At 43.3% G+C, this 72,089-nt stretch overlaps 3 protein-coding genes across 6 annotated transcripts; all 3 read right to left on the bottom strand.

Moving 5' to 3' along the window:
- Positions 1–3,989: 3,989 nt before the first annotated feature.
- Positions 3,990–14,893, bottom strand: LOC132387285 (zinc finger protein 226-like). 2 transcript variants are annotated; one of them, XM_059959640.1, is made up of 2 exons: positions 14,278–14,893; positions 3,990–6,877 (listed from the first exon to the last, which is right to left on the bottom strand). In XM_059959640.1, the coding sequence occupies exon 2, from the start codon at positions 6,467–6,469 to the stop codon at positions 5,171–5,173; it is 1,299 nt and encodes a 432-aa protein (XP_059815623.1). In that variant the 5' UTR covers positions 6,470–6,877; positions 14,278–14,893; the 3' UTR covers positions 3,990–5,170. The 2 variants fall into 2 exon arrangements, with proteins under 2 accessions (XP_059815623.1, XP_059815624.1); XM_059959641.1 differs by lacking the exon at positions 14,278–14,893 and adding an exon at positions 12,653–13,113 and having other exon boundaries at positions 3,990–6,806.
- An 11,848-nt stretch (positions 14,894–26,741) lies between these two features.
- On the bottom strand, positions 26,742–34,774 carry LOC132387284 (zinc finger protein 135-like). Its single transcript, XM_059959639.1, has 2 exons — positions 34,645–34,774; positions 26,742–29,159 (listed from the first exon to the last, which is right to left on the bottom strand). The coding sequence occupies exon 2, from the start codon at positions 28,752–28,754 to the stop codon at positions 27,615–27,617; it is 1,140 nt and encodes a 379-aa protein (XP_059815622.1). The 5' UTR covers positions 28,755–29,159; positions 34,645–34,774; the 3' UTR covers positions 26,742–27,614.
- Positions 34,775–42,503: 7,729 nt separating this feature from the next.
- Positions 42,504–52,617, bottom strand: LOC132387283 (gastrula zinc finger protein XlCGF26.1-like). 3 transcript variants are annotated; one of them, XM_059959635.1, is made up of 2 exons: positions 52,575–52,617; positions 42,504–47,506 (listed from the first exon to the last, which is right to left on the bottom strand). In XM_059959635.1, the coding sequence occupies exon 2, from the start codon at positions 47,096–47,098 to the stop codon at positions 45,908–45,910; it is 1,191 nt and encodes a 396-aa protein (XP_059815618.1). In that variant the 5' UTR covers positions 47,099–47,506; positions 52,575–52,617; the 3' UTR covers positions 42,504–45,907. The 3 variants fall into 3 exon arrangements, with proteins under 3 accessions (XP_059815618.1, XP_059815619.1, XP_059815620.1); XM_059959636.1 differs by lacking the exon at positions 52,575–52,617 and adding an exon at positions 52,162–52,421; XM_059959637.1 differs by lacking the exon at positions 52,575–52,617 and adding an exon at positions 52,193–52,421.
- Positions 52,618–72,089: the final 19,472 nt, after the last annotated feature.

Genomic DNA, 72,089 nt, shown 5'->3' with positions numbered 1-72,089 from the left:
CAAGGGTGGGGTGATCATCGATCCGGAGCACTTCGGATGTGTGGCTGTCACTCCGCATAATCCAAAGGAGTGGATCTGGGAATGTCCTGTGGGGCCTCTCGAAGTTACCCCTTGCCTGGGTGTGTGATGTGGCAACCCCTTGAAGACGGCATCCCTGTGACAGATCACTCTGATGGTAATTCGTGTGTGGCTTTGGAACGGCTCGACGGAGGATTTTCCACCACTGATATTTATTAATTACCACCGTGGAACCCGTGGAATTCGGCGTGATTCCTTCTCTCTACGTTTTACCTCTCGTTATCATCGCTGTGTGTATGTTATTCAGAGCACGTCTGTCTTTCTCTAGTTCTGTACAGTCACATACAGCGTTAACCTTAGAAATAGTTAAGTGTAAGACTTCCATTAAGATATAGCACTTTCCTTCTCACTCTGTTACATGTAATGCTTGGCGAGTGGCGTGGATCCGAGGGGTAGACTGTATTGGAGGGGTCGTGACTGTCACGTGACAAACCTACCCACTACCTGGTCAAGGCACACCTCCTGCCAAATACACACCTCACCATTGGCCCCTTTAATTAGCCTTGTACTTGGCCTCGAGCAATCGGCCTTTGTAATCGACTTAACTCTGCTGGCACGGAGCCTTTGGCCCCTCTGTAGATTACCTGGGCTGGACCCTCCATCCCTGAGCACTATAAAGGGTGCCGCGTGTGCTTTCCCTTTGCCATCTCCGAGAGACCACCCTGCTTCACTCCAGGCTGAGAACCGTGGAACGGCGCTGGAGAAATTGTTAGTGAGCTGTGCATTGTAGGATGGGAGCGTTGATTACTCTCTTTAATAACACAGAGCTGTGCCTGCACAGGGTCAAGGGCTGGCGGATATCGTATAGAATTTTCGCTTGTGTGTTTGCGTGTGTGTGCGTGTGTGCGCGCGTCCACTTTGTTCCCAGGCGATTTTCCCACGTTCGTTAGTAATTGTCCGTGTGTGTTTTATCGCCGAACCGACTTTCCCCACGACTGCTGTAAATTGTGCGTGTTGCTTCTGTTGCCGTTTTCCCACGTTTGCCTTCTGTAAATAAAATCATTTTCTGTCCAAAGTCCTTGCTTCTGAGACATATCGAATCTGTATCCCCACTTACAACACTTGCTCAGCCAATTTACATATCATGCAATATGGGTGTTGTTTAATCGGTTTGGCTTGACCAATATCTACGTCATGTACTGCAACCGCGGTTTGCTTGGGAACATCGGGAAATCAATCCTTAAACTTCAGAATTAATTCTTTCAGCTGTTGTTGCTTTTGCTGCAGATGAGCCAACTTGTTATCAATGTTTTCCAGAAAAACCGAGTTCATTAGCCTAACTGGGACCATGTTTGGCTTGCGAAAAGTCTCAGATGAGTCAATTGTTTCATTCTCAGGGTTACCAGATTCATATGTTTTGACAACAACACTCACAGACGGTGCCTGCTTGTCAAAATTAGGCTTTATCATATTTATGTGTACCAACTGTGTTAGTTTATGTCAGTCGGGCGTTTTAATAACATAATTCACATCAATAATTTGAGAGACTATTTCATACGGTCTGTTGAATTTCGCCTGAAGTGGATTCGTCAACATTGGAGAGAAGGTAAGCACCTTATCCCCCACCCGGTATTTTCTTTTGCAAGCCCGCTTATCAAACCAACACTTCATTTTGTTTTGAGAAATCTTTAGCTTTTGTCTCAATAGACTACAGGCTTGATGTAGTTTATTTCTGAACTTCAAAACATAGTCTAACAAGTTAACATGTACATCCCCATCAATCCACTGTTCCTTTAACAAGGTCAAAGGTCCCCTCACTCTCTGACCAAATACAAGTTCAAATGGACTAAAGCCCAGTGATCTCTGTACCGACTCTCTTACTGCAAACAAAAACAAATATATACCTTCATCCCAGTCTTTTCCATTTTCAACATTTTAATGTCATAATCATTGTTTTGAGGGTAGAATGAATTTTTTCTAAAGCCCCTTGTGATTCTGGATGGTATGCAGATGCTGCAATTTGTTCAGCTCCCTGCTGATCAATTACCTGCTGGAATAATCCAGATGTAAAATCACGTCCTTGATCAGACTGGATTTCTTTAGGCAAACCAGAAAATGTAGAAAACTTGGTAAGAGCCTTCGCCACAGTTTTAGCTTTAACATTTCTGAGAGGTATTGCCTCTGGGAATCCGGATGCAGTACACATAATAGTTAGCAGATATTGATGGCCAGCTTTAGTCTTTGGCAATGGGTCAACACAATCCACTATAAATTTTGAAAAGGGTTCACCGAATGCAGGTATAGACCACAGTGGGGCACTGGTGTGACCTGATTAGGTTTAGCCACAACTTGACAAGTGTGACAGGTTCTGCAAAAGCTCATAACATCTTTCCACAGATTAGGCCAGTAGAATTATTTCGTAATCCTGTTTACTGTTTTATTCACTCCAAAATGGCCACCTAAGGGTATACTGTGGGCCAAAGTTAAAATTTCAGCCCTGTAAACTTAAGGAACTATAACTTGGTGAACAATTACCCATTCCTCACTCGCTGGTATAGCAGGTGGCCTCCACTTCCGCATTAACACACCATCCTTGAAATAATACCCTGCTGGGACTTTCATTATCTCATCATCTGAGAGAGCTGTTTCTTTTAAAGCTTCAATCTCAGGGTCTTGGTTCTGTTCTGCTATAAGCTCGTCTACATCGGCAGACAATTTAGCCATACTTCGAGTTCCTGTGCAGGAAGGATAAATGTTAAAATCCATCTGTGGGTCGTCAGTGGTTGGGTTAGTTGTTAACTGCACTGCAGGAACAACTTTACCATCTGCCAGCTCATTCCCTAAGAGCAAACTAACATCTTCCACCAGTAAACTGGAGCATAATCTGATCTTAACAGGTCCTGAAACCAACCCTGACAGTAAAGTTACCTTGTGCAATGGCATGGAAACCATGTCGCCCCCAATGACTTTAATAAGACTTACCTCACCAGTGTTAGAATCATCACCAAACTTTAGAACACTGTCTGATATAAGTGACTGAGAAGCCCCAGTAACTGTTACCGGGGCTTCAATGTTCAATGTTACCGGGGTTGACCCTTCCTTTACTAATACAAACCCATCTGACATAAAATGATCTGATCCCTTCTTAACTCTGTCAGACCTCTCAGACCTTAACTGAACCTCAACAGAATGTTCAGAACCCAGTGGGTTGATAGCTGCTTCAACATACTGACCAAGGGCATTTGGGACTGCCTCCTTTTCCTTTTTCATCTTCAGGACAGAACAGTCAGCCATCACATGACCAGCTTTCTTACAATAGTAACAAGCAAGACCAGAATATTTCTCCTTCAACTGTTTCCCAGACTCCTGCAAAGTGGCAGCATCCTTTTCATCTAAATATATCTTTATGTCATCAGGGACGCACCTTTTGAGTTCTTCAATTAAAGCCAACTCTTTCATGCTGCTAAAATCATCATTCACATTTTTATATGTGCACCAGCGGTCAAAACACACAATCTTCTCATAAGCAAATTCCATAAAAGTCTGGTTCATGGATTTCCTCAAATTTCTAAACTTTTGCCTGTATGATTCTGGGACAAACTCGTAGCTTTGAGCACAGCCTGTTTCACTATGTCACAATCAGCTGCTTCATCAACTGTCAAAGCAGAATAGGCTTGCTGAGCCTTCCCCTTAATTACACTTTGTAAGAGAATAGGCCAAACCTCTTTTGGCCACTTTAAACTCTGAGCAACCTTCTCAAAATGCTGAAAGTATTTATCAATCTCTGCTTCGTCAAATGGAGGGACCAATTTAACTTCCCAACTGGCCTCAAATTTATCACCAGAGAAAAACGCTGGACTCCTTTGCTGCAACCTCTATCTTTTCCAGCTCAAACAGCCTCTGTCTTTCTGTTTCCTCCCTCTATTTTTCTGCCTCTTCTCTGTTTTTTTCTGCTTTTCTAGCCTCAAACTGCCTCTGCCTTTCCGCAGCCTCCAGTTTAATTTTTCTCACTTGTACTGGAGCTCATGCTCACTAGGTTTACTTTCAGGAAACACCTCCAACTCCTCCACTTTAAAAACACCAACAAATTCATAATGTTCAGCTGTTATCCTCTGCATCTGTGCCCTCCTCATTGTCAATTTCACCTTAGCAAGTTTTACCCTTCTAGCAAGGCTCAACAACTCAATCCTTCTGGCGTCCTCTAATGCCTCAGAGGTTGGTGCTTCCAGACATCTATCAGCATCCATTGCTGCTGATTTTCCACACACCAATAAATGAAAAGGGATGAAATTGATAATTAATGAATACGCACCCAAATCTGTTCATATACTGGATGCAGGCCCCAATTTTGTTACGAATCATAACGTTTTAGAAACGAACCAGCAGCAATAGACTATACCTGGAGTCTGTTTTTGATGTTAAAACTATCTTTATTCGAATCTACTTGTAATATAGTAACTTAAGCAAGATAAACAAAAGTTAACAGTGTTATGTGTATATATGTGTTTAAATAAAACTCCCAAACTATTGAGCTCGGGGGAAACAAGGCTTGGAGTCTTGGGATGGTAAAATATGAAAGTTCAGTTCAACCACAGAATAGGTGATGAGAGAGATATTTGAAATCCAGGGTAAATGTTGAGAGAAGGCAATTATGTTGAATTCCACAGATTCCATGGTGGTAAAACCACACAACAGTCGCTGTCGATTTTGTCGTCATTCCAAACCCTCATAAGATTTATCACCGAAAGTGACTTGTCACAAGCGGTATCGTCTTCAAGTGAATTACCACACCACACCCAGGGAACGGTTAACACATCAGTGGTCTTCATAGGACACCCCAAATAAGATCCACTCCTATGGATCAAACACGGTGACAACTACAAATTTGATGTATGGTGAATTGATAATTAACCCGACCTTGTGGGCATAGGAAAGTTCCAAACCTCTATTTGGCCTCTAGTTCCCAGGTGTCGATCCTTCCATTTTTCCTCCTTCGTCTCTGTCTGACTCTGATTGTCTGTGTCCTTGGTTAAAACGAAACAAGCTGCAAGGGATGTAAACAAGCTGCAAGTCAGACTGATACACCTTCGTAATCTCTCTCGCTCTCTCTTAAAATGACAGTCCGCAGCAAACGAAACCCAGGGATTCATAACTATGGCCACTCCCCATTGTGAACTGACTGGTGAGACAGCAGTTGGGACGACTGAGTGAATCCCTTCCCACAGACTGAGCAAGTGAACGGCTTCTCCCCAGTGTGAACTCGCTGATGTCTCTGTAGGTTGGATGATCCAGCGAATCTCTTCCCACATTTTGAGCAGGCGAATGGCCGTTCCCCTGTGTGAACTCGCTGGTGTTTCAGTAGTTGGAATGACAGAGTGAATTGTTTCCCACAGACTGAGCAAGTGAATGGCTTCTCCCCAGTGTGAATTCTCTGGTGTGCCTGTAGGGTGGAAGATTGAGTGAATCTCTTCCCACATTCTGAGCATGTGAATGGCTTCTCCCCAGTGTGAACTCGCTGATGTACCAGTAGGCAGGATGAATCCGTGAATCCCTTCCCACATTCTGAGCAGGTGAACGACTTCTCCCCAGTGTGAACTCGCTGATGTTTCTGCCGGGTGGATGAATCAGTGAATCCCTTTCCACAGACTGAGCAGGTGAACGGCTTCTCCCCAGTGTGAACTCGCTGATGAACCTTCAGATGGGATGACTGAGTGAATCCCTTCCCACATTCTGAGCAGGTGAAGGGCCTCTCCCCAGTGTGAACTCGCTGATGAATCAGTAGGCTGGATGACTGAGTGAATCCCTTCCCACATTCTGAGCAGGTGAACGGCTTCTCCCTAGTGTGAACTCGCTGATGTACCAGTAGGCAGGATGAATCCGTGAATCCCTTCCCACATTCTGAGCAGGTGAACGACTTCTCCCCAGTGTGAACTCGCTGATGTTTCTGCCGGGTGGATGAATCAGTGAATCCCTTTCCACAGACTGAGCAGGTGAACGGCTTCTCCCCAGTGTGAACTCGCTGATGAACCTTCAGATGGGATGACCGAGTGAATCCCTTCCCACATTCTGAGCAGGTGAATGGCCTCTCCCCGGTGTGAACTGGCTGATGATTCTGTAGGTTGCATAAGTGAGTGAAGCTCTTCCCACAGTCTGAGCAGGTGAACGGCTTCTCCCCAGTGTGAACTCGCTGGTGTCTCTGCAGGTGGGATGACTGAGTGAATCCCTTCCCACATTCTGAGCAGGTGAATGGCTTCTCCCCAGTGTGAACTCGCTGATGATTCTGTAGGTTGGATAACTCAGAGAATCTCTTCCCACATTCTGAGCAGGTGAACGGCTTCTCCCCAGTGTGAACTCGCTGATGACTCAGCAGGTGGGATGATTTAATGAATCTCTTCCCACAGACTGAGCAAGTGAATGGCCGCTCCCTGATGTGAACTCGCTGGTGAGCCATTAAGTCAGATGACTGAGTGAATCTTTTTCCCAGAAATTCAGCAGATGACCAGCTTCTGCCAGGTGTGAACTGACTGGTGTGTCCACAGGTGGGAAAACTGATTGAATCCTTTCTCACCCACAGAACAGGTGAGTGGCCTTGCCCAGTGTGAACTTGCTAATGTACCTTCAGTTGAGATGACCGAGTGAATCCATTCCCACTGTCTGAGAAGGTGAATGGCCTTTCTCCTGTGTAAAATGACAGACATGCCAGTTGGTCAGTTAACCGAGTGAATCCGTCCCCACAGTCTGAGCAGGAAGGATGGTCGATTGAATCCCTTGCTCCACTTCTTAAATATCTAGACAGAGACAGCAAAACTGGCGTGTCATGTTTGAGCTTCCAGGAGACAAATTCCTTCTCGTTTTTAACCTGTAAAAAGATTTGCAAAATCCATCAATGGGTGTAGGACAACATTTCAGATGAGATTACTTGAGTTGCCAAGGTTTGATCTGGTATCACACTGTGACAGTGAGGTTCAAAACAAGCTGGACAGAGATATCATCTCCTGACTGGGCAGAGTGCTGGTATCTGGAATGACCATCAATTCTCTGATGCTCTTCCTGTCTCTATAAGAATGGAGCTTTTGGCCATCTCCAATTTGAACCCTCGCTCAGTTTGACTCTCTCCATTGGTATTATTCCCTCCTCCTGCTGAGCTGCATGGGTGCCTGGCCCCACAGTAACTGAAACAGTCTCACACAAATAGTCTTTCTTGACGTGCAACTGGGATTTTCTTTTATGTATTATTAACTTAACATGCCACAGTTTTAACACCATATAAAAAATTCCTGCTGAGATGAATGGTTGGTCCGCACGTCTGTTAAAAAGGATTTAGAGTGATTTTTTGTATTATTTCAGGTTCTTGTCAGTCATAGAAAATTACAACACAGAAACAGGCACTTTGGGCCATCTAGTTTATGCCAAACTATTTAAATTGCCCACTCCCATACCCTTACCATCCAGGTACCTACATGAACCTCTTAAATGTTGAAATCGATCTCGCATGCACCAGTCGTGCTGGCTGCTCATTCCACACCCAGATGACTGTCTGTGTGAAGAAGTTTCCCCTCATGTTCCACATAATATTTCACCTTTCACCCTTAACCCATGGCCTCTGGTTGTAGTCCCACCCAATCTCAGTGGAGAAAGCCAGCTTGCATTTACTCTATCTATGCCCCTCTATCACAATCAAATCTCCCCTCAATCTTCTGCATTCCAAGGAATAAAGTCTGGACCTGTTCAATCTTTCCTTATAACCCAAGTCCTCCAGACCTGGCAATTTTATTGTGAATTTTCTCTGAACTCTCTGAACCTCTTTTACAGCTTTCCTGTAGGCAGGTGACCAAAACTACACATAATACTCTAAATTAGGCCTCACCAATGTCTTCTACAAGTGAACATAAAATCCATCTATTGTTGTCAGTACTTTGGTTCATGAAGGCCATTGGGCTGAAATCTTTTTTTCCGTCTCTATCTGACTGTGATACCAATTTCAGTTAATTAAGGACCTGTACTCCCAGGTCCCTTTCTTCTACAACACTCCTCCGTGCCCAACCAGTAAATGTGGAAGACCTCCCTTGGTAGGTCATACCAAAGTGCAACAACTCACACTGGTCTGCATTAAATTCCATTTTCCATTTCTCAAACCATTTTCCCAGCTGGTCCAAATCACACTGCAAGCCATGATAGTCTTCCTCACTGTCCACTACACCATCAATCTTGGTGTCATCCACAAACCTGATGATCCAGTTAACCACACTATCATCCAGATTACTGATATAGATGACAAACAACATCAGATCCAGCACTGATTGCTGTGGCTACCACTAGTCACAGGCCTCCAGTCAGAGAGGCTTCTCCCAAAGACGGTGTCTCATCCAATTTACTGTCTCATCTTGAACGGTGAGTGACCGAACCTTCTTGACAAACCTCCCATATGAGACTTTGTCAAGTGCCTTGCTAATGTGGACAACATCTGCTGCTTTGCCTTCATCCATTTCCCTGATAACTTCCTCGAGAGACTCTATAAGATTGGTTAGACATGACCTACCATGCATGCTGTCTATCCTTAATCAGTCCACATCTATCCAAATACTTATATATCGGGTTCCTGCACATAACATTCCAAGACCTTTCCCACTACTGATGTCAAGCTCACCAATGTGCAATTTCTTAGTTTATTTTTAGAGCCTTCCTTGAACAGCAGAACAATATCGGCTGTCCTCCGATCCTCCAGTACCTCACCTGCCACTTAAGATTATTTAAATATCTGTGCTTGTGCCCGGACAGTTTTAGCACTTGTCCTCCGCAGGATCCTAGGGAACAACTTATCAGGCCCTGGGATTGATCCACACGAATTTACCTGAAGACAGCAAACCCCTCCACCTCTGTAATCTGTACAGGGTCCATGAAGTTGATGCTGCTTTGCCTCACTTCTACAGAATCTGTGTCCTTCTCCTGAGTAAATATGGATGCAAAAAAAATCTCCCACATCGATTTTGTCTCCTCATATGGATTATCATTCTGATCCTGCAGAGGATTAATTTTTTTCCCTTGCAATCTTTTTGCTCTTAACATATCTGCAGAATCCCTGAGGATTCTCCTTCACCTTGTCTGCTGGGGCAACCTCATGCCTTCTTTTATTTCTTTCATATGTGTTCACTTGAATTTCCTGTATTTTATAAGTACTCCAGTTGTTCCTATCTGCCTGTACCTGGTATGCATCTCCTTTTTATTTATCTGGGAGAGGAAAGCCAAAGGGGTGATAGATCTGCATGGTGGGAGGTGGGGGTAAGGAGGGTTAAACTAAAGTTGCAGGGGGAATGGGAGCCTGAATAACAGAACAGATAGTGGAGAGAGTTTGTGGAGACAGATGTTGTTCAGTCCTCAAAGTCAGGAATGAAAACGTTCAGCATGGTGCAGTGAATATGCCGAGCCCTGTATATTTCAATACAAGGAGCAGCGGAGGAAAGGCGGATGTGTTCAGGACATGATCAACACCCGGAATCAACACTAGAATCTGGCAACTGTGGATTGGGACAGGCTGCCTTATGGCAAAGGTTTGCCTGGTAAATGAGAGGCCTTCAAAGCAAAATTTTGAAAGTACAAAGCAGGTATCTCCTTGCCAGAATAAAAGGTAAAGATAGAAAATGTAGGGAACTTTGGTTTGCAAGAGATATTGAGACCCTGGTGAAGCACAAAATGGAGTTGCATAACAGGGATCGACAGGCAGTTTCTTATGGAGTATAAGAAATGCAAGAGAACACATAAAAGATAAATCAGGATGGCTAAAAGATGGCATGAGGTTGCCGTCAATGAAAAGATGAAGGATAATCCTCAGGGATTCTAGAGATAGATTAAGAGCAAAAGGATTTCAAGACACAAAGTTGGTCCTCTGGAAGACCGGAATGGCAATCCATGTGTGGAACCAAAGCAGATGGGGGAGATCTTAAATAATTTTTCATCTCTACTTACTCAGGAGATGGACAAAGATTCTATGGGAGTGTGGAAAAGCCGCATTAAAATCATGGACCCTGCACAGGTTAAGGAAGAGAAGTTAATTGGCTGTTCAACATAGAAATCTACAGCATATTCCAGGCCATTCAGCCTAAGATGTTGTGACAGCCATGTAACTTTCTCTAGAATCTGCCTAGAATTCCCCTCTAGTGTTCTGTGCTATAAGAAATAAATCAGGATGGCTAAAAGAAGATGCCGAGCGCATCATTGGAGCCTCCCTGCCCTCTATTGTGGACATGTACTCTTCCAGGTTGAAGAAGAGGGCGGGGAACATCATAAAGGACTCCTCCCATCCTGCGCACGGACTGTTTGAACTGCTTCCGTCTGGTAGGCACTTCAGATCCCTCCAGACTAAGACTAATAAGCACTGGAGAAGTTTTTTCCTTACTGCTGTCACTTTGCTGAACAGTTGACTGCCAGCTAACTGTGGGCTAACTATTACTTGGGTTGCACTACCTGTATGTATAATCTATATTTTCATTTATATTTATCATTATTATTGTTATGAGCAGAGAGCCAACATCTGCTGGAAGTAAATTCCTTGTGTGTGTACAGGTACTTGGCGATTAAAGTCTGATTCTGATTCTGAGGTTGCCCTCACAGAAAAGATGAAGGATAATCCTAAGGGATTCTAGCGATAGATTAAGAGCAAAAGTATTGCAAGGGAGAAAGTTGGTCGTCTGGAAGACCAGCGTGGCAATCCATGTGTGGAAACAAAGCAGAGAGGGAGATCCTCATTTTCTTTCATCTCTGTTTACTCAGCAAATGGGATACAAAGTCAATGGAAGTGTGGAAAAGCAGCATTAACATCGTGGACCCCATACACACTAAAGTAGAGGAGGTGTTTCCCAACCTGAGGCAGATTAGGGTGGATAAATCTCCAGGGTATGGCCAGGAGCTCCCTCAGACCCTGTGGGAGGCAAGAGCAGAAATTGTAGGGGCCCCAGTAGAGATAATTAAGTCACCTTTAGTGATGGGGGTGGTAATAGAGGATCGGCGAATAACCGAAGTTGCTTTGCTCCTTCACATAGAACAGAGATATCTACAGCACATTACAGGCTCTTTGGCCCACAGTCCTGTGCCGACCATGTAACCTACTCTAGAAACTGCCTAGAGTTTCCCTCGTGCACAGCCCTCTATTTTTCTATGCTCCATGTACCTATCCAAGAGGTTGTTAAAAACCCCATTGTATCTGCTTTGTCAACCACTGCTGGCATACATTCCACGCACCGACCACTATCTGTGTAAAAAAAAAACCTTACCCCTGACATTGCCTCGGTATCTATTTCCAAGCACCTTAAAACTATGCCCCCTCATGTTAACCATTTCAGCCCTGGGAAAAAAACCTCTGGTTATCCACACGATCAATGCCCCTCATCATCATATGCACCTAAAAAAGGCTCCAAACATACACAAAGAAATTATACATTGGATGGACGACTTGTTAGAAGTATAGAATACCATGAGAGTATAGATAGGGCAAATGCAAGCAAGAGCTGAGTGATCAATATATCCCAAGGAAGTGAAAACATTGAGGACACAACAGTGGCTGGAATGAGAAGCCAGAGCCAACATAAAAGTCAAACAGAGGGCAAACAAAAGAGCAAAAACTATTTGGAAGCTTTTAGAACCTAACAGAAGATGACAACAAAAAAGTCAGATGAGCTCAGTGTGTGGAATTGTGATTTGTAGTCATTAATGGATCTCAGTAGCACCCAACAGTCTGAGGCTTTTAGAGGAACGAAATATCCGGGGCTTCAATTTCTCTTGAAAATCAAGGTTCCCTAGACCAGTTACCTTTCAACTTTTACTTTGGCAGGCACATGCAAGCTCTATATCCTCAAAATTTCACTTCTGAAGGCCTCCCACTTAAAAATACTCCATTGCCAGGAAACAGCCTGTCCCAAACCACACTTGTCAGATCCTTTCTGATACCATCAAAATTGACTGTTCTCCAATTTAGAATCTCAACCCGTGGTCCAGACCTCTCTTTTTCCATCTTTACTTTGAATCTCATGGTATGATGTTTACTAAATTCTGTCAGCAGCCCTGGATCATTTCCTAACAGCTTATTGCACACTTCTCCGTCGGGAATTCTACGTACTATGGGCACATTTGACAAACTTTACTCCATCTAGTCCTTTTACAGTATGGGAGTCCCAGTCAATATATGGAAAGTTAAAATCACTTACTGAATTATCCTTTGTTCCTTGGCATGGTCTGTGATCTCTCTACAAATTTGTTCCTCTAAATTCCTCAGACTGTTGGGTGTAAACAAGTCCCAATAATGGCTACAATATCACAATCCCCTGTCCTGAGCTCATCTGGCTTTCTTACGAGGCTTCTTGCATTGTGACATACACAGCTCAGCACATTCATCGCACCATGCTCAACCATTTGATTGCTGACTCTGCCAGCAATTATTCTGACTGGTGTCAAGAAAACAAACTCTCCCGCACTGTCACCAAAACAAAGGAGCTGATTGTGGATGACAGGAGGAATGGAGACAGGCTGATATCATTGGATCTGCGGTTGATACTGACATCATTGGATCTGCGGTTGAGAAGGTGAACAGCTTTAAGTTCCTCGGCATAAACGTCACCAGGCATCTCAGATTGTCTGTACATACCGGCTGTGTTGTGAAAAGAGCACAGCAGCACCTCTTCCACCTCAGATGGCTGAAGAAGTTCCGGATGGGGCGAAATCCTAGGAATTTTCTACAGGGAAACAATTGAGAGCATCCTGACTGGCTGCATCACTGCCTGGTATGGGAACTGTACTTCCCTTAATCACAGGAACCTGCAGAGAGTGGTGTGGACAGCCCAGCGCATCCGTAGTTCTGAATTTTCTGCCATTCAATACATTTACACAGACACGTGTGTAAAAAGGGCCCAAAGGATATTGGGAGCCAAATTCACCACAACCACAAACTGTTCGTGCTGCTACCATCCAGGAAACGGTATCACAGCAAAAGGACCAACAGGCCCTGGGATGTCATCTTCCACCAGGTCATCAAACTGATTAATTTATGCAGATACAATTGCATTTCGATGTTATATTGACTGTCCTATGTACAAACTATCTGTTATAAATTACTATAAATTACACATTGCAGATTTAGAAGGAGATGTAATGTAGTTTTCTCCCTCTCATGTTTATGAAGTATTTATGTAATAAAGTCAATTCAATTCGATTCACCCTCTCCACTATCTGTTCTGTCATTCTGGCTCTCATTCCCCCTACAACTTATTTTAATCATATCGCCCCCCCCCCCCCACACGACGCTACATCTAGCAAGCCTAAGATATTAGTCGCCTTTTGTTCTGTCCCCCTAACTAACGAATCCCCTATCACCCCTTTGATTTTCCTCTGCCAGTTAATTCTCCCCATAACACTTTCTAAAGTGGTCTACCTGTTGTTGTGGGGGATGGCCACAAGATTATTCAATGATGACCATTTAACCGCATTCCCCTTCCTGACCCTCACACAGTTTCCTGTGCCCTGCACCTTAGGTGCAACTCACCTCACTTCATGTCACATCCATCACCACATCCAACTGCCGGATGATGTGGAATTCATCTACCTCAAGTTCCAACACCTTAAAGTGCAGGGTTACAAGCTGCAGCTGGATGCACATCTTGTCTGTGAAGGCATCAGGGACACCGGATGTCTCCCCTCCTTCCCTCTAATATCTCCTCTAATTTGGAATAACCAGTGTGCACATAAATCTTGTACTGTGCATTTTGTTGCCAGTGACAATATGTGCACAGTGAGTATTATACAGAGAGGTGTTCATCTTATGAGCTAGCAAATCACTGTCAATAGGAACTTTGATCTCCTCTGGGTTCAGTCCAGTTCATCTGCACTCTCACACAACCTATGTAGCAGGCTTGTAACCGGAAATGAAGGATTTTCTCAACAAAGCTTTTGCATACTGTCCATATGGGGTTTGCTTGCTAAATTATGTTTAAAAAGTCAGATTTCCAAATATAACTCCACTTCTTCCACCTTGCAAATTCTCCAGCAATTTTTCATCACCAACAATGCACACAGGTATCACCAGTTTCTGTATTCTACATAAATATTTTCCCTGAAGTCTCCCCCAAGTGACTTACAGTGATGGTAAAGCCAATGAATATGAAGGGAAGGGCAGTAGTCTGTCTCATTTGTGATGTGAAAGTTACTTGTTGCCCAGGACAAAGGTGTTTGATATCATTATGTACCCAAAGAGAATGGGACAAAACATATTCTCACCGGTAGAAAAGTCCAGAACAAGAACACACACAAAATGCTGGAGGAATTCAGCAGGCCGGGCAGCATCTATGGAAAAGTGTACTAAAGCTGAGTTCATCCAGCAATTTGTGTTGCCAGCAATCCAGATGCAATCCAGCATCTGCAGATGTTCTCTTGTTTGTGATTGAGGAAAGAACAAAGGTGATTTTCTCAACTGGTGATGTAAAAGATTTTGTTCCCTTTCTCCGAGTTCCTGATCCTTGCATTTATATAGCTGGAGATCAGCTCTGTCTGAGAGATCCATCGGTTCCCATTCCCTCATCAGCCGGAAGCTCCCCGGGGCCCGTGTACGGATCGTGGGGCTGAGAGAGAGGAGATTGAGCAGGACTGTCCCGGGATTGCGGGTGAGGGTGTCCGGATTTCACAGGAATCGTCCCTCAGTCGCTGTTTATTTAAAAACGTAGAGGATCGCTCTTACCTGCACCCGGTATTTGCAAGGCCTTCTGTGCACTGTGCGCATGCGTGATACTTGGGGACGTCATCAACCCTGACGCTTGCGCATTTGTTCGGTGCTTCAGAGTAAGCGAAATTTTAAATGCACTGCCTTATGGTTAATCATCCTGCCATTAAAGATTTCTGCAGGTACTGTTTCAATATACATACCTCATTTTTTTCGTGTGTGTATAGAAAATTCTGCAGCTGTTTTAACGCAGAAAGCAGCTCCCATAAACAATATACTCAATATCAACGTGTATCATATGCCAAAGTAAAATGCAGTTATAAAACACAGGAGATTCTGCAGTTGCTGGGAATACAGCGACGCACACACACACAATGCTGGAGGAACTCTGTAGTTCAAGCAGCAACTAAGCAGCGTAGCACACAGCCTAAGCGTGCAGAAGCGGCGCGGCCTAAACGTTGTCCATTTATTCCTCTCCACATTTGCTTCCGGATCTGTTGATTTCCACCAGAGTTTTGCAGAAATTAACCACATTTCTTTAGGTCAACCAGTTTCCAAATGTTTCTGATCTTTCTTTTGTAGCCACATCCTGCTGGTTTGATTCCTCCTCCTCTTAAACTCTAGACCCCATCTCTCTCTGGAGCCCCAAAGCCCCGACTCAGGCTGGCAACACTTTGGTTTCTGACTCGAAGTTTCACTCGCTAGTCTGCTGTCAGAATTTAGTGGAGCATTGTGTTGCGAGACCGCAGATTCGTTCACTGTGAATGTCGCTTTAAGTGCCTGAGTGAGGCGGGACTGTGACGTCAGTCACACACTGCGGCAGCCTGAGAGAGAGAGAGAGAGAGAGAGAGAGAGAGAGAGAGAGAGAGAGAGAGAGAGAGAGAGAGAGAGAGAGAGAGAGAGAGAGAGAGGAGAGACAGACACACACACACAGGCACAAGCTGTTGGACCTTCAGCTTGCCACTTCTAAGGTTGGAGCTCTTCCACGCCCAGAAGATCGGGTTGATCATCGGCACGCAGTGCACAACGGATGTGTGACTGTCACTTCGTATCATCCATATGTGTGGATTTGCTGGAGTATCCTGTGGTATCACTTTTGTGGGCCCCTACCTGGAATCCGAGTGTTCTGTGGTAACCACCTGGAAACGATATTCCTGTCACTGTCAGCTGGTGATATTTCTAAGTGGATTTCGGAACTAATCGACGGATAAGATAATTGGCGACTGTTATTTTGTTTACCCAGCGTGGAATGTGTGTGGAATTCTTCGTAATTGCTTTCTCTCTACATGATCGTGTGGATTTACAAATCTCTCCCCTCACTCACTTATTCTGTGGATTACTAAACTTTTCCACGTTACCATCTGGAGACATTAAGCATTGTTTCCCAAGCTTGATAGTTTGGGAGCTATATATACGCATTACACTGTTAACTTCTGTTCGTTTCGTTTAATCTTTTATATTTGGAGTAGATACTAATAAAGATAGTGGTTTTCACATCGAAACCAGACTCCATTAGTGATCTATTGCTGCTGGTACGTAACAATTGCAACAACCAAGCTGTCTGAGGCATAGTCCTTTAAAATTTGTGAAAATGACCCAAAACGTTGAAAAGAGCGGGGAAGAAGGAGTTTAACCAACTTCTTCCGGAGCCCTAAACAACGTCACAACCACAGTGAGCTCATCGTCTTGTTCAGCCCGGAGACAATCATGTAGGGTATTCATGCTGGTGTATAAGATGATGAGAGGCATTGGTCGTGTGGATAGTCAGAGGCTTTTTCCCAGTCTGAAACAGCTAACACGAGAGGGCATAGATTTAAGCTGCTTGGAAGTAGGTACAGAGGAGATGTCAGAGCTAATTTTTTCTAAGCAGAGTGTTGTGTGTGTGGAATGCACTGCCAGCGACGGTGGTAGAGGCGGATACAATAGGATCTTTTAAGAGACTCTTAGATAGGTACATGGAGCTTAGGAAAATAGGTGGCTATGCGGTAGGGTAATTCTAGGCTGTTTCTGGAGTAAATTACATGGTCGGCACAACATTCTGGGCCAAAGCATCGGTAATATGTTATAGATTTCTGTGATTTTATGAAATTCAAGGGAAATCTCCTATCCCACAGAGTGGTGACTAGTTGCAACCTGTAATCTCAGGGAGAGTGAAAGCGAAACGGCATATACTGATATGGAAATGAAACTTGGGCAGGGACCAGATGGGCCGAGTGGCCTTCCTAGTATACAGTGTGAGTGTGGGGGAGACAGTAAGTACCTGAGACGCGGGATTTGATACAGAACTGATTTACCTTTCACAGATCCACAATATTAAAAGCCAGTCTAGTTTAAGGCTAACATCAGCAGAACAGACTCCTCCAATACTCAGGGACCAGGGTTCAGTCCTGGGTACATGAGCAGCCGCAAGAACTGCAGAATCTGACAGTAACAGTCCCTCATGAACCTGCAGCTGCCTTCAGTCACCGTGATGGTTAAACATTTAACACGGAGCTGATTTGAACTTCCTCCCTGATGTGAAGTTGTTGGTGTTGCAGCAGCTGGGATGATTGAGTAAAACTCTTTGCTCACTCCGGACAGAAATGTGGCCTCTATTTATTGTGAACTCACCAGAGCATCACAAGGTGGGTTAACTGAATGAGTCTCTTCGCACACACGGAGCAGGTGAACGGCCGCTTCCCAGTGCGAAGCTATTGGTGTATCTGTGATGGCCAACTGAATCCCTTCCAAAATGAGAGCCGGTGAATGACGGCACAGTGCTCGGAACGTCATGGCGATGTATCCAATCAGATCACGGACATGGTCACGTGTTCGGGCTCTCCTTGTAGCGAGTGGGGCGCTGTCTTCTCCAGCATCTCCGTCTCCACATTCAAGGATCGGCGGCATTCAAGCGCTGGTGAACTGACAGATACAGCGGAACTAACGTGTTGTTGTGTTTGAAATTCCTATACACAAATCCTTTGCCTTTTCTACACTGTTAAAAGTTTACAAAGCACGTCAGTGGGTGAAGGACAACATTTCAACTCAAATAACTTTAGCGTCCATGGTGCCTTCGTATAAATAAAAACATTCTCACGGTTCAAAACAAGTTGGAGGAACAAGACTTCTAACTGGCGACAGTTCCGGCATCAGACACAACATCAAACTCTCTGCTTCCCTCTCTGTATCAAAATGGATCATTCCTCCCCTTCATCAGTCTGTGACTTGGCTCAGTCTGTCTGTCTCCTTCGCATTCTGAGCATGCGCCACACACCCACTGAGATCACATTTTATTTACACGGCTGCGACTGGAGACTTTCTGATTATTATGTCTGTAACGTTCTCCTTCGCGTGTCACTGATAACGCCGAATTTAACGTCGAGATAAACCAGTTAATAAGAACCAGATCGCAGTAAGATTAACCATTTACTGTTCACTCTTCACATTAACATATGGTGAAAACTGTTGATAAAACAATACAAGATTGATACAGTATTTGTTCCTTCCTTAATATCTCATTTCAAGTGTAAATACTTGCAAAGGTGACTATAACTACATTACACTAAGGTGCAGTATACAGGGAGAGTTTACCTGCTCCATTGACTACTTTAAATACACTTCCATGCAAACTATCCGCGACTCTTTAACTAACGAAAGCATAAACATTATCTACCGTCGTTACTTCTAACAGGATCGGCATTAACATCTTAGTTCAATATATCGATTATCTATTAACTTACAGCATTGCTCTCACTGTGATTTCTCATGCCTGCAAACAACTTCTGCTCAGGTGAGCCTCGTGGTGAGCCCCCACCCTCGCGCTAATTTCAAACCGGTATTTTCCCACAAGACGCGGCGAAACCGGATGTGACGTCATCGCATGCCGATGTATTTTACATGCAATGAATACACTTTAAACACTTCTAATTCTAACTAGAAAATACTATTGAATGAATTACTAAGCGAAAATATTATAAACTAAAAAACTGTCGTAAAGACAGCACAATGTCCCTCCCGGCATTTGACGGTGGTAAACTCAGAGACAGCTATGGTATTGAACATCGGGTATAGGTGATTCGGCTTTTTCGTTGGAGATCGATAAACTGCCGGTAGTGTGTGTCTGGATGAGTGGATCGTTTTCAGACTGGAAGGAGGTAGCGTTTGGAGTACCCCAGAAAGCAGTCCCTGACCACAGTTGTTCACAGTTTAATATCCTGGCGGAGGCAGCGAGATGTGAGATGCCCCAGTCTGCTGGTGAGGCAGAAAGAGTGTTGGGGGAGAGGAGGCTATTCACATGCAATTTCGTAGCTTTGCAATCAGTACATAGTGCACTGTGGGGCTGCAGTGGCGGGTCCCAATCTGCTAAGTAGATTTGCTGACGGCACTACATTGATCGACCGAATCCGAAATAATAACGAGGCAGCCGACAGAGAAGAAATCATCACCCCGACACAGAGGTGTCAAGAAAACAACCTCTCCCTCATTGTGACAAAAACACAGGAGCTGGTTGTGGATTACAGGAGGAATGGAGACAGGAACCAAATTCAACATTTCCAAGTCTGTTATTGACACAAAATGCACATTTTAATATTGATCATGACACAATGTATTTTATACATTGCTAATGACATAAATCATATTTACAGATTGTTACTGACAGAGAATTGTATAATTTGTGTTCCGTGTGTTAACTGAATGTACTTGTCTGTGATGCTGCCACAAGTCAGTGTTTCTCTGTCCCTGTACCTTCCCGTACTTGTGCAATTGGCAATAAATTCAACAGGACCTGAGAAATCTCAGTGAGATTTGATTCGTGATGATCATCTTGGCAACTCGCTAATGTATGCGACAGTACACTGTTAAACACAAAACACTGAACATTGTCGATGATCGTATAATCGTATAATTGAATCGTATAAGAGAATCGTATAATTTGTGTTCCGTGTGTTATCTGAATGTACTTGCCTGTGATGCTACCACAAGTCAGTGTTTCTCTGTCCCTGTACCTTCCCGTACTTGAGCACTTGGCAATAAATTCAACAGGACCTGAGAAATCTCAGTGAGATTTGATTAGTGATGATCATCTTGGCAGCTCGGTAGGTCGAATGTATGAGACTGTACACTGTTAAATGCAAAACCCTGAACAGTGTCGATGATCAGAGGGATCTTAGACTCCAAGTTCATCGCTCCCTGAAAGAGACTGCACAGATTGATCGGGTGGTTAAGAAGGCAAATGACATGGTTGTCCTTATTAGTTGAAGCATTGAGTTCAAAAGTCGGGAAGTTGTGTTGCGGCTGTTACGAGCCTGCGGTCGTACTGTGACTGTTTCTTTAAGAGCGCCGGCGTGAGGAGGCGGGACTATGACGTCAGTCAGGCTGACAGCGCTGACCGTGGACTGAACCATAAGAGAGAGAGAGAGAGAGAGAGAGAGAGAGAGAGAGAGAGAGAGAGAGAGAGAGAGAGAGAGAGAGAGGAGAGAGAGAGAGAGAGAGAGAGAGAGAGAGAGAGAGAGGGAGAGGGAGAGGGGGAGAGAGGGAGAGGGAGAGGGAGAGGGGGAGAGAGGGAGAGAGGGAGAGAGAGAGGGAAGAGGGAAGAGGGGAAGAGGGAGGGAGAGAGAGAGAGAGAGAGAGAGAGAGAGAGAGAGAGAGAGAGAAGAAAAGCTGATCGCTTCAGTTAGTCGCAGCAGATGCTTGGAACTCTCTTATGCCCACAAGAGTGGGTTGATCATCGGTACACGGAAACACAACGAATGTGTGTGGCTGTCACTTCGTATAATCCATAGGAGTGGATTGTGGAATATCTTGTGTTAACCCTTGCCTGGGAATGATGTGTGGTAACCCCTGGAAGACGGTATTCCTGTGACAGGTCACTTTCGCTGATAACTCGTCTGTGGACGGATTCAGTGGATAAGAACTTCGACGGTGGTTGTTTTGAAGTAACGGCCTTTTCTCTACGTTTCACCTTGGATTACAAATATCTCTTTCCCATCATTTATTCCGTGGATTACTGAACTTTCCTACTTTACCATCTCAAGACTCTGAGCATTGTTCCCTCACGCTCGATAGTCTGGGAGTTATATTTACACATATATGCACATAACACTGTTAACTTTCCTTTATTTCGTTAAGTTACTATATTATCAGTCGATACTACTAAAGATAATGGTTTTAACATCAAAACCAGACTCCACTGTGAACTCTATTGCTGCTGGTTCGTTTCTAAAAAGTTACAGTTCGTAACACAATTTTATAAAACTAGTTAGCCCACATCTGGAGTGTTTCATACAGTTCTGGTCGCCCCCATTCTCGGGAGGATGTCGGGGCTTTGGAGAAGGCGCAGAAGAGGTTTACCAGGACACTGCCTGGATTAGAGGGCATGAGCTATAACGAGAGGCTGGACAAACTTGTGTTGTTTTCTCCAGAGCGGCGCAGGCTGGGGTGAGACTGGATGGACGTTTATAAGATTACGAGAGGAATAGATAGAGTGGACAGACGATATATTTTCCCTGGGTGTTGAAATGTCTAATCCAGTTAAGGTGAGTGGAGATGTGAGCGGCGTTTGCGTCTTTCCACAGAGTAGTGGGTAAACGGACATCTGTCTGGGGGTGAGAGACCAAAGCGGCCATGTGATCGCGTTTCCTGTTCACGTTTCTCTGCAGATCTGCAGCATCTGCGGGTCACTGCTCTACCTATACGTGTAGCTTCATCTTTCCCCGTTCAGACAAGGCAGTGAGATCCGGATCTGTCACGTCCTCTCGTTGTGGTGGACAATATGGTTTTTTTCGGCAATATTTTCAGCATGTTTCATTCCACTGTTTTTACCTGCTGAAGTGCTGCCGATGTTTCTGGGTGTCTGACCCACTTATGTGAGAATTTAGCTTTTTATAATTATCTGAGCTTCTCATAAATGTGTGCAGTTCAGTTAAGCTTCACTCCACTACTTCCAAAGCAACAACCCAGTCAGTCAAATAGTTCCACACAATTAAAATAGTTTATTACATCTTTTTTTGATTTTGTACTATTTATATAATTTAACAATGTGATAGTTATATTCTTATATTAAATCACAATTGTTAAAATCTATGGTTAAAAATTAGGTTCTACTTCTGAACGTATTTCATGATATATGCCGGTGCTATTAAACCTGATTCTGATATTAATATGGGAGACCCACCACTAGTCACCTGATCCCACTTACAGCAGATCGTAATGAGAGATTAAAGCCTTTTCTATTTATTTGCGTTCCTCAGAAAGAGAACTGTTCAGTTTCCTTCTGTGGTTCCAGAGCAGAAGCTCAGTCTGTCTAATATTTGCACACAATTAAAATGGGGAATTTTATTATCATCATGTACTGAACGACAGTTCAAATCTTCCCTGACGTACCATCCACACAGATCGATACATTACAACGGTACATCGAGCTGATATACGATAAAACAATAACTGTAACAAAGCATTATTGCTGCAGAGAAAGTGCAGTGGAGATAGACATATGGTGCAGGGTCACGTCGAGTTACATTGTGAGGTCGAGTCCATTTTATCATTCATTTGGCTTATAACTGCAGACAGGAAGCCGTCCTTGAGCCGGGTGGTTCGCTTTAAGGCTTTTGTATCTCTTCCCCGATGGGGGAGCGGGTTTGCAGGAAGAATGTACAGGTTATGAGGTTCTTTGTGTACATGCCCTGCTTTTCTGAGGGAGAGGAAGTGTACGGAGAGTCCATGGAGGGGAAGCTTGTTTCTCTGATGTTCTCTGCTCTCCAAAGTTCTCTGCAGTTCCTTGCAGTCATGGGCAGAGCAGTAGCCATACAAAGGCGTGAAGTATCGACAAGAAGCTCAGAGACATCGGCCTTCACCCTGCCTTGTGTAGCTGGATCCTGGACTTCCTGTCAGATCGCCGGCAGGTGGTAAGAGTGAGCTCCATCTCCTGTCTCTCTGACCCTCAGAACACATAACCCACAGGGTTGTCTCTTTGGCCCTCTCCTTTACTCTCTGTGCACCTATAACACTGTGTTGCCACCCACAGCTCCAATCTGCTAATGAAATTGGCTGACAGCACTACATTGATTGGCCTAACCTCAAATAATAACTTTCAATCGATCAAATGCCTCCCGACAAGGTTCAGTCCAAACATACTTTTCACGCTACTTCAGGAGATTGGTCAGAGAAAGAGCGATAGCAGCAAAGTTCTTACGAAAATATCCATCCATTCCCAGAAACCTTCTAAGAGCCTTCTTATCAGTCAGAATAGGAACTTGAGAAATTGCCTGGACTTTTGCCCGAACAGGAGCCAACTTGCTTTGACCAACAACATAGCCAAGACAGGTCACAGTGGCATGGCCAAATTCACTCTTAGCTAACTGTAAGGTCGTCCTGAGAAAGCCTGTCAAACGGCTTCTCTACTGCAGAGATATGCTTTTCCCAAGTGTCACTCCCTGTGGCTAAGTCATCAATATAGGCATCTGTGTGTTCTAACCCTGGAATTACAGAATCAATCATTCTCTGGAATGATCCTGGACCATTTTTCCTTCCAAAAGAGAAAACATTGTGTTCATACAACCCAGAAGGTGTCACAAATGCAGAAATTTCTCTACCTCTGTCCGTCAATGGATCACACCAATACCCTTTCAACAGATCAATCTTTGTAAGAAATTTAGCTTTTCCAGACTTATTGATGCAATCATCCTCCCTAGGGATAGGAGAGGATTCTGTTTTTGTTACTGCATTTACCTTCCCATAATCAGTGCAAAATCTAACACCACCATCAGGTTAAGGCACAATAACGCAGGGTGAGCTCCAATCTGATGCCAAAGGACTAATAATACCATTTTCATCATATATTCAATTCCTTGCTCAGCCAATTTACACTTTTCGACGTTCATGCAATATGGGTGTTGTTTAATCGGTTTGGCTTGACCAATATCTACATCATGTACTGCGACTGTGGTTTGCTTGGGAACATCGTGAAATAAATCTTTAAACATCAGGATTACTTCCTTCAGCTGTTGTTGTTGCTTTGGCTGCAGATGAGCCAACTCGTTAGCAATGTTTTCTGGAACAACCGAGTTCATTAGCCTAACTGGGACCATGTTTGGCTTGTGAAAATTCTCAGACGAGTCGATTGTTTCATTCTCAATATGTTTTGACAACAACACTCACAGACGGTGCCTGCTTGTCAAAATATGGCTTTATTATATTTATGTGTACCACCTGTGTTAGTTTACGTTGGTCGGGTGTTTTAATAGCATTATTCAGATCATTAATTTAAGAGACTATTTCAAGCACCTTATCTCCCATCTGGTATTTTCTTTCTCAAGCCCACTTATCAAACCAACACTTCATTTTGTTTTGAGAGATCTTTAAGTTTTGTCTCACTAAACTACAGACTTGGTGTAATTTATTCTTGAACTTCTAAACAGAGTCTAACAAGTTAACATGTACATCCCCATCAATCCACTGTTCCTTTAACAAGGACAAAGTTCCCCTCACTATAAATTTTTAAAAGGGTTCACCGAATGCAGTTATAGGGCAGAGTGGGGCCACTGGGGTGACCTGATTCGGTTTACCCACAACTTGACAAGTGCGACAGCTTCTGCAAAAGGTCACAACATCTTTCCTCAAATTAGGCCAGTAGAATTATTACATAACTGTTTACAGTTTTATTCACTCCAAAATGTCGACCTAATGGCATACTGTGGGCCAAAGTTAAAATTTCAGCCATATAACTTTAGGAACTACAACTTGGTGAACAATTTCCCATTCCTCACTCGCTGGTATAGCAGGTGGCCTCCACTTCCTCATTGACACTTCATCATGAGATAATACCCTACTGGCACATTCTTAATCTCATCATCTGAGAGGGCTGTTTCTTTTAAAGCTTCAATCTCAGGGTCTCGGTTCTGTTCTGCTATAAACTCCTTCCCAGACAGGGATAAATCTTTCTCATCAGACTTACGACTGAATCCTGTTGAAACAATGAAGGCAGAAATTCCCTGACAAGTCATCATAACCTGAATCCCGATTTTGGCTATCATGGGTATCAGAATCATGCTGCACAGATTCGTCTGCGTCGGCATACTTTGAGTTCCTGCGCAGGAAGGATAAATGTTAAAATCCATCTGTGGGTCATCAGCGGTTGTCTTAGTTGTCAACAGCGCTGCAGGAACAATTTTAGGTCATTCCCTAACAGCAAACTAACATCTTCCAATGGTAAAATGGAGTATAATCCAATTTTAACAGGTCCCAAAAGCAACCCTGACAGTAAATTTACCTTGTACAATGGCACAGAAACCATGCTACCCCCAAAGCCTTTAATAAGATTTACTTCATCAGTGTTCGTCTCATCACCAAACTTTAGAATGCTGTCTAATATAAGTGACTGAGAATCCCCAGTAACTCGAAGAATTTTTGGTAGTTGGGTTGACCCTTCCTTTACTAATACAAACCCATTTGACATAAAATGATCAAAAGCCTTCTTAATTCAGTCAGAGTTCTCAGTCCATAACTGAGCCTCAACAGAATGTTCAGAACCCTGTGGGTTTATAGGTGCGTCAACAAACTGAACACCGGCATTTGGGACTGGCTTCTTTTCATTTTTCTTATTCAGGATAGAATAATTAGCCATCACATGACCAGCTTTCTTACAATAGTAACAAGCAAGACCAGAATATTTCTCTTTCAACTGCTTCCCTTCATCCTTACTCTTGTCACTCGTCCCAGCTGTAATTTCTGGTTTACCCTGGTGATCTCTGGCACTCTTTTGGAAGCTCTTATTTGGGATAATCTTAACCTTATGAGTAAAAGCAAACTCATCTGCTATTCTATCAGACTCCTGCAAAGTGGCAGTATCCTTTTCATCTAAATATGTCTTTATGTCGTCAGGAGCACACCTTTTGAATTCTTCAATTAAAACTAACTCTTTCAAGCTATTAAAATCATCATATACTTATCATCATCATCATATATGTGCACCAGCGATCAAAACACACAGACTTCTCATAAGCAAATTACATATGTCCGGTTCACAGATTTCCACAAATTTCAAAACTTTTGCCTGTATGATTCTGGGACCAACTCGTAAGCTTTGAGCACAGCCTGTTTCACTATGTTACAATCAGCTGCTTCATCAACTGTCAAAGCAGAATAGGCTTGCTAAGCCTCCCCCTTTGTAAGAGAACCAACCCTCTTTTGGCCACTTTAAATTCTAAGCAACCTTCTCAAAATGCTGGAAATATTTATCAACCTCTTTCTGATCAAATTGTGGTACCAATTTAATTTCCTGACTAGCCTCAAACTTATCACCAGAGTCTAACGCTAGACCCCTTTGCTGAAACCACTGTATCTTTTCCAGCTCGAATAGCCTCTGTCTTTCTGCTTCCTCCTTCTGTTTTTCTGCCTCCTTTCTGATTTTCTGCCTCTCTAGCCTCAAATTGCCTCTGCCTTTCCGAAGCCTCCATCTTTAATTTTTCTAACTTGTCCTGGAGCTCAAGCTCACTAGGTTTACTTCCAGGAAACACGTCCAACTCCTCCACTTTAAACACACCCTCAAATACATAATGTTCAGCTATTACCCTCTGCATCTGTTCCCTCCTCATTGTCAATTTCAACATAGCAAGTTTTAACCTTCTAGCAAGACTCAACAACTCAATCCGTCTGCCATCCTCTAATGCCTCAGAGGTTCCCGCTTCCAAACAATAATCAGCATCCGCTGCTGATTTTCTACACACAAATATATCAAAAGGGACTTCCCCAATGAAATCGATAATTAATGACTACGCCCCCATAGCTGTTCATATCCCAGATGCAGGCCCCAATTTTGTTATGAATCGTAAAGCTTTAGAAACGAATCAGCACCAATAGACTACACCTGGAACAACACACACAAAATACTGGTGGAACACAGCAGGCCAGGCAGCATCTATAAGGAGAAGCATAGTCGACGTTTCAGGCCGAGACCCTTCATCAGGACTGCCTGAGACTGCCTGACAAAGGGTCTCAGCCTGAAACGTTGACAGTGCTTCTCCTTATAGATGCTCCCTGGCCTGCTGTGCTCCACCAGCATTTTGTGTGTGTTTGACTTCCAAGCATCTGCAGATTTCCTCGTGGAGACTACACCAGGAGTCTGTTTTTGATCTTAAAACTATCTTTATTAGAATCGACTTATAATATAGTAACTTAAGCAAGATAAACAAAAGTTAACAGTGTTCTGTGTATATATGTGTGTAAATATAAATCCAAAACTATTGAGCTTGGGGGGAACAAGGCTTGGAGTCTTGAGATGGTAAAGTATGAAAGTTCAGTTCAACCACAGAATAGGTGATGAGAGAGATATATGTAATCCAGGGTAAATGTCGAGAGAAGGCAATTATGTCGAATTCCACAGGTTCCATGGTGGTAAAACAAGAGAACAGTCACTGTAGATATTATCTGTCATCCTTCCAAATCCACATAATAATTATCACCCAAAGTGACTTGTCACAAGGCGTATCGTCTTCAAGTGAATTACCACACCACACCCAGGCAAGGGTTAACACATCGGTGGTCTTCACATGATACCCCAAATCAGATCCACTCCTATGGATCAAACGAGGTGACAACCACACAGACGATGTATGATGAATCGATAATTAACCCATACTTGCGGGCATAGGAAAATTCCAAACAGTGACCCTTGGCACCTATTTCCCTTGTATCGATCTTTCCATTTTTCCTCCTTCATCTCCGTCTGACTCTGAGTGTCTGTGTCCTCAGTTAAAACTAAACAAGCTGTGAGTGATGTAAACAAGCTGCAAGTCAGACTGATTAAACTTCCTAATCTCTCTCTCTTAAAATGACAGTCCACAGCAAACAAAACCTAGGGATTCATAACAACTGACTGGTGTGCCAGTAGTTGGAATGACTGAGTGAATCCTATCCCACATTCTCAGCAGGTAAATGGCTCCTCTCCAGTGTGAACTCGCTGATGTCTCTGTAGTGTGGAAGAGTGAGTGAATCTCTTCCCACATTCTGAGCAGGTGAATGGCCTCTCTCCAGTGTGAACTCGCTGATGTTCCAGCAATCTGGATGAGTTATTGAATCTCTTCCCACAGACTAAGCAGATGAACGGCTTCTCCCCAGTGTGAACTCGCTGATGTACCAGTAATCTGGATGACTCAGTGAATCTCTTCCCACAGACTAAGCAGATGAACGGCTTCTCCCCAGTGTGAACTGACTGGTGTCTCTGCAGGGAGCGTGAGTGACTGAACCTCTTCCCACATTCTGAGCAGGGGAATGGCTTCTCTCCAGTGTGAACTGGCAGATGACTCTGCAGGTGGGATGACTGAGTGAATCTCTTCCCGCATTCTGAACAGATGAACGGTTTCTGCCCAGTGTGAACTCGCTGATGTCTCAGTTGGCTGGATAAAGCACTGAATCCTTTCCCACATTCTGAGCAGGTGAATGGCTTCTCCCCAGTGTGAACTCGCTGATGTACCAGTAGGTTGGATAACTCACTGAATCCTTTACCACATTCTGAGCATGTGAATGGCTTCTCCCCAGTGTGAACTCGCTGATGATTCTGTAGTTGGGATGACCGAGTGAATCCCTTCGCACAGACTGAGCAGGTGAATGGCTTCTCCCCAGAGTGAACTCGCTGATGTACCAGTAGGTTGGATAACTCACTGAATCCTTTCCCACATTCTGAGCAGGTGAATGGCTTCTCCCCAGTGTGAACTCGCTGATGTACCAGTAGGTTGGATGACCGAGTGAATCTCTTCCCACAGACTGAACAGGTGAACGGCCTCTCCCCAGTGTGAACTCGCTGATGTCTCCGTAGGTTGGATGCCTGAGTGAATCTCTTCCCACAGACTGAGCAGGTGAAGCGCCTCTCTCCAGTGTGAACTCGCTGGGGACTCCGTAGGTTGGATGACTGAGTGAATCTCTTCTCACATTCTGAACAGGTGAACGGCCTCTCCCCAGTGTGAACTCGCTGGGGACTCCGTAGGTTGGATGACTGAGTGAATCCCTTTCCACAGACTGAACAGGTGAATGGCTTCTCCCCAGTGTGAACTCGCTGGTGAGCCATAAGGTCAAATGACTGAGTGAATCTTTTCCCAGAAATTCAGCAGATCACCAGCCTCTACCAGGTGTGGTGTGAACTGACTGGTGTGTCCACAGGTCCAACTGAATCCTTTCTCACACACAGAACAGATGAATGGCCTTGCCCAGTGTGAACTTGCTGATGTACCTTCAATTGTGATAATTGAGTGAATCTATTCCCACTGTCTGAGAAGGTGAACAGCCTTTCTCCTGTGTAAGATGACTGGCTTGCTATTTGGTCAAATGATCAATTGAATCCCTCTCCACAGTCTGAGCAGGAAGGATAGTCGATTGAATCCCTCGCTCCACTTCTTAAATATCCAGACAGAGACAGCAAAACTGGCGTTTTCTGTTTGAGATCCCCGGCGACAAATTCCTTCTCGTTTTTAACCTGTGAAAAGATTTACAAAATCCATCAATGGGTTTAGGACAACATTTCCGATGAGATTACTTGAGTTGCCAAGGTTTGATCTGGTATCACACTGTTACAGTGAGGTTCTACCCAAGTTGGAGAGAGAAATCACCTCCTGACTGGGCAGAGTGCTGGTATCTGGAAGACCATCAAACTCTCCGATGCTCTTCCTGTCTCTATAAGAATGGGGCATTTCTGCCATCTCCAATCTGTGACCTGGCTCAGTTTGACTCTCTCCATTGGTATTATTCCCTGTTCCTGCTGAGCTGTATGGGTGCCTGGCCCCACAGTAACTGAAACAGTCTCACGCAAATTGTCTTTGTGGATGTGCATCTGGGAATTCTTTTATGTATTATTAACTTAAAGTGCTACAGCTTTAACACCATATAAAAAAATTCCTGCTGAGATGACTGGTTGGTCCGCACAGCTGGTAAAAGGGGTTAGAGTGAATTTTTGTAATATTTCAAGTTCTTGTAGAAAAGTACAACACAGAAACAGGTCCTTTGGGCCATCTGGTCTTGTGCTGAACTATTTAAATTGCCCCTCCCACACTCCTACAATCCAGGTACCTACACAAACTTCCTAAATGTTGAAATCGAGCTCGCGTGCACCACTTGTGCTGGCTGCTCATTCCAAACCTAGATGACCATCTGTGTGCAGAAGTTTCCCCTCATGTTCCCCTTAACATTTCACCTTTCACCCTTAACCCCTGGCCACTGGTTGAAGTCCTACCCAATCTCAGTGGAGAAAGCCAGCTTGCATTTACACTATCTATGCCCCTCTACCACAATCAAATCTCACCTCAATCTTCTACATTCCAAAGAATAAAGTCCTGACCTGTTCAATCTTTCCTTATAACCCAAGTCCTCCAAACTTGACAACAGCCTTGTGAATTTTCTCTGAAATCTTTGAATCTCTTTTAAATCTTTCCTGTCAGTAGGTGACCAAAACATCACACAATACTCCAAATTAGGCCTCTTTTACAAGTCAACATAATATCCATCTGTTGTCAGGATTTGGTTCACGAAAGCCAATGGGCTAAAATCTTTCTTTCCGTCACTATCTAACTGTGATACCACTTTCAGTGAATTAAGGACTTGTATTCCCAGGTCCCTTTCTTCTACAACACTCCTCCGTGCCCGACCAGTCACTGTGAAAGACCTCCCTTGGTAGGTCATACCAAAGTGCAACAGCTCACACTGGTCTGAATTAAATTCCATTTTCCATTTCTCAAACCATTTTCCCAGGGGGTCCAGATTGCACTGCAAGCCATGATAGTCTTCCTCGCTGTCCACTACACCACCAGTCTTGGTGGTCATAAATCTGCTAATCCAGTTAACCACACTATCATCCAGATTACTGATATAGATGACAAACCACAACAGATCTAGCACTGATCCCTGTGGCAACCACTAGTCACAGGCCTCCAGTCAGAGAGGCAACCATCTGCTATCACACTCTGGCTTCTGCCAAAGACAGTGTCTCATCCAATTTACTATCTCATCTAGAATGCTGAGTGACTGAACCTTCTTGACCAACCTCCCATATGAGACTGTGTCAAGTGCCTTGCTAACGTCCATGTAGACATGTTGTGCCAACCCATATAAACCTTAAAAAAAAGAACTAAACCCACACTACCCCGTAACCCTCCATTTTTCTTTCATCCATGTGCCTGTCCAAGAGGATGTTAAATTCCCCTAATGGTTTAGCCTCCACCACCATCCCTGGCAAGTCATTCCAGTCACTCACAACCCTCTGTGTAAAAAAAAACTTACCCCTGATGTCTCCCCTAAACTTCCCTCCCTTAATTTTATACATATGCCCTCTGGTGTTTGCTGTTGGTGCCCTGGGAAACGGGTACTGACTATCCACCCTGTCTATGCCTCTCGTAATCTTTTAGCCCTCTATCAAGTTCTAGACCAGGCATGGGCAAACTACGGCCTGCGGGCCATATGCGGCCCGTTAAGCTTTTTAATCCGGCCCGCAGAACTTGATGAAATTATATTAATAAACCTTGTTAATGTCTTTTCCCCGCAATTCTGGTGTTTTCCCAATAGATGACGCACTCTATATACATTGACCTTTGTTGAGGTGCAGCGTATTACTCCACATTTGCGCTTTACTCTTTGTTCGGCTCGACCTATTTGTGTGAACAGGCGTTCAGCGTCATGAACATCAACAAAGCCAGCCACAGATCCAAGTTAACTGACCAACCCCTCATATCCATCCTGAGAATCGCCACAACAAAACTAAATCCAGACTTTGATGCGCTAACTAAAAAGGGAGACCAACAACACTGTTCCCACTGAAATTAAAAATAAGTTTCTTCGTTGTGTTATGTAAAAAATGCATTTGAAAATATTTTTTTCAATAAGCCTTACATGTTACATGTCATTCCTGTTAAGTGATGGACACGAGTAGTACGCAGGTGCACGTACGTTCTCAAAATAAAAAATGCACTCCAGATCAATAACGCGCTCCGCATACTGGCACGCTGGCATTGTTCTGTCTTTGTGCTGGTCGTTGTTGAGTTTTGGCACAGTGGACAATTGAATAAGAAGGAATAGGACAAGCAGACCTGCATCTCCTACCGGTTTTGAAATAAAGACAGTCAGGAGGAGAGTGATGATGATAATACCTTGAAGGATACAGAATTTTCAGTGCTTTAAAATAATAACTGTTACTATTTAAAAAAGCTGTATTTTATTCATTTAATTTTCAGTGTTTTAAAAGTCATTTCAATAAATAGCTAAATACCATGGGACTTCAAAGACAGATATTTTGTTGTAATGCATTTGTTCATTTTCAATTGAAATTAAAGCACATGTCTTCTACATATCCCATGATATTTTATTTTCTCTTATGAGGTGTATTACCAAAACACTCCGTCCATCTGCTCCTGGTCTGGCCCCCCTGTCAAATTTTAGAACCCTTTGTGGCCCACAAGTCAAAAAGTTTGCCCACCCTTGTTCTAGACCTTTCATATTATTTCACATTTCATAAAGATTGAAACAGAATAGGCTGAAACACACTGTTCAAAAGTGCTGGCGTTCAATCCACTTGGTGCATTGACTCATTACATTTTTTGGGTGTATGTTTGTCAGAAACACATCCAACAGATTTCCCATCAGAAGTGCAGGAAAATTCTGGACCTGATTTCAAATGAACCACTGAGCACTCTGAAAAAAAGGTGCGGCAGAGGCCGATTTCTCCCTTGTGCTTTTATTTTTAGTGTGAACTATGTAACATTGATGGTGATTAATGATCATTACTTTCAGGCGACAGCCCTCCAAACATGTGACGAACCACAGTAAAACTTAGTGAACCTGCCATGGTTGGGTCTTGGGTGTCGGACCAGCAGATTTTCTGTATTATTAGATGTTCTCTTATTAATACATCATACCTCACTTCCAAATCACTGTTTTCAGACATCACATTACAGAATGATGTGTTCCACATAACCTCCAAGTTTAAAAGAAGCTCAGAAAATAAGGTCAAAGTAAGTTTCAAAGGCATCTGGGAAACAGAAACGTGCAAGTTTAAAGGGAGCAGAGATACCTGACTGACCTGCATGAGGTGTTGAGCTACCTAAAATGCATTCTTGAACGTATAGTGTAGATTTAAAGCATTAATTGGATTTAAATTATTTCATTAAATTAACATTATCTTGGATCTCTTAATCCTAATTCACAAGTTTAACGTAGGATTAACCCTTCTGCATTTGGATAACTACAATCTTTGTTCTTTTCTTTTGAAAAATGCAGTCACATGATAACACTATTCAAACTTCAGACCAAAAGTCTTTTTTTTCCCCACTTCTATTTTTTCCCAGGAAAAAAATACTATAAACTTTTTGCTATTTAAAATTGGTAACATTTGTCAATTCATGCTGTTGTTTAAAATTAAATTGCTTAACTTCCTGAAGCAAACTTGTAAGTTCACGAGCTAATAAAGAATTGAACAAAGAGGATTGTATATTTTACACACAAAGCAGCATAATGTCAATGCTCCTACATCATAAATTGGGAGACGAATGTACACATCCCAACCTTATTAGGTATTTGTACTCAATTTTTCCCACAGATGGTGAACTGCTAATCTTGGCTGGTTCATCAGGCATAGCATGGAGTAGATTTGAAGGGAGGTGGGGTGGTTTCTGTATTTGCGGCAGTGCTGGGAGGAAAAATCAGCATGAATGATGAATGTCTTTAATGTCCCTTCCTATAAAATACTCTACAAATGTTTCACACTTATTTGACCTTGAGCTTTTTTTTTCAAACATTAATACACTTTAGTCAGGATTACTTAGAATTTCAACATCTCTTTTCCAGCGAAAATAATAAGTGGGAAGGGGTATAATTTAAAGATCCTATATATTCAATTTAATCTACCCCATTCTAATGAGATGTTTATTCAGTTATTCATGCTATTGACAAGGCTCCGAATAAACCAAATGAGGACCAATAGGTGTGGTCCATTCTTACAACCAGTTCAATGGCATAATTTTAAACTCACTTCTCCACGTCTTCACATTTAGGAGCAGAATCACAAGAAGACGTGGCAAATGACCAGGGAAAGCTTCACACAGAATCACAGAACAATTTTATAAAATTATTGTTGGCATGAAAGGAGATCATCAACCAGAACTATCCTCTCAATTCCAATCCTTTTCTCTTGCTCTGCATCACTCAAAAATTCCCTCTCATTTCCTTTCCAATTCTATTTGAAAGTACCATCTTAGTCTTTGACAGTACTGTCCTGTGGATATCCAGTAACTGTGCTCTGGAAGTCCAATCCACAGTAGAATCTTTGCTAATCTACAATGCTAGCAATGCACCTCACCATACTTTATGTCCAGTAATTTAACCAAGATTCCGATTTTCTAATCACAGAAAAGACTAAGTATTGATTTAAAACAAAGGCTAAGGTTTAAACTTTCATCTTATGCTGGATCATCTAATGTTATACTGCTTTTCCATTTATATAATATAGATAGATGGATAGATAGATAGCTAGATAGATAGATAAATAAATAAATAAATAAGGAATGACAGATAAGGTTGTGGCCTAAGGTAGAAGGAGTCAATTTTAGAAAATCTAGCACATCTATTTTTCAACATAGTCCACTCCTACATTTACACACTTAGTCCAGCGGTCGTGTAACATACGAATCTTGGACCTCCAGAAAGTGTCCACAGATGGGTGATGTAAAAGATTTTGTTCCCTTTCTCCGAGTTCCTAATCCTTGCATTTAGATAGCTGGAGCTCAGCTCTGTCTGAGAGATCCATCGGTTCCCATTCACTCAGCGGCCGGGAGCTCCCCGGGGCCCGTGTACGGATCGTGGGGCTGAGAGAGAGGGAAGAGGGCAGGACTGTCCCGGGGTTGCTGCCCACGGTCTCTGAAATACAGAGGAATTATCCCGAAGTCGGTGTTTAAGATAAAAACACGGAGAATCGCTCTTACCTGCAACCGACATTTTCAAGGCCTCGTGTGCTGCGCGCATGCGTGATACTCGGGGACGTCGTCAGCCTGACGCCTGCGCAGTTCATCAGCGCTTCAGTGCCTGATAAGAATTATTCTGGCAGGGCCTTTTGGGTAATACCGGTGCCATTAAACAGTTCTTGAAGCACCGATTCAATATCCATATCTCATTTTTTTTTCGGGTATATAGAAAAAATCTGAAGCATTTTTAACGCAGGAAGCGGCTCACATAAACAATGTATTCAATATCCACGTGTATCTAATGCCAATGTAAAATGCAAGTATAAAACACAGGAGATTCTGCAGTGGCTGGACATACAGAGACGCACACACACAAAATGCTGGGGGAGCTCTGCAGTTCAGGTAGTAACTAAGCAGTGGAGTCCACAGTCTAGGCATGCTGAAGAGGCTCGGTCTAAAAGTTGTTTATTTATTCCTCTCCACAGTTGCTGCCTAATCTTTTGATTTCCACCAGTATTTTGCAGAAACTAGCAATCTTTTTTCCAAATTTTTCTGATATTCCTTTTGTAGCCATATCCTGTTGGTCTGTTTCTTCCCTCTCCTCCTCCTCGTAAACTCCAGACCCATTCTCTCTCTGGAGCCGCAAAGCCTGACTCAGGCTGGCAACTCTTTGGTTTCTGACTCTGCACCATCGAAGTTTCACTCGCCAGTCTGCTGTCAAACTTTAGAGGTGCACTGTGTTACGAGACCGCAGGTTCGTTTACTGTGAGTGTCGCTTTAAGTGCCTGAGTGAGGCGGGTCTGTGACGTCACACAGGCGCTGCAGCAGAGACAGAGAGACAGAGGGGGGAGGAGAGGGAGGGGAGAGAGAGAGAGATAGAGGGAGAGGAAGAGAGGAAGAGTGAGAGAGACTTCAGCTTGTCACTGCTATGCCCAAAAGATTGGGTTGATCATCGGCACGCAGTGCACAACGGATGTGTGACTGTCACTTCGTATAATCCATATGTGTGGATTTCCCTTACCCGGAATCGGGGTGTTCTGTGGTAACCACCCGAAGAAGATATTCCTGTGACTGTCACCTGGTGATATTTCTAAGTGTATTTCGGAACTAATCGACGGATAAGATCTTCGGCGACTGTTATTTCGTTCACCCAGCGTGGAATGTGTGTGGAATTCGTCGTAATTGCCTTCTCTCTACATCTTCGTGTGGATTTACAAATCTCTCCTCTCACTCGCTTGTTCCGTCGATTACTGAACTTTTCCACTTTACCATCTGAAGACTTTAAGTATTGTTTCCCAATAGTTTGGAATACGTACAACACCGTTAATTGCTGTTTATTTCGTTCAATCTTTTAGATTTGGAGTAGATACTAATGAAGAGAGTGGTTTTAACATCGAAACCAGACTCCGTTAGTGATCTATTGCTGCTGGTACGTAAAAATTGCAACAACCCAGCTGTCTGAGGCACAGTCCTTTAAAATAGGTGAAAATGACACAAAACATTGAAAAGAGCGGAGAAGAAGGAGTTTAACCAACTTCGTCCGGAGCCCTGAACAACGTCACAACCACAGTGAGCTCATCGTCTTGTTCAGCCCGGAGAAAATCATGCAGGAAATTCATGCAGGTGTATAAGATGATGAGAGGCATTGGTCGTGTGGATAGTCAGAGGCTTTTTCCCAGGGCAGAAACGGCTAACACGAGGGTGAATAGGTTTAAGCTGCTTGGAAGTAGGTACAGAGGAGATGTCAGAGCTAAGGTTTTAAAGCAAAGAGTGGTGTTTGTGTGGAATGCATTGCCAGCTATGGTGGCAGAAGCGAATACAATAGAGTATTTTAAGAGTCTCTTAGATAGGTACACGGAGCTTAGGAAAATAGGTGGCTATGCGGTAGGGTAATTTTAAAGCAGTTTCTAGTGTAAGTTACATGGTCGGCGCAACATTGTGGGCCAAAGCGTCTGTAATGTGTTGTAGATTTCTATGATTCTCTGAAATTCAAGAGAAATCTCCTATCCCACGGAGCGGTGACTAGTTGTAACCTGTCATCACAGGGAGAGTGAGAGGGGGAACGGCAGGGGTAGATTTTAATATACTGATATGGAACAGAAACATGGGCAGGGACCAGATGGACAGAGTGGCCACTCTAGTGTACATTGTGAGTGTGTTAGAGACGATAAGAACCTGAGACACGGGATTTGATACAGAGCTGATTTATCTTTCACAGCTCCACAATATTAAACACCAGACTAGTTTAAGTCTAACATCAGCAGAACCGACTCCTCCAATGCTCAGTGACCAGGGTTCAGTCCTGGGTGCGATGAGCAGCCGCAAGAACTGCAGAATCTGACAGTAACAGTCCCTCATAAACCTGCAGCTGCCTTCAGTCACCGTGATGGTTAAACATTTAACACGGAGCTGATTTGAACTTCCTCCCTGATGTGAAGTTGCTGGTGTTGCAGCAGCTGGGATGATTGAGTAAAACTCTTTGCTCACTCCGGACAGAAATGTGGCCTCTATTTATTGTGAACTCACCGGAGCATCACAAGGTGGGTGAACTGAATGAGTCTCTTCGCACACACGAGCAGGTGAACGGCCGCTTCCCAGTGCGAAGCTGTCGGTGAATCTGCGATGGCCGACTGAATCCCTTCCAAAATGAGATCCAGGGAATGATATCTCACTGCTCGGAACGTCATGGCGATGTATCCAATCACATCACGGACATGGACACGTGATCGGGCTCTCCTTGTCGCGAGTGGGGCGCTGACTTCTCCAGCATCTCCGCCTCCACATTCAAGGATCGGCGACATTCAAGCGCTGGTGAACTGACAGATACAGCGGCACTAACGAGCTGTTGTGTTTGTGAGTCCCAGCATGAAAGTCGTTCAGAGAGAAAAATCAAACTCCCACCCCAACCCCAGCTTAAAAAAAGAACGGCATCCCGATCATCAATCTACAAACCCCACCCCTCTGGACAAAAGGGAACAATAACATCGAGCCCCCCCCCCCCCCAAAGGAAACAACCCTACCCCGCACAACAGCGGAGGAGCCGGTGTCACCAGGGTAGCTGAAATCTGGAACTCACTGCCCGAGGTGGTGGTGGAGGCAGGTCCCTTCACAACATTTACGAAGAGGATGAACATTGAAACTGCCGAGATACAGTCGGCTGTGAACCAAGTGCTGATAAATGGGACCAGTGTAGACAGTGAGTGGATGGTCAGAACAGGTATGGCCGGCCAGAGGCCTGTTCCCGTGCTGTGTGATCCACCGCTCCGGACATGGTAAATTAACGATTTATTAACAATCACCGCAAGGATGGTTTTCTGATTCAGTCTGAAGGTTATGGTACATTCAGTTCGTCATCAGACCTGAAAAATCATGTCTTCCCGCAGCTGGTTCCACCTGTTGGTGTGTCCTCTTTCGTCCACCTCCAGGGAAGCTGCATCTCCACACAGACTCCTCACTTGAGAATACACACAGTGTTTTCTGTTGACTAATACACCGTGTGTGGACCCCGCTGGCAATTCTGGTGTTGTGACCCGTATCGAGACAAACACCACGCTGCCCACTCCACCAACAACACGGCACAGCCGGACACATAACAGGGGACTTTACATCCCACAACCCTGGATTCAGTGATGAAACCCGTGATTAATGTTGTTGTCCCACTGAAAAGACCATTAAGGTGCTTTTAAATGCCAGCGCTCGCCCACAGGTGACGTCAGACACAGTTCCCACGCGCCTGACGTCACACATGGGCTCCCCACACCGGGATCTGCCCTCACGTGCGCGGTGTCTTACGTCACCCACGCGCTGCTGTGCTCGAGCTTTATCGGTTTAACGGCTGGGCTAATAATCACGTGACCAGCCCCTTCCCCCATCGCTGTCAACAGAGGATTCAGGCGCTGCGCTATTCCCATTGGTGCGAAGCGATGTCAATCACAGGTTACAACCAGTCCCGGAGGCGGACATGCCGAGTGGGCGTTACCCCGCTGAGTTCGTCTCCCGCTCGAGCGCCGACCGCCTCCTCAGAGCGGAGAAAACCTCAAAGTAAATGTCCGCTTTCTGATTTATTTCCCTTTCCCTCCGAGGGAAGTTGGGGCGTTTGTGAAGCTTCTCCTGCGGCCGGAGGCTGATGTATCGCTGAGAGGTAGGAGGAGACCGCTCGGCCCGTCGGTTCGATGCCAGTTCCCCGGGGAGGGAGGGATTTTATTGACAGGATGAAGATGGTGAGAGAGGGTGTGGACAGGATGTTTGTCCCGGTGGGGACAGGAGGGGCTCATCTGTGGAAATGTCTGAGCACACGGTGGTGCCGAGCAGAGGGATTCACCACATTGGGGGCAAACACCGGCAGACTGTTGCCCTGCAAGCGGGGCCAATGGTCCGGGTAAAGTGATAATTATCTGTGCTTTGTTGAGATTGTACCTGGAATATGGTGTAAAATCCCGCTCCCCACACTAACACGGGTTATACAGACCAAAGAACAAACTGCCGGAGGAACTCAGCGGGTCGGGCAGCATCTGTGGAGGGAAATGGACCGTCAACATTTCGGGCCGAGACTCTCCCTCTGGACTGAGAGTGGACGGGAAATAGTCAGAGAAAAGAGGTGAGGGGTGGGGATGGGGCAAGAGAGGTGGATCCAGGTGAGGGGGGGAGGTGGGCAAGAGACTGAGGTGGGAAGGTGGAAATAGTGACAGGGGTGGGAGGTGAGTGGTTGTGGCAACATGGAGCTGCAGAAGATGGAAATTAATTCCACAGAGGATTAACAAAGAGGTTAGAGAGTATTTGTTATAGAGAGTGCAATGAAGATTCACCAGACTGATCCCTGGGGTGGTGGGGTCATCATATGAGGAAAGATCAAATGTGATAACCCTTTCTTTTAGAGAATCGAGGACTGAGAGGTGAACACACTGAAATGCACAACATCATTACCGGTTGAACCAGGGATCTCAGTCTCTGAAACAGGGATAGACTGTGCGGGACTGAAATGAGGGGAAATGTCTCCATTCCGAGGGTGGTGAATGTTTATAAAACCCCTCCACAGAGGGCGGTGAAGACTCAGTGATCGTCCGCACGTAAAACAGAGGCCGGCAGATGTGTGGAGTCCGAAGGGATCGAGGAAATGAGGATCGGGCAGAAACACGTGGCTGAGATGGGTGAACAGCCGCCATATTGCTGATGGTTAAAGGGGCTGAATTGCCTCCTGCTGTTTCTCACTTGATGTTTCAGTGTTCCTGTCCAGCAAGGCTCTGGAGGAATGTGAATACAAATTAGTGTTTATAAACACTGAACTGATTTAAATAAAACGTGAACATTTCCTTTTTGCGTCTGAATTATGTTTTGGACCTGGATAGGAATGAGCCGCTGACTCTGTGACCTGGAGGTGGAGGGAAAAGGATCGGGGAAGATACGGTGTGGAAAAATAATCTTGTATCTGGGGTAGATATGGAATAATGTGGGGAATGCGGTGGATGGGTCGGGCAGCATGTGAGGGGCGAGGAGCAGAGTCACCAGTTCAGGAGGGAGTCCCTCCACCCGTCACCTGATCCCGGTTCCTGTTCACGTTTTTCTGCAGATCTGCAGCATCTGCGGGTCACTGCTCTACGTGTACATGTAGCTTCATGTTTCCCCGTTCAGACAAGGCAGTGAGATCCCGATCTGTCACGTCCTCTGTTGTGCGTGGACAATGCTTTTTTTTTTCTCTGCAATAGTTTCTGCATGTTTCATTCCACTGTTTTGAGGTGCTGAAGTGCTGCCAATGTTTCTGGGTGTCTGACCCGTTTATGTGAGAATTTAGCCATTTGTATTTCTCTGAGCTTCTCATAAATGTGTAAAGTTTAGTTCAGCTTCACTTCAGAATTTCCAAAGCAACACCCAGTCAGTCAAATTGCTCCACACAATTAAAATAGCTTATTACTTTTTTCTCTATTTTTGTACTATATATATGTATATTCTTATTTTAAATCACAATTTTTCAAAACTATTATGAATTAGGTTCTGCTGCTACCGCATGGACAACATGACACATGCCGGTGCTATTAAACCTGATTCTGATATTGATATGGGAGACCCACCACCGGTCACCTGATCCCAGTTACTGCAGATCGTAATGTGAGATTGAGGTATTTTCCATATATTTGCTTTCCACAGAAATGACAACAGTTCAGTTTCCTTCTGTGGTTCCAGAGCAGAAGCTCAGTCTGTCTAATATTTCCACACAATTAAAATGGGGAAATTTGTTTATTATCATCATGTACTGAGCTACAGTGAAAATCTTGCTTGATGTACCATCCACACAGATTGATACATTCCAACAGTACATTGAGCTGATATACAACAAAATAATCACTGTAACAAAGCATTATGGCTGCAGAGAAAGTGCGGTGCCGATAGACATAAGGTGCAGGGTCACGTCCAGTTACATTGTGAGGTTGAGTCCATTTTATCATTCATTTGGCTTATAACCACAGACAGGAAGCCGTCCTTCAGCCTGGTGCTACGCACTTTAAGGCTTTTGTATCTCTCTGCCAATGTGGGAGCGGGTTTGCAGCAAGAATGTCCAGGTTATGAGGTTACATGGCCTGCTTTTCCGAGGCAGGGGAAGTGTAGGAAGAGTCCATGGAGGGGAGGCTTGTTTCTCTGATGTTCACTGCTCTCCAAAGTTCTCTGCAGTTCCTTGCAGTCATGGGCAGAGCAGTAGCCATACAAAGGCATGAAGTATCGGCAAGGAGCTCAGAGACCTTGGCCGTCACCCTGCCTTGTGTAGCTGGATCCTGGACTTCCTGTCAGATCGCTGGCAGGTGGTAAGAGTGGGCTCCATCTCCTCTGTCTCTCTGACCCTCAGCACACATACCCCACAGGGTTGTCTCTTTGGCGCCCTCCTTTACTCTCTGTGCACCCATGACTTGTGTTGCCACCCACAGCTCCAATCTGCTATTTAAATTTGCTGTCAGCACTACATTGATTGGCCTAATCTGAAATACTGATAACAATCAATCAAATGCCTTCTGACAAGGCTCGGTCCAAACAAACTTTTCACCCTTCTTCAGGAGATTGGTCAGAGGAAGAGCGATAGCAGCAAAGTTCTTACGATAATATCCATCCATTCCCAGAAACCTTCTAAGAGCCTTCTTAGCACTCCGAATAGGAACTTGAGAAATTGCCTGGACTTTTGCCTGAACAGGAGCCAACTTGCTTTGACGTACAACATAGCCAAGACAGGTCACACTGGCATTGCCAAATTCACTCTTAGCCTAGTTAACTGTAAGGTTGTCCTAAGAAAGCCTGTCAAATAGCTTTTCTACTGCAGAGATATGCTCTTCCCAAGTGCCACTCCCTGTAACTAAGTCATCAATATAGGTATCTGTGTGTTCTAACCCTCGAATTACAAAATCAATCATTCTCTGGGATGTTCCTGGAGCATTTTTCCTTCCAAAAGGCAAAACATTGTATTCATACAACCCAGATGGTGTCACAAACACAGAAATGTCTCTACCTCTGTCCGTCAATGGAACACACCAATACCCTTTCAACAGATCAATCTTTGTAAGATATTAGCTATTCCAACCTTATCGATGCAATCATCCACCCTAGGGATAGGATAGGCATCAGTTTTTGTTACTGCATTTACCTTTCTACAATCAGTGCAAAATCTAACACTACCATCATGTTTGGGCATAATAATGCAGAGTGACTCCAATCTCATTTTGAAGGCCTAATAATACCATTCTCCAGCATATACACAATTCCCTGGTCAGCCAATTTACACTTGTCTACGTTCATGCGAAGTGGGTGTTGTTTAATCGGTTTGGCTTGACCAACATCTACATCATGTACTGCGCCCGTGGTTTGCTTGGGAACATCGGGAAATAAATCTTTGTACTTCTGAATTAATTCCTTCAGCTGTTGTTGTTGCTTTGGCTGCAGATGAGCCAACTTGTTATCAATGTTTTCTAGAACAACCGAGTTCATTAGCCTAACTGGGACCATGTTTGGCTTGTGAAAAGTCTCAGACGAGTCTATTGTTTCATTCTCAGGGTTACCAGATTCATTTGTTTTGACAACAATACTCACAGATGGTGCCTGCTTGTCAAAAAAGGCTTTATCATATTTATGTGCACCACCTGTGTTAGTTTACGTCAGTCGGGTGTTTTAATAACAGAATTCACATTATTAATTTGAGAGACTATCTCATACGGTCTATTGAATTTCGCCTGGAGTGGATTCGTCAACATAAGGCAAGCACCTTATCCCCCACCTGGTATTTTCTTTCGCGAGCGCTGTTATCAAACCAACATTTTGTTTTGAGAAATCTTTAAGATTTGTCTCGCTAGACTACAGGCTTGGTGTAGTTTATTTTTGGACTTCAAAACACAGTCTAACAAGTTAACATGTACATCCCCATCAATCCACTGTACCTTTAACAAGGTCAAAGGGCACCTCGCTCTGCAACCAAATACAAGCTCAAATGGACCAAAGCCCAGTGATTCCTGCACTGACTCTATTTCTGTGGATGAAAGCAAATATGTTCCTTCATCCCAGTCTTTTCCATTTTCAACACAATGTCTTAATCATTGTTTTGAGGGTAGAATGAAATCTTTCTAAAGCCCCTTCTGGTTCCGGATGGTATGCAAATGATGCAATCTGTTTTGCTCCCAATTCATAAACTACCTGCTTGAATAATGCAGATATACAAATACATCCTTGATCAGACTGTATTTCTTTAGACAAATCGAATAAAGTGAAAATCTTGGTAAGAGCCTTCACCACAGTTTTAGCTTTAATATTTCTGAGAGGCATTGCCTCTGGGAATCTGGATGTAGTACACATAATAGTTAGCAGATACTGATGGCCAGCTTTAGTCTTTGGCAATGGGCCAACACAATCCACTATAACTTTGGAAAAGGGTTCACCGAATGCAGGTTCAGGCCACTGGGGTGAGCTCATTAGGTTTACCCACAACTTGACAAGTGCCTTTTGGAAACTCTTATTCAGCGTAAAAATAATTTCATGAGTTAAAGCAAACTGATCTGCTAATCCAGCAGATTCCTACCGAGTGGCAGCATCATTTCCATCTAAATACGTCTTTATGTCATCAGGGACGCACCTTCAGAATTCTTCAATTGAAACCAACTCTCTCAAGCTGTTAAAATCATCATTTACATGTTCAGATGTGCATCAGTAGTCAATAGACACAAATTTCTCATAAGCAAATTCCGTATGTCTGGTTCACAGATTTCTTCAAATTTCTAAACTTTTGCCTGTCTGCTTCTGGGACCAACCCGTAAGCTTTGAGCACAGCCTGTTTCACTAGGTCATAATGTGTGGTCATAATGCGTGGCCATGTGGTTAAGGTGTTGAACTAGCGATCTGAAGGTCATGAGTTCGAGCCTCAGCCGAGGCAGCTTGTGTGTCCTTGAGCAAAACACTGAACCACACACAGCTCCTGCACATTTATAGCCCAGTGGCGATGATTGGGGCAGCATAAATAAGTAAATAATAAGCTGCTTCAGCAACTGTCAAAGCAGAATAGGCTTGCTAAGCCTTCCCCTTAATTACACTTTGTAAGAGAATTTTCTGTCTGCTTTTCTGCCTCTTTAGCCTGAAACTGCCTCTGCCTTTCTGGAGCCTCCATCTTTAATATTTCTAACTTCTACTGGAGCTCAAGCTCACGAGGTTTACTTTCAGGAAACACCTCCAACTCCTTCACTTTAAACACATCCTCAGATACATAATGCTCAGCTATTATCTTCTGCATCTGTGCCCTCCTCATTGTCAATTTCACCTTAGCAAGTATTAACGTTCTAGCAATACTCAACAACTCAATCCTTCTGGTGTCCTCTAATGCCTGAGAGGTTCACACTTCCAGATATCTATCAACATCCATTGCTGCTGGTTTTCCACACACAAGTAAATCAAAAGGGATTTCCCCAATGAAATTGATAATTAATCAATCCTTAAATTTGTCATATCCCAGACACAGCCCCATTTTGTTACAAACCATAATGGTTTAGAAATGAACCAACAGCAAAAGACTACTCCCAGTGGCCACACATTTTAATTCCACATCCCATTCCCATGCTGATATGTCTATCCATGGCCTCCTCTACTGTCAAAATGAATCCAAACTCAGGTTGGAGGAACAACACCTTATATACCGGCCGAGTAGCCTCCAACATGATGGCATGAACACTGACTTCTCTAACTTCTGTTAATGCCCCTCCTCCCCTTCTTACCACATCCCTGACATATTTAGTTGTTTACCTGTTCTCCCCCTCCCTCTGGTACTTCCACCCCCACGCTTTTCTTTCTCCCAAGGCCTCCCGTCCCATGATCCTTTCCCTTCACCAGCTCTGCATCACTTTCGCCAATCACCTTTCCGGCTCTCAGCTTCACCCCCACCCCCTCAGGTCTTCTCCTATCATTTGCATTTCACCCTCCCCCCATTACTTTCAAATCTCTTACTATCTTTCAGTTAGTACTGTCGAAGGGTCTCGGCCCACAACGTCGACAGTGCTTCTCCCTATAGATGTTGCCTGGCCTGCTGTGTTCTATCAGCATTTTTTTTGTGTTTGTATTTCCAGAATCTGCAGATTTCCTCGTGAGTGTTATGTGTATGTATGTGTGTAAATATAACTCCCAAACTTCTGAGCTCAGGGGAAACAAGGCTTGGAGTCTGGAGATGTTAAAGTATTAAAGTTCAATTCATTCACAGAATAGGTGATGTGAGAGAGATATTTTTGTAATCCAGGGTAAATGTTGAGAGAAGGCAATTATGTTGTATTCCACAGGTTCCATGGTGGTAAAAAGAGAGAACAGTCGCTCTAGATTTTATCCATCATCTTTACAAATGTACATACGAATTATCACCTAAAGTGAATTGTCATAAGGGGTATCATCAAATGAATGACCACGCCACAGCCAGGCAAGGGTTAACACATAAGTTGTCTCCACAGGATATCCCAAATCAGATCCACTCCTGTGGAACAAATGAGGTGACAACCACACATTCGATGTACGGTGAATCGATAATTAGCCCACCCTTGTGAGCGAAGGAAAGTTCCAAACAGTGATCCTTGGCTACTAGTTCCCTGGTTTTGATCCTTCCATTTTTCCTCCTTTGTCTCCGTCTGACTCTGAGTGTCTGTGTCCTCAGTTAAAACTAAACAAGCTGCGAGCAATGTAAACAAGCTGCAAGTCAGACTGATTCACCTTCTTAATTTCTCTCTCTCTCTCTCTTAAAATGACAGTCTACAGCAATCAAAACCAAAGGATTCATAACAATGGCCTCTCCTTACTGTGAACTGACTGGTGTGCCAAGAGGTGGGATGACTGAGTGAATCCTTTCCCACATTCTGAGCCTCTCTCTAGTGTGAACTCGCTGATGACTCTGTAGGGTGGATGACTGAGTGAATCTCTTCCGACAGAATAAGCAGGTGAACGGCTTCTCCCCAGTGTGAAGTCGCTGGTGTCTCTGCAGGGTGGAAGAGTCAGTGAATCCTTTCCCACACACTGAGCAGGTGAACGGCATCTCCCCACTGTGAACTCGCTGGTGACGCCGTAGGGTGGATGACAGAGTGAATCGCTTCCCACATTCTGAGCAGGTGAATGGCTTCTCCCCAGTGTGAACTCGCTGGTGTCTCCGTAGGGTGGAAGAGTCAGTGAATCTCTTCCCACAGACTGAGCAGGTGAATGGCTTCTCCCCAGTGTGAATTCGCTGATGTACCAGTAGGATGGATGACACAGTGAATCCTTTCCCACAGACTGAGCAGGTGAATGGCTTCACCTCAGTGTGAACTCGCTGGTGTCTCTGTAGGGTGGATGACAGAGTGAATCCTTTCCCACAGACTGAGCAGGTGAATGGCTTCACCTCAGTGTGAACTCGCTGGTGTCTCTGTAGGGTGGATGACAGAGTGAATCCTTTCCCACAGACTGAGCAGGTGAACGGCTTCTCCCCAGTGTGAATTTGCTGATGTACCAGTAGGCGGGATGACAGTGTGAATCCCTTTCCACAGTCTGAGCAGGTGAACAGCTTCTCCCCAGTGTGAATTCGCTGATGTACCAGTAGGGTGGATGACAGAGTGAATCCTTTCCCACAGACTGAGCAGGTGAAAGGCTTCTCCCCAGTGTGAACTCGCTGGTGACTCTGTAGGTTGGATAACTGAGTAAATCTCTTCTCACAGACTGAGCAGGTGAACGGCTTCTCCCCAGTGTGAATTTGCTGATGTACCAGTAGGCGGGATGACAGTGTGAATCCCTTTCCACAGTCTGAGCAGGTGAACAGCTTCTCCCCAGTGTGAATTCGCTGATGTACCAGTAGGGTGGATGACAGAGTGAATCCTTTCCCACAGACTGAGCAGGTGAAAGGCTTCTCCCCAGTGTGAACTCGCTGGTGACTCTGTAGGTTGGATAACTGAGTAAATCTCTTCTCACAGACTGAGCAGGTGAACGGCCGCTCCCCAGTGTGAACTCGCTGGTGAGCCATTAGGTCAGATGACAGAGTGAATCCTTTCCCAGAAATTCAGCAGAAGACCAGCCTCTGCCCAGTGTGAACTGATTGGTGTGTCCACAGGTGGGATGACCGACTGAACCCCTTCTCACACACAGAACAGGTGAATGGCCTTTTCCAGTGTGAACTTGCTGATGTACCTTTAGTTGAGATGACCGAGTGAATCCATTCCCACTGTCTGGGCAGGTGAATGTCCTTTTTCCTGTGTAAAATGATGGGCGTGCCAGTTGGTCAAAATCACCGAGTGAATTCCTCCCTACAGTCTGAGCAGGAAGGGTGGACAATTGGATCCCTTGCTCCACTTCTTAAGTATCTAGGCAGAGACAACAAAACTGGCGTGTCGTGTTTGAGCTTCCTGGAGATGAATTCCTTCTCATTTTTAACCTGTAAAAAAATTTACAAAATCCATCAATGGGTTTAGGACAACATTTCAGATGAGATTACTTGAGTTGCCAAGGTTTGATCTGGTATCACACTGTTACAGTGAGGTTCACCCCAAGTTGGACAGAGAAATCATCTCCTGACTGGGCAGAGTGCTGGTATCTAGAATGACCATCAATTATCTGATGCTCTTCCTGTCTCTATCAGAATGGGGCATTTCTGTCGTCTCCAATCTGTGACCTGGCTCATTTTGACTCCCTCCATTGGTATTATTCCCGGCTCCTGCTGAGCGGCATGTGTTCCTTGTCCCACAGTGACTGAAACACTCTCATGCAAATTGTCTTTCTTGACGTGCAGCTGGGATCTTCTCTTGTGTATTATTAACAAAATGCCACAATTTTAACGCCATTTAAAAAATTCCCGCTGAAATGACTGGTTGGCCGCACATCTGTTAAAAGGACTTAGAGTGAATTTTTGTATTATTTCAGGTTCTTGTCGCAATCATAGAAAATTTCAACACAGAAACAGGCCCTTTGGGCAATCTAGTTTGTGCTGAACTATTTAAACAGCCCACTCCCACACCCCTACCATCCAGGTATCTACACAAACCTCTTAAACGTTAAAATCGAGCTCGCATGCACCACTTGTGCTGGCTGCTCATTCCACAGCCGGATGACCCTCTATGTGAAGAAGTTCCTCTCATGCTCCCCTTAACATTTCACCTTTCACCCTTAACCCATGGCCTCTGGTTGTAGTCCCACCCAATCTCAGTGGAGAAAGCCAGCTTGCATTAACACTATGTGTGCCTCTCTATCACAATCAAATCTCCCCTCAATCTTCTACATTCCCAGGAATAATGTCCTGATTTGTTCAATCTTTCCTTATAATCCAAGTCCTCCAGACATGGCAACATCCTTGTGTATTTTCTCTGAAATCTCTGAACTTCTTTTACATCTTTCCTGTAGGTAGGTGACCAAAACTGCACATAATACTCCAAATAAGGCCTCACTAATGTCTTCTACAAGTCATCTATTGTTGTCACTACTGTGGTTCATGCAGGGCAATGGGCTAAAATATTTCCTTCCATCCCTATCTAACTGAGATACCACTTTCAGTGAATTAAGGACTTGTATTCCCAGGTCCCTTTCTTCTACAACACTCCTCTGTGCCCGACCAGTCACTGTGAAAGACCTCCCTTGGTAGGTCAGACCAAATGCCACAACTCACACTGGTCTGCATTAAATTCCATTTTCCAATTCTCAAACCATTTTCCCACCTGGTCCAGATCACACTGCAAGCCATGATAGTCTTCTTGCAGCCGCTAAACCTCCAGTCTTGTTGTCATCCACAAATTTTCTGATCCAGTTAACCACACTATCATCCAGATTACAGATATAGTGACAAACAACAACAGATCCAGCACTGATCCCTATGGCACACAACTAATCACAGGATTACAGTTATAGAGGCAACCATCTGCTACCACACTCTGGCTTCTCCCAAAGACAGTGTCTCATCCAATTTACTGTCTCATCTAGAATGCTGAGTGACTGAACCTTCTTGACCAACCTCCCATATGAGACTTTATCAAGTGCCTTGCTAAAGTCCATGCAGACAACATCTACTGCCTTGCCTTCATCCACTTCCCTGATAACCTCCTCGAGAGACTCTGAAAGATTGGCTAGTGCCATGCTGTCTATCCTTTATCAGTCCACACCTATACAAATACTTACAGTATATACTTGGTTCCTGCACACACATTCCAATAACTTTCCCAGTTCTGATGTCAAGCTCACCAATGGATAACTTCCTAGTTTATTTTTACAGCCTTTCTTGAACAGCAGAACAACACTGCCTGTCCTCCAATCCTCCAGTACCTCACCTGTCACTAAGGATGATTTCAATATCTGTGCTTAGGCCCTGATAATTTCTGCACTTGTCTTCCGCAGGGTCCTGGTGAACAACTTGTCAGGCCCTGGGGATTGATCCACACTAATTTGCCTCAAGACAGCAAACGCCTCCACCTCTGTAATCTGTACAGGGTCCATGAAGTTAATGCGGCTTTGCCTCACTTCTCCAGACTCTGTGTCCATCTCCTGAGTAAATACGGATGCAAAAAAAATCTCCCCAAGTCTATGCTATCCTTCATATGGATTACCATTTTGATCTTCCAGAGGATTAATTTTTTTTCCCTTGCAATCTTTTTTGCTCTTAACATATCTGCAGAATCCCTGAGGATTCTCCTTCACCTTGACTGCTGGGGCAAACTCATGCCTTCTTTTATTTCTTTCATAAGTGTTCACTTGAATTTCCTGTATTTCATAAGTACCCCATTTGCTCCTATCTGCCTGTACCTGGTATGCACCTCCTTTTTATTGATCTGGGAGAGGAAAGCCAAAGGGGTGATAGATCTGCATGCTGGGAGGTGGGGGTAAGGAGGGTTAAACTAAAGTTGCAGGGGGAATGGGAGCCTGAATAACGGAACAGATAGTGGTGGAGTTGTGGAGAAAGATTTTGTTCAGGCCTCAGACAAAGTCAGGAATGAAAAAGTTGAGTGTGGTGCAGTGAATATGCTGAGCCCTGTGTATTTCAATACAAGGAGCAGCGTAGGAAAGGCGGATGTGTTCAGGGCATGATCAACACTAGGATCTGGCAACTGTGGACTGGGACAGGCTGCTTTATGGCAAAGGTGTGCTTGGTAAATGGGAGGCCTTCAAAGCAAAATTCTTAAAGTAGAAAGCGGGTATGTCAGAATCAAAGGTAAAGATAGAAACTGTAGGGAAACTTGGATTGCAAGAGATATTCAGACCCTGGTAAAGCACAAAATGGAATTACATAACAGGGATAGGCAGTCAGTTTCTTATGGAGTATAAGAAATGCAAGAGAACACATAAGAAATAAATCCGGATGGCTAAAAGATGGCATGAGGTTGCTGTCACAGAAAAGGTGAAGGATAATCCTCAGGGATTCTAGTGATAGATTAAGAGCAAAAGGATTGCAAGGCAAAAAGTCGGTCCTCTGGAAGACCGGAATGGCAATCCACGTGTGGAAACAAAGCAGATAGGGGAGATCTTAAATATTTTTCAAACTCAATTTACTCAGGAGATGGACAAAGGGTCTGTGGGAGTGTGGAAAAGCAGCATTAACCATTTCAACCCTGGGGAAAAAACACTCCTCTGGCCACTCACACGCTCAATACCCCTCATCATTTTATACACCAAAAAATGTCTCTAAATATAAATAAGGAAATTATACATTGCACAACCTACTTTCCATGATTCAGTACATTTACACAGACAGGTGTGTAAGAAGGGCCCAACAAATATCAGGGACAAACGGGCCCAATGCACCCCAAACACAAACTGTTCCTGCTGCCACGATCCAGGAAATGGTATCACAGCAAAAGGACCAACAGGCTCTGGCACATCATCTTCCACCAGGCCATCAGACTGATTAATTCATGCTGATACAATTGCATTTCAATGTTATATTGACTGTCCTATGTGCAAACTATCTATGTAAATTACACGTTGCACATTTAGATGGAGATGTAAGGTAAATATTTCTACTCCTCATGTTTATGAGGTATGTATCTAATAAAGTCAATTCAATTCACCCTCTCCACTATCTGTTCTGTCATTCTGGCTCCCATTCCCTCTACAACTTATTTTAACTACATCACCCCCTCCCCTGCTCACTACCACTAGTAAGCCTTACCACTAGGTTATTCATCCCCTCTTGTTCTGTTCCTCTACCTGACGAATCCCCTATCAGGCCTTTGACTTTCCTCTGCCAGGTAATTCCCCCCAACAGGTTATGAAGTGCTCCACCTGTTGTTGTGGGGGATGGCCACTGGAGTACTCTGCGATGCCTATTTAACCTCATTCCCCTTCCTGATTCTCACCCAGTTTCCTGTGTCCTGTGGGTGTGACTCACCTCTCTGCATGTCATATCTATCACCCCCTCCAACTGCTGGATAATCTGGAATTCACCCATTTCAAGTTGCAGCTCATTGAAGTGCAGGGTTACAAGCTGCACATCTTGTAGGTGAGGGCATCAGGGACACTGGAGGCCTCCCCTCCTTCCCTCCTATACCCCTCTAATTTGTAATAATCTCCCCTCTAATTTGTAATAACCAGTGTGCAGATAAATCTTGTACTGTGCATTTTTTACCCAGTGACAATATGTGCACAGTGAATTTTATATAGAGAGGTATTCATTTTCACAGCTGGCAAATCACTGTTGATAAGTACTTTGATCGAGTTCATCTGCACTCTCACACAACCTATGTAGCAGGCCTGTAACAGGAAATGGAGGATTTTCTCACCAAATCTTTTGCACATTGTCCATATGTGGTTTGCTTGCTAAATTTTGCTTTAAAAAGTCAGATTTCCAAATATCACTCCCCTTCTTCCCACTTGCAAATTCTCCAGCAACTTTTGCATCACCAAAATGCAAACAGGCATCACTAGTTTCTGTATTCTACATAAATATTCCCCCTGAATCCTCCCCCAATGACTGAGGGTGGTGAATTCAGTGAATGCAATGCCAATGTATATGAAGGGAAGGGCCGTTCTCTGTCTCACTGGAGTCTGACACATTTGTGATGTGAAAGCTACTTGTTGCCCAGGGCAAAGTTGTTTGATGTCATTACGTACCCAGAGAGAATGGGACAAAACATGTTCTCACCGGTCGAAAAGTCCAGAGCAAGAGGAGGTAAAGGAAGCAACACACACTAAATACTGCAGGAGTTCTGCAGGCCAGGCAGCATCTGCGGAAAAAAGTACTAATGCAGATTTTCTCAACTGGTGATGTAAAAGATTTTTGTTCCCTTTCTCCGAGTTCCTAATCCTTGCATTTAGATAGCTGGAGCTCAGCTCTGTCTGAGAGATCCATCGGTTCCCATTCCCTCATCAGCCGGAAGCTCCCCGGGCTCCGTGTACGGATCGTGGGGCTGAGAGAGGGGGAAGAGGGCAGGACTGTCCCGAGATTGCGGATCACGGTGTCCGGATTTCACAAGAATCGTCCCGAAGTCGGTGTTTAAGATAAAAAGACGGAGAATCGCTCTTACCTGCAACCGACATTTTCAAAGCCTTCAGTGTACTGCGCGCATGCGTGAAACTCAGTGACGTCATCAGCCGGACGCCTGCGCATTTCATCGGCGCTTCAGCGCCGGTGAAATTCTTAACTCATGGCCCCATGGGTAGTCACGGTGCCATTAAACATTTCTGCAAGCACCGGTTCAATGTCCATACCTCATTTTTTTTACCGTGGGTATCGAAAAAATCTGCAGCTGTTTAACGCAGAGAGCGGCTCCCATAAACAATATACTCAATATCAACGTGTATCTAATGCCAATGTAAAATGCAGATATAAAACACAGGAGATTCTGCAGTTGCTGGATATTCCTCTCCAAAATTACTGCCTGACCTGTTGATTTCCTCCTGTGTTTTGCAGAAATTGACCACCTTTTTTTTTCGATCAACCAGTTTCCAAATGCTTCTAATCTTTCACCTTTAACCACATCCTGCTGGTCTTATTCGTCGTCCTCCTCTGGACACCATCTCTCTCTGGAGCCCCTGACTCAATCTGGCAAATCTTCGGTTTCTGACTCTGCACCATCGAAGATTCACTCGCTAGTCTGCTGTCAGATTTTAGAGGTGCATTGTGTTCCGAGACCGCAGGTTCGTTTACTGTGAGTGTCGCTTTAAGGGCCTGAGTGAGGAGGGCTGTGACGTCAGACACAGGCTGCGGCAGCGGGAGAGGGAGCGGGAGAGGGAGACAAGCTGTTGGAACTTCAGCGTGTGACTGCTATAGGCTGCAACTCTTCCATGCCCAAAAGGTTGGGTTGATCTGATCATCGGCACGCAGTGCACAACTGATCTGTGACTGTCACTTCGTATCATCCATGTGTGTGGATTTGCTGGAGTATCCTGTGGTATCACTTTTGTTGGCCCTTACCTGGAATCGGGGTGTTCTGTGGTAACCACTTGAAGACGATATTCCTGTCACTGTCACCTGGTGATATTTCTAAGTGGATTTCGGAACTAATCGACGGATAAGATCTTCGGCGACTGTTATTTCGTTTACCCAGCGTGGAATGTGTGTGGAATTCTTCGTAGTTGCCTTCTCTCTACGTGTTCGTGTGGATTTACAAATCTCTCCTCTCACTCGCTTATTCCGTGGATTACTGAACTTTTCCACTTTACCATCTGAAGACTTTAAGCATTGTTTCCAAAGCTTGATAGTTTGGGAGCTATATATACGCATTACACAGTTAACTTCTGTTTACTTCCTTTAATCTTTTATATTTGGAGTAGATACTGTTACGTACCCCGTGACGGGTCAAAGAACCAGCAGAAATAGGAAACAATGTATTGTTGTAAACTAATGCTGTTTATTAGTAACTACGCGATACAGCAATATAAATGCAGATATATCAAACAGGATAGCAATGATTATATGTGAGTGTGTGTGTGTGTGTGTGTGTGTGTGTGTGTGTGTGTGTGTGTAAATAGGAAAGCCAAGCTTCTTCACGCCTCGGGGTAAATAGATACCGTCTGACGGTGATGAGTGAAGTTCGGTTCAGTTCGTGGGATTGAGTCGAGTAGTGATGGAGAGAGAGAAGGAGAGGTTTGAGTCTTCAGGTAAGCTGACGCCGTCGATAGTCCCGTCGTCCCCCGAAATCCTTTGGAAGTCACCGACTGTGACCACTACAAACGGGACCGTTCTTCTGTGGTGGAGTTATTAACCCAGGCGAGGGATGGGCACACGAATAACTCCCCACAGGTCACAGCCTTTTCACACTGCGAGAGCCACTGATCGATGCTCCGGATCGATCTTCCAAAACCCACCTTTTTCTGTGGACACAACAAAGCTGATTCAGTGTCCAAAACCATGTGCCTGGAGGTCTATCAGCGGACCTCCTACTTATCTCACCGTGCTGAGCCCCAGCTGTCCATCAAACAGTTCCTCCCTTCTCTCTCTGGAAGAACACAGAAGCTGACAGTGTCCTTGTAAAAGTGTCAACAAGCTTGCAGAGAAAGCATAACACCATCTCCGAGCACTCACTCACTCACTCTCTCTCTCTCTCTCTCTCTCTCTCTCTCTCTCTCTCTCTCTCTCTCTCTCTCTCTCTCTCTCTCTCTCTCTCTCTCTCTCTCTCTCTCTCTCTCTCTCGTGTTGAACATCTCCCTCTCTCTTTTCAAAAACACAGTTCATAGGGGAATTCAGGACCCCGTCACAATACTAATGAAGATAGTGGTTTAACATCGAAACCAGGCTCCGTTAGTGATCTATTGCTGCTGGTAGGTAACAATTGCAACAACCCAGCTGTCTGAGGCACAGTCCTTTAAAGTTGGTGAAAATGACACAAAACGTTGAAAAGAGCGGGGAAGAAGGAGTTTAACCAACTTCGTCCGGAGCCCTGAACAACGTCACAACCACAGTGAGCTCATCGACTTGTTCAGCCCGGAGACAATCATGCAGGAAATTCATGCAGGTGTATAAGATGATGAGAGGCATTGGTCGTGTGGATAGTCAAAGGCTTTCTCCCAGGGCTGAAACGGCAAACACGAGGGGGAATCGGTTTAAGCTGCTAGGAAGTAGGTACAGAGGAAACTATTTTTTTTTAAGCAGAGTGGTGTGTGGAGTGCACCGCCAGCGACGGTGGTAGAGGCGGATACAATAGGGTCTTTTAAGGGACTCTTAGAAAGGTACATGGAGCTTAGGAAAATGGGTGGCTAATGCGGTAGGGTAATTCTAACTATTTTCTAGAGTACGTTACATGGTCGGTACAACATTGTGGGCCAAAACATCGGTAATATGTTGTAGGTTTCTGTGATTCTACGAAATTGAAGGGAAATCTCCCGTCCCACGGAGTGGTGACTAGTTGCAACTCATCATCTCAGGAAAGGTGAGAGGGAAACGATAGGGAGAGATTTTCACATACTGATATGGAACAGAAACATAGGTAGGGACCAGCTGGGCCGAGTGGCCTCTCAAGCGAGACACGGGATTTGATACAAACTGATTTATCTTTCACAGATTCACAATATTAAACGCCAGTCTAGTTTAAGGCTAATATCAGCACAACAGACTCCTCCAATGCTCAGTGACCAGGGTTCAGTCCTGGGTGCGATGAGCAGCCGCAAGAACTGCAGAATCTGACAGTAACAGTCCCTCAAGAACCTGCAGCTGCCTTCAGTCACCGTGATGGTTAGACTTTTAATACGGAGCTGATTTGAACTTCCTCCCTGATGTGAAGTTGCTGGTGTTGCAGCAGCTGGGATGATTGAGTAAAACTCTTTGCTCACTCCGGACAGAAATGTGGCCTCTATTTAGTGTGAACTCACCGGAGCATCACAAGGTGGGTTAACTGAATGAGTCTCTTCACACACACGGAGCAGGTGAACGGCCGCTTCCCAGTGCGAAGCTGTTGGTGAATCTGCGATGCCCGACTGAATCCCTTCCAAAATGAGAGCCGGTGAATGACGTCACACTGCTATAACCTCATGGCGATGTATCCAATCAGATCACGGACATGGACACGTGTTCGGGCTCTCCTTGTCGCGAGTGGGGCGCTGTCTTCTCCAGCATCTCCGCCTCCACATTCAAGGATCGGCGGCATTCAAGCGCTGGTGAACTGACAGATACAGCGGAACTAACGTGCTGTTGTGTTTGTGAGTCCCATAGACAAATCCTTTGCCTTTTCTACACTGTTAAAAGCTTACAAAGCACATCAGTGGGTGAAGGACAACACTTCAACTGAAATAATTTTAGTTTCCATGGTGTCTTCTGATTAAAACACTGTCACATCTCAAAAACAATTTAGAGCAACAAGATTTCGTCTTTTAACTGGCCACAGTTCCGGCATCAGGAACAACATCAAACTCTCCGCTTCCCTCTCTGTGTCAAAATGGATCATTCCTCCCTTCATCAGTCTGTGACTTGGCTCAGTTTGTCTCTCTCCTTCGCATTCTGAGCATGCGCCACACACCCACTGAGATCACATTTTATTTACACGGCTGTGACTAGAGACTTTCTGATTATTATGTCCCTCCCGGCATTTGACGGTGGTAAACTCAGAGTCAGCAATGGTATTGAACATCGGGAATAGGTGATTAGGCTTTTTCGTTGGAGATCGATAAACTGCCGTTAGCGTGTGGCTGGATGAGTGGGTCGTTTTCAGACTGGAAGGAGGTAGCGTTTGAAGTACCCCAGAGATCAGTCCCTGACCACAGTTGTTCACAGTTTAATGTCCTGGCGGAGGCAGCGAGATATACAATAGACAATAAACAATAGGTGCAGAAGTAGACCATTCGGCCCCTCGAGTCTGCACCACCATTCTGAGATCATGGCTTATCATTCACTATCAATACCCAGTCCCTGCCTTGTCCCCATATCTCTTGATTCCCCTATCCATCAGATATCTATCTAGCTCCTTCTTGAAAGCATCCAGAGAATTGGCCTCCACCGTCTTCCGAGGCAGTGCATTCCACACCTCCACAACTCTCTGGGAGAAGAAGCTCTTCCTCAACTCTGTTTTAAATAACTGACCTCTTATTCTCAACCCATGCCCTCTGGTACTGGACTCTCCCAACATCTGGAACATATTACCTGCCTCAATCCTATCAAATCCTTTAATTATCTTAAACGTTTCAATCAGATCCCCTCTCAATCTCCTCAATTCCAGCGTGTACAAGCCCAGACTCTCCAATCTCTCTGCGTAAGACAGCCCTGCCATCCCAGGAATCAACCTAGTGAATCTACGCTGCACTTCCTCAATTGCCAGAATGTCCTTCCTTAAACCTGGAGACCAAAACTGTACACAATATTCCAGGTGTGGTCTCACCAGGGCCCTGTACAAATGCAAAAGAACATCCTTGGTCTTGTATTCAATTCCCCTTGTAACAAAGGGCAACATTCCATTTGCCCTCTTCACTGCCTGTTGCACTTTCTCATTCACCTTCATTGATTGGTGAACTAGGACTCCTAGGTCTCTTTGCATTTCCCCCTTACCTAACTCTACACCGTTCAGACAATACTCTGCCCTCATGTTCCAGCTTCCAAAGTAGATGTGAGATGTCCCAGTCTGCTGGTGACGCAGAAAGAGTGGAGTTGGGGGAAGGGAGGCCATTCACATGCAATTTCGTAGCTTTGCAATCTGTAAATAGTGCACTGTGGGGCTGCAGTGGCGGGTTCCAATCTGCTAATTAAATTTTCTGACCACACTACATTGATCGGCCGAATCCCAAATAATAACGAGGCAGCCTACATAGAAGAAGTCATCACCCCGACACAGGGGTGTCAAGAAAACAACCTCTTCCTCACTGTGACAAAAACACAGGAGCTGGTTGTGGATTACAGGAGGAATGGGGACAGGGATCAAATTCAACATTTCCAAGTCTATTATTGACACAAAATGCACAGTTTAATATTGATCATGACACAATGTATTTTATATATTGTTAATGGCATAAAAGATACTTACAGATTATTACTGACAGAGAATCGTATAATTTGTGTTCCGTGTGTTATCTGAATGTACTTGCCTGTGATGCTGCCACAAGTCAGTGTTTCTCTGTACCTGTATCTTCCCGTACTTGTGCACTTGGCAATAAATTCAACAGGACCTGAGAAATCTCAGTGAGATTTGATTAGTGATGATCATCTTGGCAGCTCGGTAGGTCGAACGTATGAGACAGTACACTGTTAAATGCAAAACCCTGAACAGTGTCGATGATCAGAGGGATCTTAGACTCCAAGTTCATCGCTCCCTGAAAGAGACTGCACAGATTGATCGGGTGGTTAACAAGGCAAATGGCATGGTTGTCTTTATTAGTTGAAGCGTTGAGTTCAAAAGTCGGGAAGTTGTGTTGCGGCTATTACGAGCCTGCGGTCGTACTGTGACTGTTTCTTTAAGAGCGCCGGGGTGTAGAGGCGGGGCTATGACGTCAGTCACAGGCTGACAGCGCTGACTGTGGACTGAACGAGAGAGAGAGAGAGAGATCTGCAGACAGGCAGTCGGCCAGTCTAAAGAGAGAGAGAGAGAGAGAGAGAGAGACTGGAAAAGCTGATCGCTTCGGTTAGTCGCAGCTGAGGCTTGGAACTCTCCTATGCCCACAAGAGTGGGTTGATCATCGGTACACGTAACCACAACGAATGTGTCTGGCTGTCACTTCGTATAATCCATAGGAGTGGATTTTGGAGTTAATCGTTGCCTGGGTATGTTGTGTGGTAACCCCTAGAAGACGGTATTCCTGTGACAGGTCACTTTCGTTAACTCGTATGTGGACGGATTCAGCGGATATCTTCGTCGACTGTTATTTTGAAGTAACGGCTGTTTCTCTACGTTTCACACTGGATTACAAATATCTCTGTTCCATCATTTATTCCGTGGATTACTGAACTTTCCTACTTTACCATCTCAAGACACTAAGCTTTGTTCCCTTAGGCTCGATAGTCTGGGGGTTATATTTACACATATATAGACATAACACTTTCCTTTATTTCGTTAACTTACTATGTTATAAGTAGATACTAAGAGTAGTTTTAACATCAAAACCAGACTCCAGTGTGAACTCTATTGCTGCTGGTTCGTTTCTAAAACGTCTCAGTTAGTAACACAGTTTTATAAAACTAGTTAGACCACATCTGGAGTGATTCATACAGTTCTGGTCCCTCCCATTCTCGGAAGGATGTCGGGGCTTTGTACAGGGCGCAGAAGAGGTTTACCAGGACACTGCCTGGATTAGAGGGCATGAGCTATAATGAGAGGCTGGACAAACTTGTGTTGTTTTCTCCAGAGCGGCGCAGGCTGAGGTGAGACTGGATGGACGTTTATAAGATTACGAGAGGAATAGATAGAGTGGACAGACAATATATTTTTCCTGGGGGTTGAAATGTCTAATACATTTAAGGTGAGATTAGATGTGAGCGGCAAGTTTGCTTCTTTCCACAGAGTAGTGGGTAACTGGCTCTCTGTCTGGGGTGCGAGACCAAACCGGTCACGTGATCCCGTTTCCTGTTCACGTTTTTCCGCAGATCTGCAGCATCTGCGGGTCACTGCTCTACGTGTAAGTGCAGATTCATCTTTCGCCCGTTCAGACAAGGCAGTGAGATCCGGATCTGTCACGTTCTCTCGTTGTGGTGGACAATATGGTTTTTTCTGCAATATTTTCAGCATGTTTCATTCCACAGTGTTTACCTGCTAAGTGCAGCCGATGTTTCTGGTTGTCTGACCCGTTTATGTGAGAATTTAGCCTTTTCTATTTCTCTGAGCTTCTCATAAATGTGTACAGTTCAGTTAAGCTTGACTCCACTACTTCCAAAGCAACAACCCAGTCAGTCAAACAGTCGGCACAATTAAAATAGTTTATTACATTTAAAAATATATATTTTTGTACTCTTTATATAATTTAACTACAAAATGTATATTCTTATTTTAAGTCACAATTGTTAAAATCTATTGTTATGAATTAGGTTCTACTGCTGCCGCAGGGACAACGAATTTCATGACATATGCCGGTGCTATTACACCTGATTCTAATATTGATATGGGAGACCCACCACCGGTTACCTGATCCCAGTTATCGCAGATCGTAATATGAGATTGAAGCCTTTTTCATATATTTGCATTCCTCAGAAAGGACAACAGTTCAGTTTCCTTCTGAGGTTCCAGAGCAGAAGCTCAGTCTGTCTAATATTTCCACGTAATTAAAATGGGAAATTTGTTTATTCTCATAACATACTGAGCTATAGTGAAAATCTTGCCTGACGTACCATCCACACAGATCGATACATTTCAACAATACATTGAGCTGGTATTCGACAGAACAATAACTGTAACAAAGTATTATGGCTGCAGAGAAAGTGCAGTGCAGGTAGACATATGGTTCAGGGTCACGTCGAGTTACATTGTGAGGCCGAGACCATTTTATAATTCATTTGGCTTATAAACACAGACAGGAAACCGCCCTTGAGCTTGTCATTACTAATAACTGCAGGTCTTCTTTTTTTCTCACTTTCTCGTGGCACCAGACAGGGATGTCCATTAACCCCTTTATTATTTAATCTTGTATTGGAGCCTTCAGCTATAACACTACGTGAAGCTAAAAATATTCTCGGTATCTCTACAAATGGAACCACACATAAGATTTCTCTTTATGCAGATGATCTTTTTGTTTTTATTTTAGATCTTGAGGAATCAATTCCTAATCTTTTGGAAACACTTAAAGATTTCGCTAAATTTTCAGGATATAAACTTAACTTGAATAAAAGTGAATTGTTTCTTTTAAATGTCCCTTTTAGTATATATAATGATATTCCTTTTAGAATTGTTAATTACTAAAAAATGTAAACATCTCTATAAAGCGAATATAGTTCCTTTAATGGACGCCAGGAAATAACTATTTTCTCGATGCTATCCACTTACTTTTTCTTTAATAGGTCGTGTTCGTGCTGTGAAAATGATGATTTTACCTAGATTTTTATATATTTTCCAAAATATACCTATCTTTTTAACTAAAAAATTTTTCGATCAAATTGACTCTCTAATTTCTTCCTTTATTTGGAACAAAAAGAGACCAAGATTTAATCACTTAGAAAAATCTAAAACGTACGGTGAAATTGCACTTCCTAATTTAAGACTATTATTGAGCTGTGAAAGTTAGACAATTATGTGTTTGGTTATATTGGCTTGATAAGAAACAAAAATCATTATGGGTTGATTTGGAATTAAAAGCTGTTAAACAATTTTATTTAACTTCAATTTTAGGAGCTCCATTACCTTTACAGCTCTCTAAAGTTCCAAATTTAAATCTTTTCCCGGTTATTAAACAATCCCTACGGATTTGGGTTCAGATCCGTAAATTTTTAGAATTTTAAACAATTTAAGTTGTCTAGTTTTTTGCATCGAAACTTTTCTTTTAAACCTTCAACAACTGACCCCATTTTTCTCCTATGGAAAAATAAAGGGATCCATTCTTTTACAGATTTATTTTGTGGTGGTCGATTGATGACCTTTGAAGCGTTAATTAACAAATTTTCTCTCGCCCATACACATTTTTTGCAATCTGTTCAGGTGAAACATTTTTTACAACAATGTTTACCTGAGTTTCCATATTTACAAGAATCTGATTTGTTGGAAACCATTTTGAAATTGAATCCCTTAGTGAAAGGTTCCATTAACAGAATTTATAATTTATTTTTGTTACGAAAAGAGAAACTATCACTAATGATTAAACAAGATTGGGAGAGAGAGCTTAAAATGACCCTTGTAAATGAAGATTAGCTTCGACTTTTGAAAAACGTAAATTCATCTTCTTTATGTGCCAACCATTGTTTAATTCAATTTAAAATTGTTCCCCGTTATTATTTAAGAAAGGAGAGAATATCTAGAATATTTCCTACTATAGACAAATGCAGTGATAGATGTGAAACTGAAGTAGCTACTTTGTCACATATGTTCTGGTCATATTATTCATTAAAATCGATTTGAAAATCTTTATTTTCTACAATTTCTAAAGCTCTGAAAATTAATATACAACCTAATAGAATGACTGGTCGATTTGGAATAGCTCCACATCATATTCAGGGTATTTCACCTTCAGATCAACATGTAATTGCATTTGTTACGCTACTGACAAGAAGGGCTATTTTATTAAACTGGAAAGAAATTTCTTCCCCTACATTAACTGAATGATTTTCTCAAGGAATGTTATGCCTTAGTTTGGAAAAAAATAGAAGTAGAACTTTGGATCCTCGATTCGATTTTGAGAAAAGATGGGGTTCTTTTGCCAAATATTATCTTTTAAATTGAATTACACTATATGATTTCCTTCCAATTTTATTTTTTATATAAATCTGAAATGGCTGTTGATTTTTCTTATTTTCATACTTAAATGATGATTGATGGTCAAATGTGTGTTTCTCATGTAGTTAGTGGGTTTTTTACCAAGTTAGATGGGGTTCTTTTTCCCCCATATATATATATATATTTCCAATTTTATATTTTACGATCAGTTTTTTCAGTTTTATTAATTGTATACATATTAATCTATTGAAGTTTTGTATCATTTTGTAGCTGTAGAAGATTCTGTACCAATAAAAAAAAATTCTACAAATGAAAAAAAAATGAAAACGACAAAACAATAACTGCGACAAAGCATTATGGCTGCAGAGAAAGTGCAGTGCAGATAGACATATGGTGCAGGGTCACGTCGAGTTACATTGTGAGGTCGAGTCCATTTTATCATTCATTTGGCTTATAACCACAGACAGGAAGCCATCCTTGAGCCGGGTGGTTCGCGCTTTAAGGCTTTTGTATCTCCTCCCCGATGGGGGAGCGGGTTTGCAGCAAGAATGTCCAGGTTGTGAGGGTCTTTGAGTACGTGGCCTGGTTCTCCGAGGCAGGGGAAGTGTAGGAAGAGTCCATGGAGGGGAGGCTTGTTTCTCTGATGTTCTCTGCAGTTCCTTGCAGTCATGGGCAGAGCAGTAGCCCGTACGAAGCCCTGAAGTATCGACAAGAAGCTCAGAGACCACGGCCTGCACCCTGCCTTGTGTAGCTCGATCCTGGACTTCCTGTCAGGTCGCCGGCAGGTGGTAAGAGTGGGCTCCCTCACCTCTGTCTCTCTGACCCTCAGCACACATACCCCACCGCGGTGTGTCCTTGCCCCCTTCTTTACTCTCTGTACACCCATGACTTCTGTTGCACCCACAGCTCCAATCTGCTAATTAAATTTGCTGACGGCACTACACTGACTGGCCTAATCTCACATAATAACGAGGCAGCCAACAGAGAAGAAGTCATCACTCCGACACGGTGGTGACAAGAAAACAATCTCTCACTCACTGTGACAAAAACATAGGAGCTGGCTGTGGATTACAGGAGGAATGGAAACAGGGACCAAATTCAACATTTCCAAGTCTGTTATCGACACAAATACACATTTTGGTATTGATCATGATACAATGTGTTTTGTATATTGTTAATGACATAAAACATATTTATAGATTGTTACTGACAGAGAATCGTATAATTTGTGTTCCGTGTGTTATCTGAATGTACTTGCCTGTGATGCTGCCACAAGTCAGTGTTTCACTGTCCCTGTACCTTATTGCACTTGGCAAAAAATTCAACAGGTCCTGAGAAATCTCAGTGAGATTTGATTAGTGATGATCATCTTGGCAGCTCGGTAGGTCGAATGTATGCGACAGTACACTGTTAAATGCAAAACCCTGAACAGTGTTGATGATCAGAGGGATCTTAGACTCCAAGTTCATCGCTCCCTGAAAAAGACTGCACAGATTGATCGGGTGGTTAAGAAGGCAAATGTCATGGTTGTCTTTATTATTTGAAGCATTGAGTTCAAAAGTCGGGAAGTTGTGTTGCGGCTGTTCCGAGCCTGCGGTCGTACTGTGACTGTTTCTTTAAGAGCGGCGGCGTGAGGAGGCGGGGCTATGACGTCAGTCACAGGCTGACAGCGCAGACTGTGGGCTGAACCATAAGAGAGAGAGAGAGCGAACTGCAGACAGGCAGTCGGCCAGTCTAAAGAGAGAGAGAGAGAGAGAGAGAGAGAGAGAGCGATCTGCAGACAGGCAGTCGGCCAGTCTAAAGAGAGAGAGGGAGACTGGAAAAGCTGATCGCTTCAGTTAGGCGCAGCCGAGGCTTGGAACTCTCCTATGCCCACAAGAGTGGGTTGATATTCGGTACACGGAACCTCAACGAACGTGTGTGGCTGTCACTTCGTATAATCCATAGGAGTGGATTGTGGAATATCTTGTGTTAACCCTTGCCTGGGCATGTTTTGTGGCAACCTCTGGAAGACGGTATTCCTGTGACAGGTCACTTTCGCTGATAACTCGTATGTGACGGATTCAACGGATAAGAACTTCGTCGACGGTTATTTTGATATAACGGCCTTTTCTGTACGTTTCACCCTGGATTACAAATATCTCTGTTCCATCATTTATTCCGTGGATTACTGAACTTTCCTACTTTACCATCTCAAGACTCTGAGCTTTGTTCCCTCAGGCTGGATAGTCTGGGAGTTATATTTACACATATATACACATAACACTGGTAACATTCCTTTATTTCGTTAAGTTACAATTTTGTAAGTAGATACTAATAAAGAGAGTGGTTTTAACATCAAAACCAGACTCCGGTGTGAACTCTATTGCTGCTGGTTCGTTTCTAAAACGTTACAGTTCCTAACACAGTTTTATAAAACTAGTTAGACCACATCTGGAGTGTTTCATACAGTTCTGGTCGCCCCCATTCCCGTAAGGATGTCGGGGCTTTGGAGAGGGCGCAGAAGAGGTTTACCAGAATACTGCCCGGATTAGAGGGCATGAACTGTAACGAGAGGCTGGACAAACTTGCGCTGTTTTCTCCAGAGCGGCGCAGGCTGGGGTGAAACTGGATGGACGTTTATAAGATTACGAGAGGAATAGATAGAGTGGACAGACGATTTATTTTTCCTGGGGGTTGAAATGTCTAATACATTTAAGGTGAGAGGAGGTGTGAGCGGCACAGAGTAGTGGGTAACTGGAGTCACTGCCTGCGGTGGGAGACCAAACCGGTCACGTGATCCAGTTTCCTCCTCACGTTTTTCCGCAGATCTGCAGCATCTGCGGGTCACTGCTCTACATGTACGGGTAGCTTCATCTTTCGCCCGTACAAACAAGGCAATGTGATCCGGATCTGTCATGTCCTCTCGTTGTGGTGGAGAATATGTTTTTTTCTGCAATATTTTCAGCATGTTTCATTCCACTGTGTTTACCTGCTAAGTGCAGCCGATGTTTCTGGTTGTCTGACCCATTTATGTGAGAATTAAGCCTTTTCTGTTTATCTGAGCTTCTCATAAATGTGTACAGTTCAGTTAAGCTTCACTCCACAATTTCCAAAGTAGCAACCCAGTCAGTCAAATAGTCGACACAATTAAAATAGTTTATTACATCTTTTTTTTTCATTTTGTACCATTTATATCATTTAACTATGTAATACTTTTATTTCTTATATTAAATCACAATTGTTAAAATCCATTGTTATGATTTAGGTTCTACTGCTGCCGTAGGGACAACGAATTTCATAACATGTGCCGGTGCTATTAAACCTGATTCTGATATTGATATGGGAGATCCACCACCGGTCACCTGATCCCAGTTCCCGCAGATCGTAATGTGAGATTGAAGCCTTCTCCATTTATGTGCATTCCACAGAAATGACAACAGTTCAGTTTCCTTCTGAGGTTCCAGAGCAGAAGCTCAGTCTGTCTAATATTTCCACACAATTAAAATGGGAAATTTGTTTATTCTTATCATGTACTGAGCTTCCAGTGAAAATCTTGCCTGACGTATCATCCACACAGATCGATACATTACAACAGTACATTGAGCTGATATACGACAGAACAATAACTGTAACAAAGCATTATGGCTGCACAGAAAGTGCAGTGCAGATAGACATATGCTGCAGGGTCACGTCGAGTTACACTGTGAGGCCTATTCCATTTTATCATTCATTTGGCTTGTAACTGTAGACAGGAAGCCGTCCTTGAGCTTGTCATTGCTAATAACTGCAGCTCTTCTTTTTTCTCACTTTCTCGTGGCACTAGACATTAACCCCTTTATTATTTAATCTTGTATTGGAGCCTTTAGCTATAACACTACGTGAAGCTAAAAGTATTGATGGTATCTCTATGAATGGAACCATACATAAGATTTCTCTTTATGCAGATGAACGTTTGGTTTTTATTTCAAATCTTGAGGAATCAATTCCTAATTGTTTGGAAACACTTAAAAGATTTCGGTAAATTTTCAGAATATAAACTTAACGAATAAAAGCGAATTGTTTCCATTAAATGTCCCTGTTAGTATATATGATGATACTCCTTTTAGAATCGTTAATACATTTAGATATTTAGGTATTATAATTACTAAAAAATATAAAGATCTCTATAAAGCGAATGTAGTTCCTTTAATGGACTCCATGAAACAACTTTTGATTTTATATATTTTCCAAAATATACCTATCTTTTTAACTAAAACAAATTTCGATCAAATTGACTCTCTTATTTCTTCCTTTATTTGGAACAATAAGAGAGCAAGAATTAATAAGTATCATTTACACAAATCTGAAAAAGATGGTGGACTTGCACTTGCTATTTTAAGACTATTATTGGGCTGTGAATATTACACAATTATATTTTTGGTTATATTGGCTTGATAAGAACCAAAAATCATTATGGGATGATTTGGAATTAGAAGCTGTTAAACAATTTTATTTAACTTTTATTTTAGGAGCTCCATTACCTTTACAGCTCTCTAAAATTCCAAATTTAAATCATAACCCGGTTATTAAACTATCCCTACGGATTTGGGTTCACTTTCGTAATTATTTTAAAAAGTTTAATCAATTTACGTTGTATAGTTTTTATATCGAAACCTTTCATTTAAACCTTCAACAACTGAACCCATTTTTCTCCTATGGAAAAATAAAGGGATCCATTCTTTTACATTTATTTTGTGATGGTCGATTGATGACCTTTGAAGAGTTAACTTTCTCTCGCCCATACACATTTTTTGCAATATGTTCAGGTGAAACATTTTTTACAACAATCTTTACCTAAGTTTCCACATTTACAAGAATCTGATTTGTTGGATACCATTTTGAAATTGAATCCCTTAGTGAAAGGTTCCATTAGCAGAATTTATAATTTATTTTTGTTGCAAGAAGAGAACCTATCACTAAAGATTAAACAAGATTGGGAGAGAGAACTTAATATGACCTTTGTTAATGAAGATTGGCTTCGAGTCTTGAACAACGTAAATACTTCTTCTATATGTGCCAACCATTGTTTAGTTCAATTTAAAATCGTTCACCGTTATTATTTAACAAAGGAGAGACTATCGAAAATATTTCCTAGTATAGATAAATGCTGTGATAGATGTATAACTGAAGTAGCTACTTTGTCACATATGTTTTGGTCATGTTTTCATTAAAATCGTTTTGGAAATCTTTATTTTCTACCATTTCTAAAGCTCTGAAAATTAATTTATAACCTAATAGATTGACTGTTCTATTTGGAATTTTGGAATAGTTCCACATCATATTCAGGGTATTTCACCTTCAGATCAATATGTAATTGCATTTGTTACACTACTGACAAGAAGGGCTATTTTATTAAACTGGAAAGATATTTCTTCCCCTACATTAATTGAATGGTTATCTCAAGGAATGTTATGTCTTAGCTTGGAAAAAATTAAAAGTAGAACTTCTGATCCTCGATTCGATTTTGAAAGAAGATGAGGTTCTTTTGCCAAATATTATCATTTAATTTGAATTACTTTATATGGTTTCCTTCCAATTTTATTTTTTCATAAATATGAAATGGCGGTTGATGATTTAATTTATATTTAGATGATGGTCAAACGTATCGCTTGGGGGTTTGATTTGCTATGAGTGATGAACAGACCTGATGGACAATGGGGTACAGAGTTAACAACCCCCTCCTGAGAACCACGAACTATTACTGTTGCTATGCTGACCATGAGAAAGAGAGACGGAAAAAGCAAGAACATCGGCGACAAATAAGAGAGAGGTGGAAATTGCTGATTAACCGTATTGTGACTCCTTTTTGAATTATTTACTCTTTCGCTGCTAGGACAATAATTTGCTCATAAACATTCCTCAGTGGATTGAAGGAGTGGCCTTATTTGATGGACACAGTCATTCAGGAGTGATGGATAGCTGAGTCCCCGTGAGTAGGGATAAAAGACAGGTCTGGAGTGACGCCCTCCAGACACGTCAGTGAACAATGATTGAGTGTTGGAACCCACAAGAATGGTGGGGGCTTCAGAGACCGAAACAGGAGATCGGTCAGTAAAGCTCACAGTGTTAAAGCAGGGCCGGTGGGAAATTGTGTGTGTGTCCACTCATGCCAGAGTGACGAGTCCACCACAGAAGAACGGTCTAGCAGAAGGACCGAGAGGTCATAACTGAATGACCACACCGATACGACGGATTAAGAAAGCAAAGGAAGGTTTGCCTGACTGTAGCTGTGACATCTCTCTCTCTCTCTCTCTCTCTCTCTCACGATTACAATATAACAACCATAACTACATCAGCACTTAAGAACTGAAATTAACTTAATACTTTTCTATGACAATTTATTTACCCCAAGACAACGATAGAGCTTGTTTATTATTGATTATTATTATTCCTACACTTTTAGGTTTAATGCTGCTAACTTGTTTTATATGTATATTAGCATTATTGATAAGCTTTTGCTTATTTTTTTTATTAATAAGCACCTTTAGTAGAGTACCACCAGACTCCAACGAATTCTTCTTTCATTGCTGATTGGACACCCAGTTAAGAGCTACGTAAAAGATTCCTAATGGATTGGTTTTTCCTTTTTTGTAGTTAGTGGGTTTTTTTCGGAATTAGATGGAGTTATTGTTTTCTCCTTCTTTTTATATATAACTTCAGGAGATTAGTCAGAGGAAGAGCGAGAGCTGCAAAGTTCTTACTATAATATCCATCCATTCCCAGAAACCCTCTAAGAGCCTTTTTAGCAGTCAGAATAGGAACTTGAGAAATTGCCTGGACTTTTGCCCCAACAGGAGCCAACTTGCTTTGACCAACAAAATAGCCAAGACAGGTCACAGTGGCATGGCCAAATTCACTCTTAGCCAAGTTACCTGTAAGGCTGGCCTGGGAAAACCTGTCAAACAGCTTTTCTACTGCAGAGATATGCTCTTCCCAAGTGTCACTCCCTGTGACTAAGTCATCAATATAGGCATCTGTGTGTTCTAACCCTCGAATTACAGAATCAATCATTCTCTGGAATGTTCCTGGAGAATTTTTCCTTCCAAAAGTCAAAACACTGTATTTACACAAACCAGATGGTGTCGCAAATACAGAAATTTCTCTACCTCTGTCCATCCATGGAACACACCAATACCCTTTCAACAGATATATCTTTGTAAGAAATTATCTATTCCAACCTTATCGATGCAATCATCTACCCTAGCAATAGGGTAGGCATCTGTTTTTGTTACTGCATTTACCTTCCTATAATCAGTGCAAAATCTAACACAACCGTCAGGTTTGGGCACAATAAAGCAGGGTGAGCTCCAATCTGATGCTGAAGGACTATTTTTCAGCATATATTCAATTCCTTGCTCAGCCAATTTACACTTTTCGACGTTCATGCAATATGGGTGTTGTTTAATCGGTTTGGCTTGACCAATATCTACATCATGTACTGCGACTGTGGTTTGCTTGGGAACATCGTGAAATAAATCTTTAAACATCAGGATTACTTCCTTCAGCTATTGTTGTTGCTTCGGCTGCAGCTGAGCCAACTTGTTATCAATGTTTTCCAGAACAACCGTGTTCATTAGCCTAACTGGGACCACGTTTGGCTTGTGAAAATTCTCAGACGAGTCGATTGTTTCATTCTCAGGGTTACCAGATTCATATGTTTTGACAACAACACTCACAGATGGTGCCTGCCTGTCAAAATAAGGCTTTATCATATCTATGCGTACTACCTGTATTAGTTTACGTCGGTCGGGTGTTTTAATAACATAATTCACAACATTAATTTGAGAGACTATTACATACGGTCTATTGAATTTCGCCTGAATGCAGATATAAACCACAGTGGGGCCACAGGGTGACCTGATTAGGTTTACACACAACTTGACAAATGTGACAAGTTCTGCAAAAGGTCACAACATCTTTCCTCAAATTAGGAATTAGTAGAATTATTTCATAATCCTGTTTACAGTTTTATTCACTCCAAAAAGGCGACCTAAGGGCATACTGTGGGCCACATAAAAACTTCAGCCTTATAAACTTTAGGAACTACAACTTGGTGAACAATTCCCCATTCCTCACTCGCTGGAATAGCAGGAGGCCCTCACTTCCTCATTAACACTCCGTCCTTGAGATAATACCCTACTGACACTTCCTTAATCTCATCATCTGAGACAGCTGTTTCTTTCAAAGCTTCAATCTCAGGGTCTCGGTTCTGTTCTGCTATAAACTCCTTCCGAGGCGGGCATAGATCTTCCTCATCAGACTTACTACCTGAATCCTGTTGAAACAATGAAGGCAGAAAAGTCCCTGACAAGTCATCATAACCTGAATCCCGATTTTGGCCATCATTGGTATCAGAATCATGCTGCACAGAACCGTCTGCGTCAGCAAACTTTTTAGCCATACTTCGAGTTACTGCGCAGGAAGGATAAATGTTAAAATCCATCTGTGGTTCGTCAGCGGTTGGCTTAGTTGTCAACTACACTGCAGGAACAACTTTACCATCTGCCAGGTCATTCCCTAACAGCAAAGTAACATCTTCCACCGGTAAACTGGAGCACAATCTGATCTCAACAGGTCCCAAAACCAACCCTGACTGTAATGTTACCTTGCACAACGGCACAGAAACCACGCCGTACCCAATTGCTTTAATAAGATTTACCTCACTAATGTCAGTATATTCACCAAACTTTCGAACGCTGTCTAATATAAGTGACTGAGAAGCCCCAGCAACTGGAAGAATTTTCACTGGTACCGGGGTTGACCCTTCCTTTACTAATAAAAACCCATCTGACATAAAATGATCGAATCCCTTCTTAACTCGGTCAGAACTCAGTCCTTAACTGAGCCTCAACAGAATGTTCAGAACCCTGTGGGTTTATAGGTGCTTCAACATATTGAACACAGGCATTTGGGACTGCCTCCTGTTCCTCTTTCTTCATCAGGATGGAACAATTAGCCATCATATGTCCAGCTTTCTTACTCTGGGTAAACTTGACCGTGTGGGTTAAAGCAAACATTTGCTAATCTAGCAGACTCCTGCAAAGCGGCAGCATCCTTTTCATCTAAATACGTCTGTATGTCATCAGGGACGCAGCCTTAGAATTCATCAATTAAAACCAACTCTTTCAAGCTGTTAAAATCATCATTTATATTTTTACATGTGCACCAGTGGGTAATACACACAAACTTCTCATAAGCAAATTCCAAAGAAGTCCGGTTCACAGATTTCCTCAAATTTATGAACGTTTGCCTGTATGATTCTGGGACCAACTCATAAGCTTTGAGCACAACCTGTTTCACTTTGTCATAATCAGCTGCTTCATCAACAATCAAAGCAGAGTAGGTTTGCCGAGCCTCCCCCTTAATCACACTTTGTAAGAGATTAGGCCAATTTTTTTTTTGTCTTGTTAAGAGGAGTTGTGGTTTTTTGATTATATTTATAACAGCGTAACTTTATACTTCGTCAAGTCACTTTTATTGTCATTTCGATCATAACTGCTGGTACAGTACATAGTGAAAATGAGACAACGTTTTTCAGGACCATGGTGTTACATGACACAGTAAAAAAAACTTATCTGATTTTCACAATATATACTTTTATTTGCTGTTTATACGTCTTTTGTGTTATCTGTTTCCTAACACCTCCTCTGATTTGTATTTTTTATTGGAAAATCAATAAAAAGATTGAAAAATGAATGAAATGAGAATAGGCCAACCCTCTTGGCATGTTTAAACTCTGAGCAACCTTCT

This window comes from Hypanus sabinus, unplaced genomic scaffold (assembly GCF_030144855.1).
Source record: "Hypanus sabinus isolate sHypSab1 unplaced genomic scaffold, sHypSab1.hap1 scaffold_1698, whole genome shotgun sequence".
In the NCBI taxonomy this organism is placed as follows: domain Eukaryota; kingdom Metazoa; phylum Chordata; class Chondrichthyes; order Myliobatiformes; family Dasyatidae; genus Hypanus; species Hypanus sabinus.
The sequence above is the reverse complement of the archived record's forward strand: the minus strand, read 5'-3'. Positions and strand labels throughout refer to the sequence as shown.

Coding starts and splice junctions, on each gene's coding strand:
- LOC132387284 (XM_059959639.1), bottom strand. CDS start 28,754: ATGGCTCACCAGCGAGTTCACACTGGGGAGAAGCCATTCACCTGTTCA.
- LOC132387283 (XM_059959635.1), bottom strand. CDS start 47,098: ATGGCTCACCAGCGAGTTCACACTGGGGAGCGGCCGTTCACCTGCTCA.
- LOC132387285 (XM_059959640.1), bottom strand. CDS start 6,469: ATGGCTCACCAGCGAGTTCACATCAGGGAGCGGCCATTCACTTGCTCA.